At 37.8% G+C, this 72,089-nt stretch overlaps 2 protein-coding genes across 2 annotated transcripts; both read left to right on the top strand.

The window, feature by feature from the left end:
* The first annotated feature begins 54,422 nt into the window (after positions 1–54,422).
* On the top strand, positions 54,423–55,618 carry LOC127852422 (skin secretory protein xP2-like). Its single transcript, XM_052386377.1, has 2 exons — positions 54,423–54,495; positions 54,927–55,618. Exons 1-2 carry the CDS (start codon positions 54,423–54,425, stop codon positions 55,616–55,618), a joined length of 765 nt encoding a protein of 254 aa, XP_052242337.1.
* An 11,267-nt stretch (positions 55,619–66,885) lies between these two features.
* LOC127853935 (uncharacterized) lies at positions 66,886–70,038 on the top strand. The gene is made up of 7 exons (XM_052388808.1): positions 66,886–67,015; positions 67,232–67,458; positions 67,697–67,808; positions 68,839–68,977; positions 69,174–69,450; positions 69,601–69,711; positions 69,916–70,038. The coding sequence occupies exons 1-7, from the start codon at positions 66,922–66,924 to the stop codon at positions 70,018–70,020; spliced, it is 1,065 nt and encodes a 354-aa protein (XP_052244768.1). The 5' UTR covers positions 66,886–66,921; the 3' UTR covers positions 70,021–70,038.
* The last annotated feature ends 2,051 nt before the right edge of the window (positions 70,039–72,089 follow it).

The following is a 72,089-nucleotide window of genomic DNA, read 5'->3' as shown; positions in this document are numbered from 1 at the left end:
CGTTTTTACTACGAAAGCGCCAAAATGATTATGATTGATAAATTACCTGTTAAGACCGAAAATAAGCGAAAGTACAATTAAAACTGAAATTCAACCATTTTGATTGATGGATCCGTAGTTTTTCAGTACAAATCCGTAGTGCGTAGTTTAGCATAATAATCCGTAGTAACTACGGCGAATCCGTAGAAGTAAACAGGTCTGTAAATGACGCCTCCATTAAGGTCACCCTTACATGCTTTACTATGGACCTTCAGGCAAAAGCTTAAGTTTTGCAGATGGTACAGCACAACGGCGAGCATGGATGTATCACCTGTGAAGAGCCAGGAAAGGTTTACAAGCAGGGAAAAGGACACTGTCAGGGCTATCCATTGAACGACACTCCAACAACCATGAGAACTGTTGACACTGTCTTGTCCAATGCTCTGAGGAGGCTTTGAACAGCAATTCACCTGTAAACATAAAGATCCCGTCAGTGCTTTTTGGCATACTTTACCTAAATCCTGTAATTGCCTGTGTGCCAGACTACAGGCACAGAGTTCTGCTTGGAACCACCAAGACACTTCTTTCTTTGTGGATGGGAAAAAAGCCAGTTCTAAAGAAGACTTTTACCTGGGCAATCATGTCAAAGAAATAGACAGGAGACTTCATGCAATGAAGCCAGTTGACACATTCACAGGCCTGCCCGGTCGTCTGAAATTTGTCCCACTGGAAAGCTTCACAGCAACACTGGCTGCTATTTTATAGAATCCCATGTTTTCATGGGCTTCTAAAACCCAGATAACTGGACAACCTGTGCTTTTTGGTCGAAGGCATATACCTCCTGTTGGGCGATTCTATTACAGAAGAAGACCTGGAACGAGCAGAGCTTACGTTGGCAAAGATTCAGATATCATTCGAGACACTGTATATAGGCCCCCAAAACTGTGGACTCAACCTACACAACATTGGCTGCCATCTTGTCCAGTATGTTCGGAAACATGGGCCACTCTGGGCACGGTCATGCTTCGGTTTTGAAGACCTGATTGGATTTTCGATAAAATCCTCCCACGGCACAGGAGATGTCAGCAAGCAGCTGCTGTAAACTCTTTTAGCATGGAAGCAGCTATCTGCAGAGGTTGACAGCATAGAGTCAGAGGATTTGAAACAGTTTACATCAGACATGCTGGCGACAGGAAGGAGAATAAGGGCCCCGACACCATGAAACAATTGCCATATTGCAGGCAAGACCCACCCAGTAGCAGATGACACTACCACCAGACATGTTAGGGAATTACTCAACCTGTCGACAAAACCCAACATTTCATCTGCAGCAAGAGTACGACTGCCAAATGGACAGATCGTCACATCAAGATTGTACTCAAGACAGCAGAAGATAGTGTGCTATGCTGTGCTTACAACAGCTGGAGATTTGGCCTTCATAAATAATTATATACATGAAAGTCAGACAGGCAAGTGCCTAGCAGACATTAGTAAACTTGAAGTGATTGGTTTTGTCTGTGAACATGTGAGTCACATTCTTTTGGTGAAGGAAACAAAAAACAATAAACTTATCCCTGTTGAGGAAATTATGGAACAGGTCATTCTGCTTAATGGAAACAAAACCATCAGGTGTGTCAGCGGCCTACCAAACTTCCATGAACTATGTGGTAGAACAGTCTAAGTCAAAATAGATGCTGGACAGAAAATAAACTGATAGAATTAAATGAAACAAACTTTAGTTTCGAATCGGTTGTACAGAAGACTATGCTTACCAGTTTTTATGACACAGTTTTTGTTAACTACTTAAAATTAATGAATGGTAAGTTATGACATATTATGTATATTTGTATAAAACAACTGTCATTTTCCACAGTGATTGAATTCTGTAGATAATGAGCAGTGTTTTTTCTCTCTCCTCTTTGGGAATGGGGCTGGGCCCATTGAATTGGGAAAATAAGCGACATTTTCACTAAATTGCAAATTGTTACTTTGCTTTTATGATGCTTTCTTGTTAGAGTAAATTTACAGAATAACATTATAACTTCTCATAATCTATTTACAAGTCAAATTTGGTTATTTTCATCAAATTGCATCATTCAGAATAATAAACAATGCCCAAAAGTGATGGGAATTTTTTTACTAGTATTTAGGAAAAATATTTACTTTTTGGCATTGGGAATGTGGCTCTTTTTCTGCCCCAAAATAAATAAATCTATTTTTAGTCGTGGTGACCATGACCTTGGAGATATTGACGTAATTCTTTTGTGCGACACACTGTCCAATAATGGTGAACAAATGTGCGAAATGATTTTAAAATCTCATAATGAATGACATAGTTATGGCCCGGACAAGCTCATTAATGCACATTTTTTACCTTTGAACTTAAAAGTGTGACATTGACCTTAAGATATCGACCTAATTCTTTTGCGCAACACACCGTCTAATGATGGTGATCAAATGTGCCAAATGATTTTAAAATCTCACAATGAACGACAAAATTATGGCCCGGACAAGCTTGTTCCACCTGCTCGCCATCCCGCTTGCCCGCCCGCCGACATTCACCAATCTAATAACCAGTTTTTTCCTTTGGAAAACCTGGTTAAAAATATTTATTCAAAACTTTTAGCTTTGCACAATTCTTATTCATAATGTATGCTTATCTCTTTTAATTTGAAGTACCTTACAAAAGTGCTTGCATTAATATTTAACTTTTTTGTTATAATGTTATGTTACTTATGTCTGAGCCAATAAATAAAAGTTATAAGAAACACCTTTGTTGATACATGAATTCTTTTTTTAAGCATGAGAATTTTTTTTTTAATCAAATGCTGTTGACAACAAAGGCATGAATAGTGTATGTGCTGCCAGTCATGCTTATTTTATTAACTCAGGTTGACATTTTAATTGTTTAACCTGAGGCATATTAAATACTTTGACAGCCTTCAAATTCTATGAAATAACAAGCATTTTCGTGTTAAAAGTTTTTTCATCCAATACAACTGTTGTGTATACAACATAAATCAAGTAGGATGTGTCAATATTTCTACTCAATATGAGAAATTATGTATTAAAAGCAAAATACCCACTTTATTCACAACAAAGTTTTAAGCTAGTTTTTAAGGCAATGTCTCCAAAATATAAAAATTGCAAAATACCAACTTATTTCCTTAAAGACTACTTCAGACCGCTTCTAAAAAATCTAAGTTTAACTCACCCACTATTAAAAACCAGCTTGAGTTAATAAAAACACCTGCTTAAACCAGCTTCAAAAATAAAAGATTCGGTTAAACCCACTTGAAAACTCTCTTAAACTAACTTCTGATCACAAAAACACACTTTTAACCTGCTTATAAATAAACAAGAGATGTGTTTGTCAGAAACACAATGCCCCCTATTGCGCTGCTTTGAACCCATAAATTTGACCTTTAACCTTGAAGGATGACCTTCACCTTTAACCACTCAAAACTTGCAGCTCCATGTGATACACATGCATACCAAATATCAAGTTGCTATCTTCAATATTAAAAAATTTATGACAAAACTTTAACGAATTTTAAAGTTTTAGGAAAGAAAAATACAATGATATTTGACCTTTGACCTTGAAGGATGACCTTGACTTTTCACCACTCAAAATGTGCAGCTTCTTGAGATACACATGCATGCCAAATATGAAGTTGCTATTTTCAATAATGCAAAAGTTATCAAACTTTAACAAAGGTTAAAGTTTTGGGACAGAATGACAGACAGACAGGCCAAAAACAATGTGCCCCCGATCATTCGATCCGGGGGCATAAAAACTCACTAAAAAGGATGTTTATTGTGTGTTTTTGGGTAAAAGTTGTTTTTTTCTTTGACAAGGGCAGCCCACATAACAAAAATAAGTAAATATAGATGAATGACATGGAGAATTTACTTTATTTCAGACAAGATGTCACAGGATAGAATAGTGGCCTTGCTACAAGAGGCTTGCTCCCTATTGGGAAACAACAAAAGTGAAACAATATTAGTGCAAGCACTAATGTCAGGCCAACTATCACACAGTCTGTGAGGCAACATTATGCACCCTATCGTACCAGTGGGCAGGGAAGGGTGTAACATCCAGCACCAGCCGAGGTGACATGGACCCACAGTTTTTTTTGCTTGTCCAGGAATGATCAGGTTAAAGTCATAATGATGTATTTAATTTTTTGCTTAGCAAATTCAAATATGTATTATTATGAGTGTTTATCATGATTGATTATAATTTATGATAGGGAAATGTTTTATTTCCTTTAATACATGAAAATAAATTAAGCAACAGCTTCTTTTTGAACTAAGGCAAAACAAGAATGACATTTTGTAAAAAAACAAATATTCCAAGTGTTTTTGATGATTTTTCTTAAGTTTTATTAACGTTTGAGAACTTACAGGCCCATTATTTTCCGTAAAGAGGGTAAAGAGATGACACCAACTGAAGCCCTTAGCGAAGTGGACTACCTGATTGCCAATTCCAAGGTAACTCAAGAATAGGTTATCGCTCTATACAACAAGACCAAGACCCAGAACATTTCTCCACTTTGGTACAATCACAGGAAGGGTCCTATAACAGCCTCTAAAGCCCATGAAGTATTAACTTTGAGGGAGTCAACCTGCAGAGACAATCTGGTCATGCGGGTCATTGGGTAAAAGACTTACAACTTGAGCAACAAGGAGAGCAACAAGTGGGGACTGGACAATGAGAGCGTTGCAAGGGACCTGTACACCAAGCACCTCCAAAGTCAACACACCAACTTTGATTGCATGCACTCGGGTTTCATGGTGTATGAGACATGTCCCTTTTTTAGTGCTTAAGCGGATGGAGTTATCAGCTGTAGCTGTTGCTTAACAGGAACCCTAGAGATCAAGTGTCCCTATAAAAACTGTGGAGCCACAATACAAGAAGCTGCACTATCAGACAAGGACTTTTGTATTGATGGAAACATGCAGCTGAAAACTGGACACAAGTACTACACACAAGTTCAATTCCAACTGTTTGTGTACGAGGTACAATTTTGTGACTTTGACATCATGACACAGCAAGCCTCTGGAAACTGGATGCTAATTTTACGCATTTCCAGGGACAATGTGTTTATTGACAAGCTTCAACAAGAAATGTGTTTGTCAGAAACACTATGTCCCCTTATGCGCCGCTTTGAATTTTCTTTTTAACCTTTGACCTTGAAGGATGACCTTGACCTTTCACCACTCAAAATGTGCGGCTCCATGAGATACACATGCATGCCAAATATCAAGTTGGTATCTTCAATATTGCCAAAGTATTAATAAAATGAGCGATTTTGGCCACATATACTTGACCTCTGACCTTGAAGGATGACCTTGACCTTTCACAAATTAAAATGTGCGGCTACATGAGATACACATGCATGCCAAATATCAAGTTGGTATCTTCAATATTGCAAAAGTATTCATAAAATGAGCGATTTTGGCCACATATATTTGACCTCTGACCTTGAAGGATAACCTTGACCTTTCACCACTTAAAAAGTGCGGCTCCATGAGATACACATGCATGCCAAATATCAAGTTGCTATCTTCAATATTGCAAAAGTATTCATAAAATGAGCGATTTTGGCCACATATATTTGACCTCTGACCTTGAAGGATGACCTTGACCTTTCACCACTAAAAATGTGCAGCTACATGAGATACACATGCATGCCAAATATCAAGTTGCTATCTTGAATATTGAAAAAGTTATTGCAAATGTTAAAGTTGAGGCAAACAGACCAACATACAGGGCAAAAACAATATGTCCCCCACTAAAGTGGATGGGGGACATAAATAAAAATGTTGTCAAGATTTCCTGAAGAATCACCATGTGCCTGAGATATTGACTCAGTGCCTTAAAAAAAGGAAACAACTGCTATTAAACACAAAGAGAGTGATGTGCTTATGTGCATTTGTGATGACCCCGAATATGGTAAGATTATTATGTGCTCCAATAAACACAACGCCTGACGGGTTGGTACCATTATGGTTGTGTAAACATTAAAAGAAAGCCCAGGGGCAAGTGGGTTTGTGCTCGGTGTAAATAGTCACTTAAATAATGAATAGTCATATAAGGCACATAAGTTTAGTTATGATATGAGTCGTGTTCTGAGAAAACTGGGCATAATGCTTATGCGTAAAGTGTCGTTCCAGATAAGGCTGTGCAATCCGCACTTTTCCGCATTTATGACATTTTTCATTTAAATGAAGTCTCTTCTTAGCAAAAATCCAATTAAAACATTAAGTGTCTTCCCTGATTAGCCTGTGCGGACTGCACAGTCTAATGTGCGACAACACTTTACGCACATGCATTATGCCCAGTTTTATTAGAACACGACTCTATAGTCATGTACCTAAATTGTTTTGTTACATAATTTACTCAAACTGTGATAAGCCGTGGTCTGTACAAAATTGTTTTGTTCTTTTTTTTATGTGAAAATTGTGTTAGGCAGAATAAATCTGTCTGGCATTTGTCAACCCTTTAAATACGAATACCATTTGACTTATATAATATTTTACTTACAGATTCTGTTCATTTATTAAATTATTAATTTAGAATAAACAAGACAAATGCCAAGCAATACATGTCCACTACTGACTCCACCATTGTCAGAATTATTTTTTATATTTGTTGCCATAGCAACCAGAATTTTGACGTAGGAACAAAATGCAATGACGTGCATAATGTCCATATTGCCATCTATCCATGTTTCAAGATTCATGAAAAAATATGAAGAACTTTTTAAGTTATTGCAAGGATCCAGAAAACCACCATTTTCAGCAGTATTTCTAGTCTTTTTGTTTCCACAGCAATCTGGCCAAATTTTATTAAGATTGGATGAACACTGTGACCTCTACTGTCTACAGAAGTCTTTTTTAAACTTTGACCTAGTGACCTAGTTTTTGACCCTAGATGACCCAAATTCAATCCCAACCCAGATTTTAACAGCACAAACATTCTGACCATATTTCATTAAGATCTGATGAAAATTGTGACTTCTAATGTCCACACAAGATTTTTCTATTATTTGACCTAGTGACCTAGTTTTTGACCCCAGATGACCCAAATACAATTCCAATCCAGATTTCATCAAGATAAACATTCTGACCAAATTTCATAAAGATTGGAAGAAAACTGTGACCTCTATTGTTTACACAAGGTGTTTCTAATATTTGACCTAGTGACCTAGTTTTTATCCCCAGATGACCCAAATACAATCCCAACAAAGATTTCATCAAGATTAACATTCTGACCAAATTTCATAAAGATTGAATGAAAACTGTGACCTCTATTGTCTACACAAGGTTTTTCTATTATTTCAACCTAGTGACCTAGTTTTTATCCCCAGATGACCCAAATACAATCCCAACAAAGATTTCATCAAGATTAACATTCTGAACAAATTTCATAAAGATTGGAGTTTCTTCAATGTTGTTTGGAGATGATATTGGGAAAGAAATTACAAATTGTGTTACCAACGTCTCATTCAGCAAGGATTTGAGGCAGAGAGGCAGAGGCTTTGGCCCAAGGCCCTTCAGAGGCTTCCGTGGCAGGGGATTTAACCCTGCTGGTTTTGCTGCCAGTTACCAATCTGGTATGTGGATAAAGCATACATATGGCATTGAGCATAACTTACAACAAGAGCTGTCAAGAGGACAGCGCGCTCGACTATTCGAGTGCTTGACAGTATAACGTAAGCCATCATGGAGAGGGGGGGGGGATATATAATGTGGGTGTGTTGTCATTTAATAGATGATCTTTAAAAATAATTAAAAAAAAGAATTTTTTTTTTTTTTTTTTTAGAGGGGGGGAGATTTATTTATGAAGTTATGGCAATTTTAGCAAATTTTATTTATTAATTTGACCTTGAGAGTCAAGGTCATTCAAAGGTCAAGGTCTTATTCAACTTGCAAGGTACAGTACCATCATAATAGTAAGAAAGTATTTGAAGTTTTAAAACAATAGCCTTGATACTTTCAGTGTGCGAATTTCACTTTTGAAGCCACTAGCCCGTTCGGGCTACCAGATGGAATTTTTCACTAGCCCGAACCAAAGTTTACTAGCCTGAACTGTTTATCACAAGTTTTTTAAATAATTTTATAGTTTTGACAGTTCTGGATAGTTTTTATTGCAGGTAGGTGTAATTGATAAGGATTGCAAAATTACAGTTCATCCCAATTAACTGGAAATGTTATTTTAATATTTCAATGACACAAAACGATTATAATATTTATGTATGAAGGTACTCGTCAATCAATACCTAACATGCAGTCATGATGCAAAGGTTTATATCCAGTCTGTAAATTATTTTAGGTGTCAAGTGTCCAAAATTTGAAATCCAAAAAATTAAGCCAAGAATCTGAAGCAGTATGAAAAAGGGAATAGAGGGCAGCCTCCCCTAGCTTATTGTTCTTTATTTTATAGTCTTTCTAGGTCCAATTCTGGTGTGTACAATGTGAAAAATTATCAACCAGACCATCCGTAACACCGCATGTGTATTCATCATTCTATATATTTTTTATCAAGAATGTCGAAAATAAATTAAAATCGACATGTAATACCGTATCCGGAAACGACTGTCCGAAAACATATCAAGATACGTCTTTAGCATGTAAAATAAAATATGCATATCATGGAACTGCTGAAAATGAAAACCAGTAAAAAGTAACCAAGCAAATACGCAATCAATATATAATTTGGTTGACATTTTAAAATATGATATTGCAATGCTTTAATTCGCCAATAGATCATTAAAAATTCAAGATGGCGGACATTCGTAGAATTGTACGTTTTTCTGAAAGTACAGCATATTGAACAACCTGGGTAGATCCGCATTTTAAACGCATGGTATAAAAAAAAATCGTCGATCAAACACTCCTCATGTCAACATAATTGGGAGGGTGAGGAAACGCGATACAACGCGAAATAAACGCTAGATATGATTCAAACAATGGATGAAAATAATATTTTAAGCATTTTTAATTTTCAAAAGTCGGAAAAATCACTAGCCCAATCGGGCTAGTACCTAGGGAAATTCAGTAGCCCGAAACGAGATCAACAAGCCCCGGGCTATCCGTCTAGTGTGAATTTCGAACACTGTACTTTAGAAGTAAAGTGGATCTAAACACAAAATTTAACAAAATACTCAAAGTTACTAAGACAAAAAAGGGCCAAAATTCCGTTAAAAAGTCAACCAGAGTTATGCAACTTGCCCTGTACAGTCCCCTTATGATAGTTAGCAAGTTTTTCAAGTCTGAAAGCAATAGCTATGATACTTTAGGAGTAAAACGGACCAAAACACAAAACTTATACAAATGTTCAATTATCTAAGTATAAAAGGGGCCATAATTCTGTCAAAATGCTTGATACAGTTGTCCGCACTTGTTTATAGATTGGGATCATGTTGGTAAAAAAGTTTGCAAAATATGAAAGCAATATGTCAAAGGACATAGAAAATATTTGAGGTGGTACGCAAACTTTAACATAGATTTATCAATAAAATGCATATTCTAAGTGAAAAAAGGGACATAATTCTTACAAAATGCTTGATACAGTTGTCTGCTCTTGTTTATAGATTGGGGTCATGTCGGTAAAGAAGTATGCAAAATATAAAAGCAATATGTCAATGGACATAGGAAATATTTGAGGTGATACGCAAACTTAAACATTTGCACGCTCACGATCACGCCGACGCCTGGGTGAGTAGGATAGCTCCACTATATATATTTCATATATAATAGTCGAGCTAAAAAATGAATATAAAGTTCCGTACACGACATGTCTAGAGAATGAATATCTACAATTAATTTATTATTGGTGCGGTGCTTCTTTGAAAAATCTAATAACATATTAGAAATATGCGTATAAAAAAAAAAATTCTTAAATATTCAGTATAAGTTAATATTTATTTGTGTCCCATTTCGAATCTACTTTTAAACCCTTACATGAAGGGTATTTTAATTAGTGTTTTTGTGCTTTTCAAACAAACTTTACTTTAAAATGCTAATTAAATGGCAGATCTTTTAATTTGTAGGTGTGAACAATTAGCACGGAAAGTTTGCAATGGTTTCAAATAAACAAGAAACAATTTTTGTGATAAATCAATTAATTCTATGATTTGGTTAATAACTTCAATGGTGATAACTTTAATTGAGTAATACATGCCACTTCAGAGTTTAGTATTTAAAGATGTATGCATGATTATAGTATACCGATAGATAATATGTATGCTGAGCATCTAAAAATCTACACCGACGGCTCCAAATGCCCTAACTCTGGTTTGGTAGCCAACTCTTTTGTAATCCCTTCAAAAAACATTAGTAAAACGCACAGGCTCAGCAACAATCTCTCTATTTTTACAGCAGAACTTTTGGCAATTAAATTCTCTGTGCTGGATATTGGTCAATAAACCTACTAAAACTGCTATTTTATCAGACTCAATGTCATCTCTTGAGTCCATAAAAAACAGAAATAGCAGATCTAGGCCTGATATTTTAGCTAGCATTTTGGAACTTCATCAACAGTGCCTAGATAAATCTTTAAAGGTCACATTAGTATGGTGTCCAGCACATGTCAACATCAGTGGGAATGAACAGGCCGACAAGGGGGCCAAAGAGGGCCTCTTGAGGGGGGCCGTAGATGTTGGGGAACCCCTGGCACCTTCTGAGATCTACTCCCTGACAAAGAAATTAGTTTTGGGCGAGTGGAATCTCCGGACCGACAATTTGTCTTCCCGTCGACATACTTTTACTAGACCTGCGAAAACCCTCAGGCCGCCTGACAGATACTCGGCAAGCATTGTGCTTGACAGAGCCATCACGCGCCTGAGGATGGGAACCACCCTATTACCCGGTGGCGCAGGAAAGTATGTCCTCGGTATAGACCCTGCATGTCCTAGGTGCCAGGAACCTCTCACTGCGCCCCACATGCTGCTACACTGTCCTAACCACAAGGCGCAGAGGGACCACCTTGAAGCTGCATTGCACTCCCATGGACTAGTTTTTAACCTTACCAACGTGCTAGACCCCAAGGGAGCAGCTAGGGGCCCGGTCTTCTCTGCCCTCGCCAAATACTTACTAGATTGTCAAATAACTGACAAAATCTAGGTCATTGGGGGAGGGAGAGCAGCCAACACCCACCTAATTATACAGTCTTGTGACTGTTTTCTTTTAAAAATGTGTAATCTCTGCACAAACCTGATGTAATCAAATAATTGTGTTGGATTTGTGTCGCTTTTACACAACCTTTATTTTAGTTTTTAATGGGTTTATTGTTCTACCCCGCCCTTTCTAAATCAGGCCAATGGCATTGACCTGGTCTTCTTTATTTTAATACATTTTTTATGAGAGCATGACGTTAGTCCACCATTTACATTTTTCAGTTTTTTAATATAATCATATTTTATGGCATTTCTTATTACAAGAAAGGACGAGGCTGTCCAGTAACCTGGGATTGTTGGCTGCATTGCACCCCCTCCCTTCCTCTTTGACACCCCACCCTTTCCCCTTCAAACTCGAAGAACCATGTCGGACTGGAGTGCACGGTGCAGGGCCTTATACCATTATAAACACCTATTTAGCCCTATCTAGGACAAAGTATTGTCGACCTTGCTGAAAGTACTAATCTTGTACCTTGGAGCACATTAAGGATTATTATAACTGCTATCTTGTGTAGCAATTTCCTTATTTTTGTGAAAACTGCTATTTTATATAGCAAATTGCCTTAATTTTATTATTATTGCATTAACTCATGCTAAAATTGCTACTGTTATAGCAAATATCCTAATTTTTTATATTAAATTGCTATTTTATATAGCAAATTGCCTCGGTTTTACTGTCTAATTGTCATTTGGATACCATATAAGGTACTTTAGTATTATTTCCTACAATGTTATCATCAGTATACTAATAATATTGGATAGATTAGAGCTTTTTGGGTTTATCTTAACGTATCTAGGTAATATTTGGTCTTTTTACCATTTTACATTTCACCATTATCAATTTTCCTTCAATAGTATACAAACTATTTTTCATTTACCGTGCACTCCCTCTGGTTCAGGGGAAACAACCATTGTAGACTTCATCATCACAATTATCTCCCTTAGTACAACTGAGTGACACCACCCCTGCTGGCTCTTCTTTTCCCCCACCCACATCGGCCTACACTTCCATAAAATCTCTCCTTCTTTCAACCCTCCAGGGTGGCAACATGTATTTTAAATATATATATGCATATAGTCCTGTACATATTGTAAATAATGTACATCTTATACAAACTTAGCTGTCTTTGTCTTATTTTTAACTGTAAAGTACATTGTCTTACCCTTAATTTTTATGTGGCCCTATGAAGGTGACCGTTTGGAGACACGTAAGTTATTGCCCTTAACATATAAGGGTTTATTACTAAACCCACTTTTAAATATTGTTTTAATGCCACTCTGGGGGGATCTCTCTTTTCCAATTAGCCCAATCCTCCTTAAGTTCCATACAGACAGGGTCTTATGTTGGAGCATTACGGCTATATTCCCTGTCTGCAAGTGTTCAACATTGAGCCACATACATAAACTTGTACTCATTAATTTTTTAACAACTCAATACTCAATTGCAATATTAATATATAATTGAGAGTTACACACTCTATGTGATATCATATATTGTCCTTTTTTTCTTTTTTTTCCTTTCCTTCTCATATAATTGCATTTGCACATGCAACTTCACTCTACAATTGAGAGCTGTTAAATCAGGCTCTGGCATCCCTATTAATAAATGTTCTTAGATATAAACATATCTTTCTTATGATTAGATCTTGTTGTTTGGCGTTTAGTTTAAACTTTAAACATACACATAAAAATGGTACTTGACTATGCATGTAAACATATTGTGGCAATGTTCAACCACTTTGTGATCTGGAAAACCCTCAAATATTATTATATTGTTACACAAACATAATACACATCTGTGTATTCCTTTTTCTATAATTAATATATTAAATAGTCCTATTTGGATTCAAATTTTTAAACCACAGATCACAAAGTCTAAAGACTCCAACAAACCCATTGCAGTATATACTGAACAGTGGGTCTGGTAATGATGCTGCCACATACAACAGTATGTGTGTTTTCACCATCTTTACTTATAAAAATTGGGCTATTCTTTCTCTCTCTCCTCCTTAAAAAACAATACAAAGAATAACATACAATAACAACATCATATGAATGATATAAATTAATAATAAGTACAGTAATGTAACAAAAACATAGTAATCTTTTTTGTATTAACTCATTCTTGTTCTTTCATTTATATTTTTGCATATCAACCATCATTGTTTACTTTTTCTTAAAAGTACAAAGTCAGCCGTGGGAAAATCTATTTTAAAACGGATTGACCTACTGGCAATCCTTAATAAGAAATTTCGGCCAATCAGCGCCATCGTTATATAAACGCATCAACCAATTAAAACGCCGCTTTTTAACCGCGATAGGCCTATTCACTGTATAGCACTGCGTCTTTTTAACGCTTCATATAAAGGTTATATATTTTTAAACCAATAGATTTTTATTAAGGCACCGCACCAACACTGCAAAGTTTTATATTTATACCAATGGTACAGCCCAGTAAAATCGGGCTGTCCATTTTATGGCCGTTTTAGGCTTTTTATGCAGAGTTCTATGTTAAGCAGTGTGCTCGGGCAATGGTTTTTAACCGAAGTCCCGAGGGTAAATAACCCCAATAGTCAGTCAGTATAGTATACCATAATTTTAAATTAATAAGTGGACTAACCCCATGCCTGCGCCTCCTTGTTTGTTTTGTCTAAGAAGGGTCTACCAAAAATCCAGAGCGGTGACATGTGACAATTGTTCAAGGTGTCATCACATTAAGTGTGGTAACACTGGTAAGTACTTCTAAAATGTAAAAGTGAAGAAAATTAGTTATTGCGTTGTAGTATTATTGTGTGTAAACTTTGTACACTACTTTGTTTGTATTTGAAGCATTGTTAAGTTATATATAAAACTGCTTTTTCTTGTTATAATCACTCTGTCAGATAACAATTATAAATGTATGTACATCTATTCAAGTCTATGTATATCACAGACTGAATAAACTTTGAAACAAATACGTAATACAGTGTATAAAATTTACATATATACTGCAAGTTATTAAATAAGAAATTAAACAAGAGCATATAATCAATAATATCAAAATATAATATCTAGTTATATATTTTTAGGGATCAATAAATGGATATACTGCAAGTTATTAAATAAGAAATTAATCAAGAACATATAATCAATAATATCAAAATATAATATCTAATTATATAATTTCAGGGATCACAGTTGAGCAGCGCGACGCTGCTGGTGCAGAGGGTTGGGATTTGCAATGTGTGTGCCTGCGCTGTCGTCACAACAACACAGATGAAAATGGTGACATGATGAACGAGACAGTCAACTACAGCAACTCGATACCGGATTTCTACAAACACCAACTTCAAAACAATGACAACATCAGCTATGTCTCTCCATTTCAAGAGGAAATTGCGGTTGACAACTCATTCGATATAACATGACCGGAACGGCAACTCCCATCAGAAGACATGGAGAACTCATTACATGACGCTACAGTAATGTACATCACACCCACTGCTCCAGTCACCTACGCAATTGTCGATAGCGGTACAGAGCGAGGAAAGCCAAAGCTTGTGTTATCCAACAGTTATTTCAATGTGGTCAAGAGACAACTAAAATCTGATGACGTCGTTTGGAGATGTAGTGTGCGCGGGAAGTCCATAGCATGCACAGCAGTGGTTAAGCAGTCTGGCGACGACTTTACTCCTATGTCAATTGAACACATCCATCCATCCAAACGAGTTCTGGCAAGTTCTATTCAACAGAAGAAAGAGGTAAATACAAATAATACTTGTATTTAAGTTGCAGTTGAACAGAGTAAGAATATTTCATTAAAGAAATACATGCAAATGAATATAAATAAGTAGTAATTGGTTATTTTATCCTGTTTTAAAGCTGGTATGCACGATCTGGACAAATATTTGGTGAACAAAAATAAAATTCTTAAAGCTTGATATGCATACAGTAAAAATATATACCAATAAGCTTTTCTCTGTCGGCTTGAAGCGCATAGTTTTTCTAGCTAGACTTCACGAATCATTACGCCACCATCGTGAAAATGGCAGAACTTTAAATATTGATGAGAAGCTTCGTGAGACATATGAATTGATGCAACAATTGTCACTATTCACCTGCCTTGATGGATCTATGAATTATGTAAAACAAGCCATTGCACCTTATGCATTTTTAATCTGTACTACTTTAGTTTTCAGGTGTTTTCCTCTATCCTACAACATCTGCCATCACCCGAGGTAAAGTTTTGTGTGGTGGACTACGAGGCTGGACTGTGGCAGGCAATAAGAGCTGTGTTTCCCCAACCTGACATCCACGGCTGCGCTTTCCACTTTGGACAGGCCCTCTATCAGAAGGTGCAAGTGTTCGGATTGCTACCAACCCAACTCGTAATTAAAGGCATGGCAAATCATAAAACGCTCACCCCAGAAGCCCTTATACCCGTTGACTACTTTGACGCTGACTACTTTGACGCTATGTATATGACCGGTACTTAACGTTCCGTGATGCAGGGGGGAAAGGATGTGATTCAGAGCCGTTCCAACACAATTCCCACCATCTGTGTGGAATGTTCACATGGCAACCATCAACGACGACGCTAGAACCAACAACGTTTGTGAATCTTGGAACTGCGGGTTTCGTCAGTTGGTTGGACACACTCACCTGTCATTGTGGAAATTAGTTGAGTGCGTCAACAAGGACAACCCCATGGTAGAGGCAGATGTCCACAGGCAAGGCTCTGGACAATCCGTAACAAGGAAGCACATTAGAAGGCCACCATCGCCCACCAACGCCGCCTCAACAGACTGTGCGAGATAAAGCTAGAAAGAAAGGAGCTTATTCTACCGAAATTCTTCAAATCCATTGGGAAGTGTGTTTGCTTTGCGCAAGAGTCTGCTGCTTACAAATTAAGGTGATTTTCTTTTTTAAACATGATAGTGACTTTATGCTTTATTTTTATGGAATGTATGACATGTTTTACGCAGAGCTACAGATAAGCTGCGTATTTGTGTAATTACGCAATAAAAAAAAGGTTACGCATTTTTCCAAAATCTGTGCGTACTGGTATGCAAAACGATTGGCCGATACCCAATTGGATCTGTGTTTTATGCGTAATAAAAAAACACGTTTTGTTTTGGCTGTTTTGACTCGAGTCTTAATCGACATGCGCTTGTTTTATTTGGTTACGTATTTACCAAGCGTTTAGATGATAGCACATGTGATTCAAACAAAATGGCGTCTTGAGGCAGACAAAGAAATCCGCAAAAAATAAAAAAACATTTAGATTCCTTTATCGTGGCAAATAAATCTAAATCTGATGGCAAAACAATTGCAAAGGGCATAGTTAATGACATAATGAACTCCATGCTTTGTTCCATGGACATCTGCAGTAGTATTTAAGATGAACTTGATGATTCGGTTTGTTATGTTTCCAAAACAAAAGTACAGTGGCCCATACTGGAACAAAAACAACTAGAACAAGGGACAAAATTGTCACAAAACCAGGTTTTCATTGTGAAAAAAAATCTAAAAAAGGGAGAAAACTCAAATTGAAATTTTGAAATGAACAAACAAAATTAACCCCCTTTGTAAGTTTGTTTTTAAAAAAAATCTATTTTTAGTCGTGGCGACCTTGACATTGGAGATATTGACGTGATTTTTTTGTGCGACACACCGTCCCATGATGGTGAACAAATGTGCCAAATGATTTTAAAATCTCACAATGAATGACATAGTTATGGCCAGGACAAGCTCATTTATGGCCATTTTTGACCTTTGAACTCAAAGTGTGACCTTGGAGATATCGACGTAATTATTTCGCGCGACACACCGTCCCATGATGGTGAACAAATGTGCCAAATGATTTTAAAATCTCACAATGAATGACATAGTTATGGCCAGGAGAAGCTCATTTATGGCCATTTTTGACCTTTGAACTCAAAGTGTGACCTTGACCTTGGAGATATCGACGTAATTATTTCGCGCCACACACTGTCCAATGATGGTGAACAAATGTGCCAAATGATTTTAAAATCTGACAATGAACGACATAGTTATGGCCCGGACAAGCTTGTTCCGCCCGCCCGCCAGCCAGTCCGCCAGCCTGCCCGCATTCGCCAATCTAATAACCAGTTTTTTCCTTCGGAAAACCTGGTTAAAAACATTCCATGAGTGGGTTGAGAAATTCCATTTGCTTCAGATTGTTGAATCTAGTAGCAGTTTAGATAAAGTGAACAATCCTAAGCTCTAATAAGGGATTGAACCTGCGACCTCCAAAGTGGTAGTCAGACACTCGAACCTCGTCGCTTAAGAGCTAGCCCAACAGCAAGGCTTGTTCTGCCCGCCCGCCAGCCAGCCCGCCAGCCCGCCCGCATTCGCCAATCTAATAACCAGTTTTTTCCTTCGGAAAACCTGGTTAAAAACATTCCATGAGTGGGTTGAGAAATTCCATTTGCTTCAGATTGTTGAATCTAGTAGCAGTTTAGATAAAGTGAACAATCCTAAGCTCTAATAAGGGATTGAACCTGCGACCTCCAAAGTGGTAGTCAGACACTCGAACCTCGTCGCTTAAGAGCTAGCCCAACAGCAAGGCTGTTGGAAGTGACTTTATTTCACTACACTCTTTCCCCTCTTAATGTATAAATGCCCAGACACTCCAACTACAGCATCCCCATGGCCAACCCATAAACCATCAAACAGCTAACACCCACTTTCTAAATCATTCATGTTCCGTTTGAGGAAACCTACGTCTCTGCTAAGTATGGGTTTCTCCCGTCAAAATCTCAAGTCTGCTGCGCTGTTGGACACGTGTTTGAAGAAAAACATCTGACTCAATCCTGTCCGTGTAGTGTGCAACTTTGAAGATGCAATCCACAACAGTGTTAAATCAGTGATATTCAGGTGCAGGGGTGTTTCTACCACTTAACTCAAAGTAATTGGGCAAGATTCAGACTGAAGGACTGCAGCAACTCTACATGTCATCTGAAGATATCAGACATTTCTGTGGTAAGATTGATGGTTTAGCATTCCTTCCATTCTGGGATGTTCAGGAAGGTATGACTGTATTTAAAGGTGATGCTCCAGAGTGTATGGCTCCAGTGACTGACTATATCGGCAGCTGTATCCGCCTCCATTAGATACAATGATTGACAATAGTTTGAACTGTGGCAGTAATAATATAATATTCGTCCTTCAGTGTGATGTCAACTTGATCATTGTATGTGCTTTTTATCATTAACATTATCAAATCAATATTAGATAAGTGCTTTAAAAACTGATGTAGACCAATCAGTATTAATGTCTGGTGACAAAACATTGTCTTATTTAGCGAGAAAATATGATTGTGTCATAAAAGTTGCATAACCAGGTCCAGCAGAGACTGTCATTCGTGTCAATGAAAATTGTGACAAGAGGGCCTGAAAGGCCCAAAGTCGCTCACCTGAGCTAACAAGATATTATTTGGACAAATCTTCTGACCAAGTTTCACGAAGATCGGAAAATAAATGTGGCCTCTAGAGTGTTAACAAGGTTTTACTATAGCCATATAAGGAAAAATGCCCCGCCCCTGGCAGCCATGTTTTTCAACCAACCGGCTTCATTTTTGAACTCATCCAAGATATTATCGGGATGAATCTTCTGACCAAGTTTCATGAAGATTGGACATTAAATGTGGCCTCTAGAGTGTTAACAAGATTTTACTATAGCCATATAAGGAAAAATGCCCCGCCCCTTGGAAGCCATTTTTTTCAAGCAAACATAATTATTTTCTAACTCATCCAAGATATCATTGAGACCAATCTTCTGACCAAATTTCATGAAGATTGGACAATAAATGTGGCCTCTAGAGTGTTAACAAGGTTTTACTAAAGCCATATATAGCCATATAAGGAAAAATGCCCCGCCCCTGGTGGCCATGTTTTTAAAGTACAAAAACCATTTTCGAACTCATCCAAGATATCATTGGGACAAATCTTCAGACCAAGTTTCATGATGATCAGAAAATAAATGTGACCTCTAGAGTGTTAACAAGGTCATACATTACAATTTATTTAATGCTTTCCGGTGGTTTATAGAGAAATATCAGTGAATTAAAACTGATAATTTCACTGTTTCAAACAGTGAAAATTATCAGTGAGAATTATCGATAATTTTGATTGTTTACTGTGAAATGACGTCATTTTTTTGACGAAATGACGTCATTATCCCAGAAAATTCGTTAGTTAAACTCTTGAACAATGTATATAAACTGTGAAAAATGCATTAAATAAAAAGAAAATTTGTTGGATTCGGTGGATTATCGACTTTAATTCACTCGTGATCATAGAAAACATATATTTTCACTCGTGGCTGCGCCACTCGTGAAAATATTATTTTCTATGATCACTCGTGAATTAAAATCGATAATCCTCCGGATCCAACAAATATCCTCTATATAATTTAAAATAAAAGTTGAAAAGAACATGTGTCGAAAAATGCGAAATAAGCCAGATATTTAATTCTGAAATCGAAAATGTCTGTAAAGTCGAATTTGCCAGAATGTATATCATGCATGTACGATGTCAATCTTAATTTAGTTTAATGGTTGTTTTTAAAATTCTGCAGCGATGTCTATTCATACGACACACAAACACTAACTCCGATCCTAATAAAAAGACGAATTCTTCGGTTATTGTTGGAAAATATGTACGAAATATCTTCGTCAACATCGGCTCGGGGCGCTAATTTCTCTTTGCTGCATTTTATGAAATCCGTCTTCAATGTCTTGCCTATTTTGTGTTATTGTAACATGTATTTATCAATATATTACAATTTAACACATATAAAAATCGTAAAGTCTTGCTTTAATCATTTGACAAAAGAATGCCATATTGTACAGAATCATCAAACAATAAAAACATATTCAAAAGTTTGCTATTTTCCAGAATGTAAAACTATCATTTATAATTAATTCCACTTTATCTTCTTGTGCTTAAAAAAAAAAAAAAAAAAAAAAGGGAGACAACTCTGTCAATTCAACATAATTTTTCAAAAGCCATTTTGCAGTTACTTCCCTTGACATGCTAAACTAGCGTGTTCACAAGCTGCGTTACTATATAAATATAAGGAAAATGACCCCCCCCCCAGCGGCCATGCTTTTTTACCGATCCAAACCATTTTCGAACTCAACAGTCATATCCAGAAAACACATGTTCTGACCAAATTTCATGAACATTGGACCAAAAATGTGACTTCTAGAGGGTTCACATGTTTTCACTATATATATAGAGAGAGAAAACTGCCCCGCCACCTGGCGGCCATGTTTTTTCACCGATCTGGACCATTTTCGAACTCGTCCGAGATATCAATGAAACCAGTGTTTTGACCAAGTTTCATGATGATTGGGCAAAAATTGTGACTTCTAGAGTGTTCTTAAGGTTTCTCTATAGCCATATAAGGAATACTGCCCAGCCCCCTGGCGGCCATGTTTTTCAACGGACCAGAACCATTTTTTAACTCAACCAAATATCATTAAGACAAACATTTTGACAAAGTTACATGAAGATTGGGCATCAAATGTGACTTCTACAGTGTTCACAAGGTTTTTCTTTTTTTGACCTAGTGACCTAGTTTTTGACCCAGCATGACCCAGTTTCGAAATCAGTCGAGATATCAATGGGACAAATGTTCTGACAAAGTTTCATGAAAATCAGACAATAAATGTGGCCTCTAGAGTGTTCAAAAGGCAAAATGTTGACGACGGAAGACGCACGACAGACAAAAGGCGATCACAAAAGCTAACCATGAGCACGTTGTGCTTAGGTGAGCTAAAAAAAAATAGCGTAAATGAGACAGAGAAAACTACTGACTTTGAAGTCGCATATGTAGGCAAATGAGAAAATTCTTTCCTTGAAACTAATAAAGTTATTGATTTATAAACAAACACTCTCAAGGGTATCAACAAAACTCCACATGGCTTGAAATCTAATGTTTATTTTGTTATGAATTATGTAAATAACACCCACAAACGTACTAAAACAATCTTCATGATGACTGTGGAGTCTGGGACAGCAATACAGGCGCAAGACCAAAATCTTTTTATGTAAGAGACAGTGATGGCAATTTTACTATAATGGTATATAAAAGAAACAGTCAGTCTTGTTATAGGAAAAAGGTGTGTGGTCAATTTGTGTATCAGCCATTAGAAAAACAGCTTGTAGGAAACAAACTTGTCTGTCTGCAAAGATACTATGTCACACTCAAGCTTGACTGTCGTTACCAAAAACAAGTGTCTTGGTTATCAAACAATGGTATTGACCGCAGTTTGGCTGTTGTCGAAAACTTACGAACCTTTTCCAGACTCGCCCCTCATGGAAAGGCAAAATGTACATCGGAGTACATGTGAACTCCGCAATTAGTCATTGATGTTATCGAAACAATGATACCTTAAGACAAACAAAAGGTTATTAACAACAAATTAAAAGACAAGTACGACGATCTCAAATGCTCCTCTGGAACACATCAAATCCGTGACAAAAAGAAATATGTATTGTCAAACGACAGGCCTCATGCAGCGCGAAATCACATCGCCATCAAATCATTACTCTAGAAAATATGGTTACCAAGAGTTTGTGAGGTCCATTATCAGGACAAGCAATAGAACACCGACAATTATTTGTTACACTGATGAACAAATAAAGGACCTCAAAAATATATGCCCTTCCAGTCAAGCAATTCTAGGAGTGGACAAAACATACAATCTATGCCAAATGCACATTCTAGGTTCGCCCTGACGAAAACGAAATGGGTTTCTATGACAAACGACCAGAGGACTAGACATTACTCTCGTTTCCGTAATTACAAGGTCATACACCCATCAATAGTGATGTCAACAAATTGACTGGCAACTGTCGTTGAACCTAAAACACGTGGCAAAAAGCCAGGTAAAAGAAAACGGAAAGTTAAAGAACGCACGACCACTGTGACTAAATGTAAGAAATGCAAATAGTGAACTTTTTGCTTTGTACAAGCAATGTTCACGAAGAGAATTTGTGTATTGCAAAAGTATGAAAAATTAACAACTTTTTTCAAGTAATGTAATATACCAGTCGCGATATTTTCATTAATATAAACTAATAATTGTAAAAAAATATGGTATTTTAGAATTTTTCTTTTTTCGTCAATCTGATTGATGATCCCTTTAAGTAAATTGTTTGAAAAACATGCAAACTGAATTGAAATCACTCATTGATTAACAAATTGTAAACATACGAATTCTGTTGGGAACTAGAAGTTTTCAAATAATGCACTGTCTGGTTGAATAAAGAATGAATCAAATGAACAAACCTCGGGTTTAGAAAAAAGTCAAGTCTTGGTTGTAAAGTGGTTTTATAGTATATCAAACAGAGTCATTTTTGCTCCAGCCATAATGATGGACATTATTCTTCATGTTGATGAAAATTGTTAATGGATAATTGTTAGTCTTGGATGAAAATGTCTAAAAACAATTCGTCAATATAAAAATGGCACTCATCAGAGGAACAAATGTGTATGCAATAAATAAGTTATTCAACTGATCTGTACGATTATAAGTTGTGTGTAAATGATTTACTAACTGTAAAGGGAAGTGCACTATGTTACAACTTAAATTAGTAAAAGGTATTGTGTAATAATATATGATAATATCTCAAATACACTCTTGTACCTTCTTCAATTTATTTAAACAATAATTATTCTTATTTACTTTTTAAATACATTTTTGTTAACTGTTTAAAATATTGATGTTAATACACTCACTCAAAAATAAAAAATAAATGTAAACACCTTTGTTTGATTTCTATGTTTGTTTGTTCTTTTTTGTATTCTTACATTAAGTTGATAGTGTACTGTTTTCTGCATCAGAATACCACTTGTCAACTTTTCCAGCAAGTGAAACAGCATTTGAAACGGCTCGGATGATTACTGAAGAGTGTGAATCGGTTCATGTGACTATAATCAAGAATATGAAATAATTAAGAAAATTTAATACAAATCTACGAGGTTTCTACTGCATCATCAAACACAGGGACCTCTTGGAGAGACGTCGGGGACAGCAGCATATGCCTTGCTGCCATCCAAGGAGCAAGCTACTACGTACGAGGAGTGTTTGACAGCCATACTGGATGCTTGCCTGGCTAGAGACATCCGTCCAAAACCGTCCAAGGACGTGTATGACTTCGAGGTGGCCTTCCACAATGCAGTTCATCAGCTTATGGCCAACGACATCCAGTTACATGTAAGCTGCATTAAAAAATATTTAAGTAAATGAGTAAATGTAAAAAAAAGAAAAAAAGACAAACGAAATTAAAGAAATGCTCATTTTTCAAGGATCAAACAGATTTTGCATAATGATTGACCATATTTTGTAAATGTGTTTTCGTTTATTTTCAGGGCTGCTTCTACCACCTAACACAGAGTACCTGGCGTTATGTACAGGTTGGCGGCCTGCAGGTGCTATACAGGGAGGACGACGAGATCAGGCAGTTCTGCGGGCGACTGGACGGTCTGGCGTTTCTTCCAACGGAGAAGGTCCTTGAAGGCATGGCCATCTTGAAGGAGACGGCACCTGCAGCGCTAACTGGTGTCGTCCACTACTTTGACACGACCTACGTGTGCGGTTGATTTCCATAAGATAATATTTTTTAATAGCTATAGCGGTAAATTTAAAGTATTACACAAAATAAAAAAAAAAACTCAGTTTTCCATAAAATCTAGTTCCTGATTTTTTCCTTTAAGCAAAGTATGCAAGGTCACTATGTGAGAAGATACTGATTTACAAACGCAATGGCAATAACTAACTATGAACTTTATTTTAACTTATATGTTTTTGTTTTATTTGCATGTCCGTGAGAACAGCTGACGGCATTATGTGATTCGGAAGGACACCGCCCCGTTATCAGCTTGACACCTGGAACGTGCACACAGCAACAGTCCGTGGTGATGCAAGGACAAACAACCTGTGTGAATCCAGGAATAATGCTTTCAAGTGTTTGGTTGGACACCAGCATCCTTCGGTGTGGACAGTTGTTGGCTGTCGTGAAAGACGCCGCCATGGTGGGGGCCAAGGTTCTTCGTGTACCCATAGGTTAGCCATCCACTAAGCAGAAGAAAAAATCCAAAGAGAGATACCAGCGGCGTCTCAAGACTTTGTGTGATCAGGTAGCGAATGGATAGAAGACTGAGTGAGTTTTTGAACGTTGTCGGTGGACTTGTGAGATTGAAGTAGGTGGTGACTGTTTGGGTCTCTTTTGCCTTGTTCTGTGTATGCGTGTAAATATGTATATTTTATTGTTAGTGCTATGTGCGTTTAAGTGTTGCTATGATGTGCGCTATATACTATGTATGCAATGATGTGCTATATGCTATGCATGCAACGATGAGACATGTTTATTTGAGGCAACATCATGAGGCATAAACAGGGTTCACAATAAGAGCTGATGGCCGGCCTAATCTGCCCTTTAAAATCAGATTTAGGGCGGTTGAAAATCGCTCAGATTCAGAAAATCAGCAATCGACTTTTCGAAATTTGCATGTCTTTTCGGTAATTATGCTCCTGTTTGCTATTAAGCAAAGACGTGGCTTGATTATCTCCTTTAACGCATTACAACAACAACAATGAAAAGGCACAAATTGGAATCGGTAAAAAAGCAGTCAAATATTTTGACGTTCTTTTCATCAAATGGTGAGTTTTTGTTCCTGAGTGCTTGCATTTTTTGTGTTAATGCAAAGTTTTTGTTGTTGTGAAAGTTTGTTTTAATTCAGTTATGTTTCAAACTAGAAGTGTCACGCAAAATCTGCATGATAGACTGACAATCAGGCCTATTCCGCCCATTCCTGTAGGGCCAAATTATGGCCCCATTCCCTATCTAAAATCGAAGTTTTTTCAAAAGTGTTCAAACAGAGACTCAGGAAATGTCTATCTGCAACCCAAGAGATGAGATAAGGTCTGTCATCAAAGATATATTATTATATGCTGAACTAAGTGGCTGTGACAGTAATGGTGACTGGGATGATTAGTAAATGTCCAGAAATACGAGCTTAAATTTTACAAAAGTAACTAGAGCTTTGTCACAGACGTGACGAATACCCCCAAATGCTGCATTGACACATAATATTTTGCATGTCGTCCTCACAAAAAACAGCGGACACCATGCTCAATTCTTAAAACACACTAAGTGACCCCTTGACCTAGTTTTTGACCCAGAAAGGCCCATGTTCTAACTTGGCCTTAAGATCATCTACATTAAACTTCTGACCAAGTTTGGTGAAGATCGGATGTAAACTACTTGAATTAGAGAGCGGACACCATGCTGAATGTTAAAAAACGCACTAAGATACCCCGTGACCTAGTTTTGACCCAGCATGACCCATATTCGCGGTTGACCTAGACATCATCTAGATACAACTTCTGACCAAGTTTGGTGAAGATTGGATGAAAACTACTTGATCTGGAGAACGGACAACATTGTGATATTTAAAACGCACTTAGTGAACCCGTGACCTTGTTTTTGACCCGGCATGACCCATATTCAAACTTGCCCTAGACATTATCAAGATACAACTTCTGACCAGTTTTGGTGAAGATTGGATAAAAAATAATTGAATTAGAGAGCGGACAACATGGTGAGGTATAAAGCACACTAAGTGACCCCTTGACCTAGTTTTTGACCTGGCATGGCCCATGTTCGAACTTGACCTACACATAATCTAGTTACAACTTCTGACCAAGTGTGGTGAAGATCGGATTAAACTACTTGAAATAGAGAGCGGACACCATGCTCAGTGTGTGAAACGTACTAAGTGACCCTTTGACCTAGTTTTTGATCTGGCATGGCCCATGTTCAAACTTGGCCTTCAGATCATCTAGATAAAACTTCTCACCAAGTTTGGTGAAGATCAGATGAAAACTACTTGAATAAGAGAGGACACCATGCTGAATGTTAAAAAACGCACTAAGTGACCCCGTGACCTAGTTTTTGACCCGGCAAGGCCCATGTTCGAACTTGGCCTTAAGAATATCTAGATACAACTTCTGACCAAGTTTGGTGAAGATCGGATGAAAACTACTTGAATTAGAGAATGGACAACATGCTGAATGTTTGAAACGCACTAAGAGACACCGTGACCTAGATTTTGACCCGGCAAGGCCCATGTTCGAACTTGGCCTAGACATCATGTAGATACAACTTCTGACTAAGTTTGGTGAAGATCGGATGAAAACTACTTGAATTAGAGAGCAGAAACTTAATATGGACCAACAGACAGACCGACCGACCGACAGACAAGTTCACTCCTATATACCCCCTAAACTTCATTTGTGGGGGTATAATAAAGAGCTTTGTTCAATTATCTTTTGTTAGTTAAACAAGCTAAATTCATAAAATGCACAAAAAATGCTCAAATATAAGTGCCTGGTTGACCATTGCAATAGCCATAAAATGGGCCAAAATGCAGTATATCAAGTGCTCAATTTTTTAATTTTACGGGGGAGCATGCCCCGGACCCCCCTAGAAGGCCTGTTGGTTTCACATTTTGGCCTGTTGGCTCAGAAATTATTGACAACCCTGCATAAAGCGTGAGATAAACACATTATGGTACAATAACAATATAAAATATGCAATGATGTGCTATGTAATGTAATGTCATGTCTGTATGTATGTATCTTTGTATGTAACATCGATTAAATAAACTTCAAATAAATAAATTCATTAAAAATTTGAATGCACTTTTTCCTTAAAGTCCTTAATATTGCAAAACGTAGCAAAATGGATGCCTATATATAAGTTAGCGGATAATTGTCTACCTTACCCACTGATAAAGGCATTCCACGAATCATGGTTCTTGAAGCTGACACAAACTGAACAGACGATAGTCCCAAGGGGGGCACTTATCCGCCCCTTGAATTATTGTGAGGGGGCAGATATCCGCCTTCTTAATTCGAACAGGGAGGCAATTATCCAACCCTCCAGATTTGATGTGAGGGCATCTCTCGGCCCCCTTAAAATTAGGGGGCACCTCTCCCAGAGGGGGGGGGGGGGGGGGGGGGGGGGGGGGGCGCCTTTCCGCATGCCTGTAATATGTAATTCTTAAAAGAAATAATACAAAATAGGGAGTGGGGCATTCCTCGTATGAAAACTACATGGCGGTATTTGTTATAAACACGTGTAAAACAGTTGGATTTTTTCTTTTTTTCTGGCCGAAAGCAACTATTCCTACGAACAACTTCTTAATTTTTGCATAGCGCATCAAATTGATTTCCATTCAGATTTACTTCAGAAAAAAATCTACTCCTTTCATAACTCGGATGCCAGAGCTATGTATATGTTTATAAGGAGAGTAAATCTGAGATCCGTTTTCTTTAATAATATTTGAAATGGCATGTTTAGAAGAAGATTGATCTGAAAGGTGAGTTCCCAATTTTCGTTTTTATAACAATTAAATCATTCTTTATAATGTTATTGACTTGGTCTTCAAATTATTAAGACAAGGGACCCTTCCACGAGCCTTAAAAAAACGTTTCTCAGTCAGACATGTCAGACAAAAAAGCTTGTTTTGCAGGAAATCTTCAGTCATACAAAAATCTTTTTATATTAAATTAATATAACTGAAGAAAACTATACAAATATTTACTCCATACACAAAACATTGACCATGTATAAAATGTATTGACTGTGTATTGAGTATTCGATACATAACTATTTACCTATAATACACTTTGAAAAGATCATAAAATAACTGGACAAACTTTGTGATATCAACAAACACCATCTCTTAATCTATAAATGATACCCAAAAATTGACGAAACCTATGAGCTTACAGTATACTGTTAACATCACAAACTCTTATTTTAATGTTATGACATTGGTAACTATAGCATTTTGGTAATCAACAATAAATTCTGCATTACATCGACTTATCCTGGTGTTAATTGATTAGAATCTGACGCCTTGGTCAAGTCAGATGCAATTTTTTTTCTTGTAGATGTAGATGTTTTTGCACCCTAAATCAGACATGGCAAAACTACGTAGGCCTGTCAGACATTGCAAATGAAAATTTTAAAAGGCAAACAGTGAAATCCAATATCATCGGACTTGCTGTCCAGTAGTTTATTTGGTTCCATGTTCACAGTTTGAATTGATATCCCCCGCCAATATGCTTCTGGACACAAAAGTGTTATATTTGACACTCAAAAAAGCATTTTTTCAAGATTCAAAGGGCCATAACTCCATTATTAACAGATGGTGTACAATGCCATTTGGCGTGCATCATCCTCTACACCATATTTATACTCATACCAAGTTTCAATGAAATCCGCCAAAGCACTTCCAAGATATGGCTCTGGACACAAAGTGCCGGACGGATAGACGGACGGAAAGATGGACGGATAACGCCAAAACAATATCCATCCGCCTATGGCGGGGGATAAAAACTCCTTAAGTGGTGAATTTTACAGCGTGACTTATTGTAACCCTAAACCCGACTATTTGATTGGCTGATTAGGGTTACTATATATATATAGAGAGAGAGCATAACATCGTTCTATTCTTCATTTCTCCTTTGGAAAGCAAGCAGAATGGATGCTCCTAAAGCTATTGTGCTTATTGCGCCATCAGACTTTGCGCAGGTTGATGCGATGGTGAGTGGCTGGTTGCCAGATGGGATGGATGTGGTGACGCTAGATGTGTATGGGTTGCCAGGGTTTGCTTTTTGGGACGACAACGAAGTTAATGAAGTGGTACAGTTTATGCTGGATCACTTCATTGACTTTCGGATATTGATGGTGCGTCAGTGAGCCAGTAGTGGGGAGATATTTGTTTTGTTTGTTTTCTTTTTTTTTTGTTAATTTTGTTAATTTGATTAGCTCTGTGATTTGTTGAGCTGTTGATTCCTTGTAATTTGGACCGGTAATTGACCGGTCCTAGCCCCTTGCTTGTCTACCGACCTCATCGTGGTGCAAGGGTGAACATCTACTGACAATAATATCTTAAGATGGCCAACAGGTAGACTCCACTTAAATGAAACCAATGTTTATGCTTAGCTCAATGTGATGTAGGTTGTTCTTTCTCCTGGGACACACACATACAATGAATAACAGACAGACAGACAGACAAACAGACAGACACACATACAATGAATAACAGACAGACAGACAGACAGGCCAAAAACAATATGCCCCAGATCTTTCGATCCGGGGGTATAACTAGAATGGCAGGATGATCAGCATACAAAAGAAGCTTATTTTTTACCACTGCCTGCATTACATATATTAAGAAAAGTTAAGTGGCCCCAAGATGGATCCCTGGGGAACACCGCAAGTAACCTTACGCTTTGTTAGTTTTGCAATAACTTTTGCATTATTGAAGATAGCAACTTGATATTTCGATAATACATGCCTGCAAAACCAATCAAGCGTGGTATCAAGTGCTGAATGATGTGTGATTCAAGATCAGGATACCTTGGCAATTTTGAAGTATACCCGGGAAGTGACCGTGATAATGAAGAGCATGGACTGGCCTACAATGTTGTCATGAGACTCACTAGATTTATTCGAAATACGTTTAGATGGGTCTTCTTCGATAATTCTTCACTGGACTTCCTCTGGTGAAATCCCTTCTCCAAGATGGACTTCATTCATGTGGCACAGTGAGGTGCATTCAGAAGGGATTTTCCCCACAGCTGAAGAAGCCAGCAGATCTACGGCAAAGAGGCGACTCGCAAGTCCTGCAGCTTGGGTCAGCAACATCACGACCTCTGTCTGGACGGACAGCAAGCCTGTACACCATGTGTCCAGCCTAAGTGACCCCTTCAAGATTTGTAATGCAATCCGTTGATCTGTCCAGAACATCCTCCATCTACAACAGCCCCACTCAGTTCCTGCCTACAACAGGTCTATGGGAGGTGTTGATCTGCATGATCAGCTGCGTGCCAAGTATCCATCACGCCAGAAGTCAAAGAAATGGTGGCGGTACCTCTTCTGGTTTTTACTGGAATCGGCCATAGTGAATACCTACCTCCTCTACAATGAGTGGTCCACTAGGGAAACGAAGAAGAGGTTCACACATCTCAACTTCCGAAAGGAGCTGTTGAAGGAGCTAATCGGTGGCTACTGGAAGCGCAAGCGCAGCGATAGAGATGATGCTGTGGACAGGCCAGCAATGATGCCCGTGGAAAACATCGTAGGTCACAGGAATATTTGGCTCAATACGAAACGGACAACATGCAAGTACCACCAAACCAGGGTTAGGCACCGCAGTGACACTGTCTATGGGTATGAAGTCTGTATGTTACACCTGTGTAAGGAGTGCCACGTGGCCTATCATCAGACAGTGTAAAACAGAGTAGACTGAGAAAAACAATCAAAGAAAACAAACACTAACTAGTATGTGTAGCAGTGTAAATATATGTGTAATTTATGTAAATAGTGTATTTTGTATGTTTTCATTATTGAGTATCCTGCATTTTTCGTTTCGTTGTAAGATTTCATACATATGAGATGCACATTTTTTGCAGTTTTTGTGGCTTCTGAATGTAATTTGTAAGTTATGTAAATAGTGTATTGTATATGTTTTCATAACTGAGTACCTTGGATTTTGTTCATACTTGCACACATTGATCCTTCTTAAAAGACCTTTAAACAGACATTTTAGGTGTTGACCTTGACCTTCGGATGGCCTTAAATACAGAGTACTTTTTTGTGTTGTTAAAAAACTTTAATATTGGCCATAACCTTTTTTATTTCTTAATGGACACTGTTGTTTCTGAATTGATCTTTTTGACACATTGCCTAATAAGGTAACTTAGTCTTTAGTCTTGCAACACATTTAAAAGATTTAAATCTTTAGATCTCTAAAGATTAAATCCTGCTCTATTTCAAATCACTTTAGCAAGACATTTTGGTGCATTATAAAGCTACATGTGAGCAATCAATGGACATTATGGTTCTCTTTTATATGAAAAGTTTCAGCGAAATGAACTGGACTATCATGATCTTGTTGATAAATAATTGGGTTCTTTATTAGACTCTGGTGTATTTGCGAAGGCAAACATACAAAAAGGTGCATTTGTATGTACATACACTGGTTAAATTCTCAGTTGAATGGAAGGGGAGGCATGTTTGAAAGCCAGTAATGGCCCGTGATAATTGTACTTCTTCAAAGCCAATGGAAAAAATACTCAGAAAAAATTTCTTTAACATTTTAATTTCCTTTTTTCCTTAGAAACTATAATATAGGTCTAGGATAATGCTGATTTGGGATCTAAGTCACAATCCACATTTTAAACTAACCTTGATATAGGTTTTGTTTTCATACACGTATAACTAGATCAAGATGTCATCTAACAATTGCATTTTGAAGACCTTGCTTTAGATTAATTATGTTCTTATTTCTAATTATTTCAAGTTTAAAAGTTTTAACTTCATGTGTTTAATAATTGAAACTTGCATAATAAAAATAGTGCCCTAAAAATGCACTATTATTTGTATGTATTATTCTGACGAACTTGTTTGGAAGCCTGCGCACTGCATTTAAATTTGTGGGCATTATATATTTTAAAGTGACAGCAAGTCTGAACGATGAGCAAATTTCAGTCAACGTGGTAACCATGTAATGGCTCCTACGCATATGTCACATTTATAATAAGAACCAAATTATGACATTTTCATTAAGTCATGGCAAGTAGGATGGAGGGATGGATTGATGTCTATTACTTTTTATTGGTAAGGACTACTCCTCATAAATTGCTTTTCCGAATTTGACAAAACTTGCCAGGATTGATCACTACCAAGTCTAGTTTTGCATATTGTCAGGAGGTCGAAGGTCAGGTCACTGTTACTAAAAAAAGAAAAAACTTCAAACTTAATTAACATAACTGGGAAACTACATGTTTGAATTTGATACAACTTTGTAGGACCTGTAACTTCTAAGTAAAGTTCTGCATAGTGTCAAGAAGTTGGCTTTATGTGAAAGGTCAAGTCACTGTTAGAAAAACAATAGCACCGCATAACGGGTGCCAACACTAGGCTGCGAGTGCAGTTTTGAATAAATGAAAGCTTGTCAGATTTTTTTAAAGAGGTCACAGTGACCTTGACCTGTGACCTAGTGACACAAACATGGGTGTGGCGTATAGAACTCGTCAAGGTGCATCTACATCTGAAGTTTAAAAGTTGTAGGTGAAAGCACTTTGATTTTAGAGCCAATGTTAAGGTTTTAGCACAGCCCAGGACGAGCTGACTATGACAATACTTCGGGTTTTCTCCGAAAACAGCAGAGCTAATAAAATAACCTTTAAACTCCCAAACTACCAAATATAATTTGATGAAACTGTTTATAATTATTTTTTTGTGCAATGTTAAGAATATACACAACAACAATGATAAACCTAAGGTCAAAGGTCACTAACCAGGTATCTGAAATAAAAAAGAGAGGGACTTTCTTGTCCTGACAAGATCTCCCATTAGCACTGGTCTTAATTTCATGAAAATTGTCTTAAACAATAACCACCTAATCTAGTTATGCATATTCTAACATCATTGACCTGGGAGTCAAAGTTAAGGTCACTGTTAGTTAATAGAATAAAGTGAAAATTTCAATAACTCAAAAACAAAAGAAGTTTGATGGAAGTGGGGGGATTTTTTAGGACAAACAAGCTGCGCTCCACTTTAATTATCCAGAGAAAGAAGTTTACCTTTGTGATTAATTGTGGGAAAGGAAAATTATTCTAACTATTGAAGAGTCATGACCTATATTGCATCTTATATATTTAGGCAAAATTTGCAATTGATATTGTTTTGCTATGGGAAAACTGTGCTTGGGCGACTTAAAACCCAGTGGAACTAAATAAATTAATTTATTAAATATTTCCTTTGAACAGTGTCGATGGTACAATGCCATCATGTATAGGGAAGTACATAAATGATGACCACAAGAAGCCAAAATGCAAGGTGGTACTGAAGGGACAGGACTTAGCTATATTGACAATAAGAGACAGAGGGGTAATCACGTGACAACAAAATGGCGACGTCCATGCCAAGGCAGGTATTTTTCGTTGTTTTATACCCTGTATTACTTGTATAATTATTTTTATTCTGCTCACTTTCCTGCCATATTAGGAAAAAAGTTACTGGCTTTAATTTCATAGTAATATTCGCTCTACATCTCGACTTTACTGGGTGCAAAATTTCTTAGCGGGATGACCTAATTAGGGATCCACTAATAAAATTTGCGTGGAGTAAAGTCGAGATATAAAGCGAATTTAAAAACGAAATATAGCTAATCACCTTTTTACTGATATGGCTGGAAAGTGAGCGTCATTAAAAAAATAAACAGTAGTAAAAAAGGGTATAAAACGGCGAAAAATAACCATCTCAGTATGGACGACGCCATCTTGAATATCACATGATTACCCCCTCTGGAAGAATTGCGCTGCGACTATGTGAATAAGGATTCTTTTTGGATAAAGGAACATGTTTACTTTGTTTGACTAACTGAGAAATAGCAGATTCAACATTTTATTTCAAAACATGACACTTGTCTTTAATTTGTTTTGAAAATCATACATCTATTTGCATGTCTAGTTTTTTTTACATTTTCCTTAGTTTTTTTTACATTTTCCTTAGTTTTTTTTTACATTGTCCTTAGTTTTTTTTACATTTTCCTTAGTTTTTTTTACATTTTCCTTAGTTTTTTTTACATTTTCCTTAGTTTTTTTTTTACATTGTCCTTAGTTTTTTTTACATTTTCCTTAGTTTTTTTTTACATTTTCCTTATGGAACGTAACAAACAGAGCTCCAGATAACTGTTCATTATTAAGAGTCTTCACACCCTTGAATTAAACTTCAACATATATTTATAAGAGTGATATCCATTTGTAAAGAAATTTTTAACAGTGAAATACCTTTACAAAAGATGAAACTTTAAGATATGATTATTTAGAAAAGACATATATCCTACTTTGGTTTATTCTTTCATTTTCGTTCTTGTGCAGCCTTTTTCTCACTACTTATGTTTTACATTTGTTCAACCCTTTTCAATGTTAGTGTCGGATATAAACTGTACTTATTAAAAGGTTACAATCAATTGTCAGTGGTCATTTTAAGGTTTTTAATGGACATCATTATAAAGTTGACTTGATATTCCTGATTACAAATATAAATAGGAACCTGCTACAGTACAGCCAAAGCGGAACAAACGTATTTCGCGATCCGCGGCGGCAAGGCGAAATGAGTCGACGCCGCGTCAGTCGTTGAAGCCGCGTCAGTATGCGGCGGCAAGTCGCATTTCGCCGCGAAACTTCGCATCTGTCCGCTGAGGCATGCCGCGATCCGCGACATGATGCCGAGTCCATGCGCATCATGAAATAAAAAATCTTTTTAAAATTATTAGTTACATGTAGTTATAGAACAATTATAATAATAATTAAAATCATAATAAATTTGTTGTGCGCGGATTGTATTAGCATATACATGTAAGCATAGTTAATGTGTCTGGCCAATTATTAAGTTTGTTTCCCGCCCGTAGAGTATGTTTTTCACACATAAACAAGGTAACGTAATTATTTTTTCGCACATACAAGTGGTCAAGGCTCCAGCATATGGTGGATTTATAAATTAATTGCATGTTGATTCCGCTATTATATTTTAGCTGAGAAAATTAGCAGTTTGAAGCCACATCAATAATCAAGACGGTGACGACGTATTTGTAGTTTTGTTAATTATCAGCTTATTATAACTATTGTTTGAATATGCGTATATAAACACGTTTTATTTTGTTCATATTATACAGTTAATATCGCTACTAATTACCCGATAATCCCGTATATTCCAGTTTTAAAGCAAATGCTGGTAAATATTTACGATACACAAACATTCTCGATATTTCCTTAAGTATCAAATACATTTTGGAATTTGTTACTATTTATAGAGATGATGAAATAACGTCTAATCGGGGCGTTTTTTTTCTCCACTGAACACGCGATTTACGCCTGACGTGATGTTCATGTATTTATATAACACAAAATACACCCAAACTTTCCAAACGACGTTCTACGTGTCTGCATAATTTTCGCGCGCTTTTTATGAAACAAAGGATATTTTAGCACTGTTTATTTGACGCTAGAATTTGCCAAAGGACGCGTTAGCATTACAATTCGGAAGTGTGTTTCGGATTACAAATTTAATAATGATAATCGAACGATACATAAACAGTTGCGCGTAATTAATTTTACGCTACACATACATGTATGTACATGTAGGTGGATATCTTTTCACTCGATCCGCCGAGTGCCACGGCGATACGCCGCGTGAACACACGATTCGGCCGCCGCGGACTAATAATCTGGCCGTGGCGTAGCCGCGGATTATGTTTGTGCCGCTTTGGGTGTACTGTATGTTGGTGCTATTTTGTTTAGAACAAGAGGCCCATGACGGACTGAATTGCTTTACTGGCTGGATTCAATAGGGCTCAAGCCCTTAATAGTATGAACAATCGGAGTAAGTTTTAAACAAACAGACCCAAAATGGGAAATTCATAGCATAAACAAGAAAAAACGTAAAATTTTAACTTCAAATGGCTCCTTTTCAACAATAAGTTGGACAAATTTTCTTCACTCTCAATGGGGTTCTGGCCCTTGATATAAAACATCCGTTGAAGTTTCAAAAGGATAGAACTTTATATGTAAACAAACAAGAAATGTGTTTGTCGGAAACACTATGTCCCCTTCTGCGCCGCTTTTTTTTTTTTTACCTTTGACCTTGAAGGATGACCTTGACCTTTCACCACTCAAAATGTGCAGCTCCATGAGATACACATGCATGCCAAATATGAAGTTGCTATCTTCAATATTGCAAAAGTTATGGCATAATGTTAAAGATTTTCAATTTTTTTTCTCAAATTCAAGGTGAGATAATAGAGTTTAACTCATCATTCAGATAATGACACTGTGCAAGTTGGGAAATGATTGGATGAAAACTGTGGACTTTATTGCGTAAACAAGCCTTATTTCACAATTTTCTCAAATTCAAGGGGAGATAATTCTGGACATTTTACTCTGATGTAACCCATTTTCAATAGGGTTCGAGTCCTCATTAATATCAACACACTGAACAAGTTTGAAAAGAATGGGATGAAAAATGTGGACTTTATCGGATAAACAAGAGAAAGTCTAATGCACACACACACAGACAGACAGACAGACAGACAGACAGACAGACAGACAGACAGACAGACACCATGCCATCCCATAAGCTCTTCTGGCCTATGGCCAGTAGAGCTAGAAACCAACAGAGAAGTTCTCTATGATCTTCCAAGTATGATGTTCAATTTTGTTCAAAAGTTTTCAAATGTTCAAAAGTTTATTTGTTATGTATATGAGGGCATAAATTTACATTATTAGCATATTGTGGTGTTTATAATATAGATTATATTACAGAGATTGTTTGAAATCTTACAATTCTTCAAAAACAAACATAACTTTTCTTGTAGGCTCATGTATTATTTGTACTAATGCAAAGATGTCCTTTCATGTTTAATCAAGAACATATATATGACAACAAAGGCAACGGCAAGTGCGTCTGCTGCAGAGGATATCCACACAACCCCTGCACGGGGGGACGACTTCATGTTTCGAAATGTGAGAGGATATCCATCCTGGCAGATCAATGCTCAGATCAACATGCTTCGGTGAACTGCAAACTGGTTCATAAAGGAGCAGGAACTCACGAGGAAAGTGTTACAAAATGTGTGCCGTAACCAGGCCAAGATGCTGTCACTCCTAAGGACCCACACAGTACACCTGGAAACGCTAGTTTTGGGCCAGACAACCTCCCCCAACATCGAAACTACACTGAATGCAACTGTGGTGCCGTGTATACCAGAGACATTCACAGTTCCTGGCGAGATATTGCGGGATATTCACAAGGAGGGGAGCGGTCCTGGAAACTTTGCAGCACGTCTGACGCAGCGGCTGTTTCAGAAGCTGTATGGAAGCAGCAACGTGTGACATATGGTCAGTTGGAATGGTGGGGGGCACCAGAACAAGCTTGCATTGAGCCAGAGACGGAAGTCAGCCATAAAGCAGTATGTAACTGCCTTTCACCCAGAAGTGGCAAGTGGCAGATCTTGGCAGGACTCTGTGGTGTCCAAAGTAAACGAGGCTCTGCAACACACCTGGCTGGATCAGACCTAAGACCAAAGACCAAGAGGAGGCGCTCTGGCATTTTCAAACAGAAATCAGTGAGTGCCTCATCATGTTTATGATACAGATTTGCAATGTTAGTAGTTGGGCAAGAGAACCTCCAAATACTTAGGTGATTGTTAGGCAGCAAAGATATTCAACAACCCCTTGAGGAAGCCAGATTGAAATTGACCTATTCATTACACTGCTGTCTCCATTGACGTCTGTCCCCTCACCAACCCACCCCTGTCTCCTAGCCGGTAGAAACTGTTTGTAGGTGTTGAACACTTTTCAGTGTACAATATTCTATCCTCATATTAATACATTCAAGTCCTTCCCCAAGCTACCTGCCCAAAAACAACTCCAGTGAACCCCACATTCTCTTCGGAAATGAGGCACTGACGACTCCTTCAATTAACTACAACATGTAAATAACATTGTTGGATTGCATTGTGTGATTTTGATGTAAAATAGATCGGTTTACTCAGGATATATGTACTTTGGACTTTGTACATAAATGTACATATGTATTGGTCACTATAAATACTGTATTATGACACATTTATTAACACTGTGATGTGACACCTATGGTAAACACCATTATAATTTCATTATTTGTTAGAAGGAAATAAAATATTAAATGTTTCAAGTGTTCGATCCTTATTCCTGTATTTTTGGAAGTTACGGAGCTTAACGGAGACAAAAGCATATAAAAAACTTGTGCAAGACCATTATCCGCGTTCTCAAAATGAGGAATTTAAGTGTGGACAGTATCGCATGCATAACGACAGATGGTGCTGGGTTATGACTGGTGTTTGTGGTGGAGTTTCCACACTAATGAAGGAACACAATGGACTTATGCTCAGCGTTAACTGCATAGCACACAGATTGGCACTGGCTAGCGGACAGGCCACCAATAGCAATAAAAACCTGCAGAAGTATCAGGCAATGATCAACACGGTGTACAAATATTACCATTACACGCAAAAACATCAATCACAATTGAACACTATCCAACAGCTAGGTGTATGAAATGGCAGAGAGAAAATTTAAGCAGACTTTCCCAACACAATGATTTTTGCTTGAAGGTTCAATCAAGGCCATCATTGAAAACTATGCGGCGTTAGTAACATCCATGAAAATGGACATTGCCCATACAGGGATCCTGTTGCTACTGGAATTCTTCGATTGATATTTGGATTAAGGGTTCCTCTACATAACACATGCTATAAAGAACGTCATTACATTCTCTGTATCCCGAGTAGAAATTTTCAACGTAGGGATTTGATGGTGTCCAAGCAAAGCAGTCAACTAAAAGCAATGCGGACATCGCCAGGAACATCACTGAACGCTTTCATAGACAGACTTCCAGATAACTACGAAAGTTGAAGATCGAACATGCCCAATCAAGTGCTAGGATGCATTGATAGAGACATCAAAATCATGCATGTCTGGGTACATTGATTAATGATTCCCTCCTGGAAAATTCTTCTGAGAGGGTCCAGGACAAGGATATGATTGCGTGCTTTTCCATATTTGACCCCGAGAAGTTGCCATCTGACCTTGATGCTTTGGGCACGTCATAACGGCAACCGGGAGGTATGCGCGCTCGCCTTTTTTTTATGAAAGAGGGGCATCGCCACTAACAATTGATACTAAAAGTTTGCTGGCAGAGTGGAGCTTATTTCTGTTCTACAAATTATAATCATTGAAATTAAGTGCCATGGCCGAGCGTGTTTTAAATAGAACAGTCATGCTAGTAGCGTATCCAAAGTGTGTAAATTAATTAGAGTGTGTTTGATTCTACCGGTGTCAAGTGCGGACTTTAAACGAGGTTTCTCGCGATAAAACTTAATAACAAGAGATGTGTTCGTCAGAAACACAATGCCCCCTTTTGCGCCGCTTTGAATTTTTTTTAAATTATTTTGACCTTTGACCTTGAAGGATGACCTTGACCTTAACTTCCGCCACTCAAAACGTGCAGCTTCATGAGAATGCCGCTTAAAATATTATTATTTTTTAAATGCAAAAAAATTAATTTTTTTTTGCGGGGGGGGGGGGGATTCTTGGGTGGGATGGTTGGACGGTATTTTAAAAATAAAATAATAAAAATAAATATTTGTGTTTTTTAACCATGTTTGAAAAAAAACAAGAGATGTGTTTGCCAGAAACACAATGCCCCCTATTGCGCCGGGATTCTTGGGTGGGATGGTTGGACGGTATTTCAAAAATAAAATAATAAAAATAAATATTTGTGTTTTTTAACCATGTTTGACAAACAAGAGGGCCATGATGGCCCTGAATCGCTCACCTGACTCATTAAGATCAGATGAAAACTATGACCTCTATTGTCTACACAATGTTTTTCTATGATTTGACCTAGTGACCTAGTTCCTGACTCTAGATGACCCAAATACAATCCCAATCCAGATTTCATCAAGATAAACATTCTGACCACAGTTCATAAATATTGGATGAAAACTGTGACCTCTATTGTCAACACAAGGTTTTTCTATTTATTTGACCTAGATTTTTACCCCAGATGACCCAAATACAATCCCACCCAGATTTCATCAAGAATTCTGACCAAATTTCATAAAGGTTGGATGAAAACTGTGATCTCTAATGTCTACACAAGGTTTTTCTATTATTTGACCTAGTGACCTAGTTTTTGACCCCAGATGACCCAAATAAAATCCCAACCCAGATTTCATCAAGATAAACATTCTGACCAAATTCATAAAGATTGGATGAAAACTGTGACCTCTATTGTCTACTCAAACAAATTGTTGACGGACGGACGCACGGACAAACGCAGGCACGCACAACGGACGCCGGACATCACACGATCACATAAGCTCACCGTGTCACTTCATGACAGGTGACCTAAAAATATGTGTCGGAGATAAACATGAACAGTTGTGGTTAAAATACCATAGAAACAAGGGCTGTTTGTAAAACATGCATGCCCCCCTATATGGGCTATGAGTTGTAGTAGCAGCCATTGTGTGAATACGTTTTTTGTCACTGTGAATGGTGGTGGTGGTGGTGGTGGTGGTGTAGTAGTAGTAGTGGTAGTAGTAGTAGTAGTAGTAGTAGTAGTAGTAGTAATAGTAGTTGTAGTAGTAGTTGTAGTAGTAGTAGTAGTAGAAGAAGTAGTAGTAGTAGTAGAAGTAGTAGTAGTAGTAGTGGTAGTAGTAGAAGTAGTAGTAGTAGTAGTAGTAGTAGTAGTAGTAGTAGTGGTAGTAGTAGTAGTAGTAGTAGTAGTAGTAGTGGTAAAAGTAGTAGTAGTAGTGGCAGTAGTAGTAGAAGTAGTAATAGTAGACGTGGTGGTGGTGGTGGTGGTAGTGGTGGTGGTGGTAGTAGTAGTACTAGTAGTAGTAGTAGAAGTAGTAGTAGTAGTAGTAGTAGTAGTAGTAGTAGTAGTAGTAGTAGTAGTAGTAGTAGTGGTAGTAGTAGTAGTAGTAGTAGTAGTAGTAGTAAAGTAGTAGTAGTAGTAGTAGTAGTAGTAGTAGTAGTAGTAGTAGTAGCAGTAGCAGAAGCAGTAGCAGCATTACAAGACAAATACTTAAGAATGATCAAATGGGAAAAGGTAACCTAGCACTGGCAGTAAATATGGGGCTCATTTACAGGTCAGATTTGGAATCTCTGCTGTAAAATGAGATTTTGAATGAATTAAAGGGAGGCAAATCTGTAATAAAAAGAACATGCATAAACCGTAGTCGTTTCCCTTGTTTGAACCATGCTAAATCCTTACAAGTTTGGAAAGAATTGGATGAAAAATTTGGACTTCATTGCATAAACACCATTTTCTCAATTCAAGGGGAGGTATTTCTGTACTTCATGGACCAATAATGCTCATTTTTTGTAGGGTTCGTGTCCTCATTGATATAAAGACACTGTGCAAATTTGGAAAGGATCGGACAAAAAATGTGGAAGATTTTTGAAAGTTTTCACAAAATAGGCAAAAACGAATAAACATGCAAAGTTCAACGAGCTCCTGCGGCCATGTTTTTTGACGAATCAAATTTCTTTGAACAACTTTTTCAGGGGAGCCTTCAAAGGTCATCCCTGTGAAATTTTTTGAAAATCTGATGAGCGGTTTCTGACAAGAAGATTTTTTAAGTTTTTTGCCATATATGGTCATGGCGGCCATCTTGGTTATGTGATCAAATTTTTTTTAACAATTCTTTTGTCCCATGACCTAGGGATGCTCCACATGAAATTTACTTGAAATTGGCTCAATGGTTTAGTAGAAGAAGATGTTTACAAATTGTTTACAGACGGACGGACGGACGCCGGATGCTGAGTGATCACAATAGCTCACCTCGAGCTATCGCTCAGGTGAGCTAAAAACAAGAGATGTGTTTGTCAGAAACACAATGCCCCCTATTGCGCCGCTTTGAAATTATTATTTTATTTTTTTTAAACTTTGACCTTGAAGGATGACCTTGACCTTCCACCACTCAAAATGTGCAGCTTCATGAGAACGCTGCTTTGAATTATTTTTTTTTTGACCTTTGACCTTGAAGGATGGCCTTGACCTTGAATTTCCACCACTCAAAATGTGCAGCGCCATGAGATACACATGCATGCCAAATATCAAGTTGCTATCTTCAATATTGAAAAAGTTATGGCCAATGTTTAAGTTTTCAGACGGACAGACGCAATTTATTTGACATTTGACCTTGAAGGATGATCGTGACCTTCACCTTTCACCACTCAAAATGTGCAGCTCCGTGAGATGCACATGCATACCAAATATCAAGTTGCTATCTTAAATATTGAAAAAGCTATGGCCAATGTTAAAGTTTTCGGACGGACAGACGCCATATATTAGACATTTGACCTTGAAAGATGACCTTGACCTTCACCTTTCACCACTCAAAATGTTCAGCTCCATGAATACACATGCATGCCAAATATCAAGTTTCTATCTTCAATAGTGAAAAAGTTAAGGCCAATGTTAAAGTATTTGGACGGACGGACAGACGCCAGACATTTGACCATGAAGGAAGACCCTGACCTTCACCTTTCACCACTCAAAATGTGCAGCTCTGTGAGATGCACATGCATGCCAAATATCAAGTTGCTATCTTCAATATTGAAAAAGTTATGGCCATTAAAGTTTTCGGACGGACGGACAGACCGACATACACACATACTGACTGACGGACAGTTCAACTGCTATATGCCACCCTACCGGGGGCATAAAAACAATACAACGGAACGGCCTTCACGTTTCAACAGTAAACACACTCATGATGATGACTGTTGGAACTCCTGAGATTTCGGACATAAAACAGTTCCACTTTGTACGTGCCTTTGACATTTGTGCAGTTTCAAAGGTCAAAAGGTTTGGAAATAAAACAAAATAGTGTAAATGTGATTTTGTTTATGTGTTGAAACTCAAAAAACAACTTGAATTCATTAGGAAAAAGTTTAAATATTAGATCATCAATCAGGTAATTTTAAATCATGTACATGACTGTGGAAACTGCCTCACTGATATATATGTGAACTACTTATACCTTATCAGGGGACAAAAATATTTATAAATGACAGGACATTAAAATTTTCACTCGTCCTGCAAACACATGCACTTGTCCTTCAAATATGTGTGAAAGAAAGATTGCAAAGGACTGATATGACTAACAATGTTGTTGCGAGTCGGCCTTGACCTTCGCCTTCAGGGGTGACTGGTCTTTGTCAGGCTTGGCCTTCGCCTTCAGGGGTGACTGGCCTTCGTCATCCGTTAGTACTTTTTGGTGATTGTGAATTGTTTCATTGTGTTATTATGAGCTAGTGAGTGATTGCTGTTGTTAATGACTCCAACTTAAAGGATTAAAGACGACAAAGAGTTTGAAAACAGTCAAGATTTTTATTGTAGAAAACTCGTTAAGATATGGCGATAATAGTATAATAAAACGTTTACACAGTTTAGTGAAGTGTAGCCCATCAAAACGTACTATTATCGAAAAGAGACGAACTGGCTCAAAGTGCGTAACAGAAATTATGATCAAATATATTCAATTCATTAAAGTATATTATAATATATTTATTTACTTAATATTGTTTATATTACTATCTATAAGTTACTAATTAAATGATAAGTTTGAAATACGCGCACCTTTTTGCTAAGTTTTAATTTAGAAGTTCTAGTTTTAAAGAAAACCGAGATGGAGTTCAGGCTCTTTTAGAAATGTTGGAGTCCCGAATGAACGCGTTCGGGCTATTTATACTCGTCACGGTGCCACATTGTGGCATGCCACATGCCACACACCCCAATGTGGCACCACATTGTGTCGTGCCACAATTTTTGTGGAACGCCACAGCTCCTGTGGCATGACGAAGCAACTAATGTGGCAGCTAGGTGCGCGTCGTTTACAATAGCATTCATTTAGCATTTCAAAGGCCAATGTATTATTTTCTCGTAAAAACAACATGTTTACAGAATAAATGGGTTCAAATTACACATGATAAGTTAATTTAGCGTTTTGAAAACGAACCTCAACTCGTTTGCGGGAGAAAAACATACTTTCGCTACTTAGCCGATATTGACAGTAAAAACAAGATGGCTGCCACGAAAATGTTGGAAAGAACTCTAAGACGATATTAACAAATTACATCATCACAAAGTATTTAAAATGAACCCTACTGCGCTGTTATGTAGATAAGTATACATTGTGTTGAAAAACACTAACATTTTACAACAACATCGTCCATGAGTTTGGAATCGAGCGTAACATAGTTCAAGAAAAAATGCATGGATACGAAGATCCATTACATAGCTGAAAGTTATGATAGTGGAAATACAACAAGCAAACCTAAATATAACTGGCAAACATATGCATTAAGTATGTTGTTTCGTGATTATTAGAAACGACTACATAATTCTTGTGGTTCAGCCAGTGCAAACCAACGGAAGTAAGTACAAAAGACTCAACAACAGAGTGTCAACTCAAGTCAATACAAGGTAAGTGATTTTGATCATGTTAAAACCAATAATGCTTGTTTGAGTTTTCACTGTCGTCATATTCGAGTTTCCACTCTCAACATTACCCCCTCGTTGTTTATGGCTAAACTCTGATAGCCATAACTCTAACAACTTTGTGAATGATAAATATTTGAAAAACAAACAATTTAATAACAATAAAGTCGTTAAATAATCTTATTAACAAATAACAATTTTACAGTTCCCTCATCTATACACTGCAATTTTACAGTAAGCACTACACTTAACACCAACGCATTCAGAATGCAATCCTGGAACTGACATTTAAATAAATAAGGCTTAAACATTTTAAACATTGCAACAATCACAACTCAATTTTGAAATTTTGACAATCTGACATACAATATTTCAAAACAATAAGAATTGTTAACATCATCATCCAATAGATATCAAACAATTTTAGTTTACTAATACACATGACTAGATATCAACAAACATTTAAACTTAAATAAATACCAGATTTGATACATATTTGACAATTTCCAACCAATCGGAGTTCTTCAATTGATAAATGTTAAGAATACTTTAGATCTTTAAGCATAGCTGACTATAAGGTAATAATGAATAATAAGCCCATACATGTGGCAAGTTGTGAAAAATGAATAAGTTTAATAAAGTTAATGGAAATGACTATTCTTAATGGTTACTTATTATTTATAATACTGATGATGATAGTATAAGGCAAAATTTATCTCCTACAATTATAATTTATCTTCTAAAATTATTGTTTTCTTTGTCTTCGAGAAGGCGCTGCCTCTTCGGTACGTTCTCCTCAGGCCTGCCCCGTGGTCTTGAGTCGGCGGCGATGCGCCCCACTGCCCTTTCGATCCTGTCCATGGTCGAGGTCATCCTGGTCAAGCCACGATCGACATCCCTCATGCCCCTGGTGTTCCGGTCGATTGCCTCAGCCACTTTCGCGAACCCGGCCTCAAGGATGGATGCGATGGCGTTGAACAACAGGGTCTGGTTTGCCTCTGATGGCCTCACATCGTCAGTCTGCACGCCAACTTCTGTGATGTTTCTGGTTTGCGGCGGTGATAAAGGAAAAGCCGTATCATCATCAAGGAAGAGGGTGTCAGCAAAGTGGAATCCTGGCGAAACCTGTCTAAGTGTCGGCCCAGCAACAGGTGTGCGCAACACCTTTACAGGTGTGTGCAACACCTCAGCCATGGATGTGGCTCGATACGCGTCTGTGTAGCTGTTCGACTTTGGTGCACGGGCGTTGAGAGTCATAGAGCTGGTGGTGCTGGCTGGAGTGTTTATTATGACGGGCGGTCTGGACAGTTGTGGTAGTTGTTCTACAGCTGGAGAGTTGAAGGCAATCGTAGATGGTCCCAACGGTTGTTGTGGTGGTGCAACAGCTGCGCTCGACGTCTGGCGGTGTGTCCCGCTGGAAAGCAGATCGCCCATCCCAGGGTTACATGGGTCATATTCCTGCACTTTTTTATGAAAAGATAACTGGGCCAGGATTTCTGGAGTGACTTTTATTGTGACTAGACCATCGTTGTTTTCTTCTTCTTCGTGGTCACTCATCAAGGAGTCGGAGATCATGATCACTCGATGGTCCGTCTCATATTGGGTGGCCTCCCTGAAGTCCGTTCCTTCTGAAACAGGCTTTGGATTGGCGTTATTACGGAGGAACCGCGTCGGGTCCTTGTTGTTGCCAGCTAGCGCCGAGTGTTTTGTGTAGTTTGTCACGTGTTTCTGTAGGGCTTCCTTTGTGGTGCACCTAAACATGCACAACGTGCAATAGAATAGGCAATCGTCGAGGGCCACGTGGTGCTTGTAAATGTGATCAACCATTCTGTACTTCTCTGTGACGCGTATGTTCCCCTTCTTTGCGCAGTGCAGGCAGGTGAACTGGCGTCTTTTTGTCCTACGAGCCTCCATTGTTCCCTGGAAATACACAAGAAGTAACCGGTTTTAAGGATTGGCTCCACAAGCAACACGCCACTACCATCAACGTGACCATATCGTCATTTATGCCAAAAGAGAGGGGTTGAGAACCAAAGGTGAGCGAGTAGTTGAGGAAATGTTAGCTTTTGTTGGAGCCTTGTGCGATAGGAATTGGTGATGTGATGAGGTCTGGTACATGCTCGGGGTAAATAATCTCGTCATGACTATGTACTTGATTATGTGTGCGTAAACAAATAGCTACATGTTTAATTATGCTTGCAAATGAGTGTTGCTTTGCGAAACCAAATTGTTCGCCGCTTTAATCAACCAGGTTGGCCTCTTATCTTCTTCGTATTTCTTTAACTTGTCATGGTGAGCCATCTGTGACCCACCTTTCCCATTCAGCAGTATTTTGTAGGTGACAGGGGACTTCTTTTCCACCACTAAATATGGCCCATTGAATGCCTTTTCGAGCTTCTGCATCACGCCCACCTTTCGTGATTCATGCAGAAGCCATACGGCATCACCCACATTGTATGCATGAAAAACTGTTTTGACATCATACGCATCTTTGCTACGTTTTGCATTTGCCGTACGGGCAATTTCATGTGCCTTTTGCAGGTGTGCTCGGATAGAACTGACATATTTCGCGTCTGATGTTTGTTCTTTGCCCTTTGCATATCCATAAACCAGATCAGCAGGTACCCTCACCTCTCTCCCAAGACACATCAGATTCGGCGAAAGACCGGTGGCTTCGTGTGGCGTTGACCTGTAGGCCCTTGCCAGACATCCCAGGTATAAATCCCATTCGTCTTGGTTAACCAGGTGAGCCTTAATCATTTTGACCAGTGTTCTATTGAAACGCTCAGTTTGACCATTCCCTTTTGGATTTCTTGGACTAGTGCGCGTTTTCCTTATTTCGAAGAGCTTGCACAAGGTTTGAAAAATGGCACTCTCGAAGGTTGACCCCATGTCTGTGTGAATTGACAACGGTGCACCCCATCTGGCTATAAACTCGTTTGCAATTTTTAAAGCGCAGTCATTGGCGCTCAGTGTCGGTACAGCAATTACTTCTACATATTTGGTGAAATGGTCTGTAGCCACCAATAATGTATTTGTTACCCCGTTCTGTTACTGGCAATGGTCCCAAAAAATCAATTGCTAATGTGTCCCATGGTGCGCCGCTTGGTAAATGGCCCATCGGAGCTTTTGCTTTCTTCTGTGGTTTCTTGTCGCATGCACAGGTATCACAAGCTTTGATGTATAATTTCAGGTCTTCCTTCAGATTAAACCAGAAGAACTGGTGCAATATTTTTTGGAGGGTTTTCTTGATTCCGAGGTGCCCAGATATTACATTGTCATGTGCCAACCGCATCAGCTCTTGCTTCAACTCAACTGGGACTATAATTTGAGTATATTGTCCTGTCCCTTTCTCTTTCTTGAAACGCTTACATAGCACCCCATCTTCAAGATACAGTTGTTCCCAGAGGGTCCAGTAAAATCTGGCAGCAGCACTTTCCCTTGCCATGTCACCAGCTGTTGGTCTCTCCCCTTTGATTTGTGCTTGTTTAATGATTTGGATGTCAGGATCCCTGTCTTGTATTTTGGACATTTCTTCTGGGGTAAATTGTTGGAACCAGGGTTTAACTGTACTTCTAGTGTCAATGGTCCTTAATTTTCCGGTTTCCTTTTCAGCAACCTGGGCCACTAAATCTTCAGACTTCATCATTTCTGCTCTTCGTCGACACTTCGAGCATGGACCACAGGGTAGAGGTTCACTGGTATCATTCTTGTCACATTCACAGTCTCTTGGTACTTCACACCTTGACAAGGCGTCGCAGTGTGGCTGATGTTTACCAGGTCTGTATTCAATCGAAAAATGAAATGCTGCTAATATTTCAATCCATCTGGCTATCTTTCCATTCGGCTCTTTCATACTAAACAACCACACTAGAGCCTGGTGATCTGATATTACTATGAATTGTCTGCCCATCAAATACTGCCGGAAATACTGAACAAAGTACACAACGGCAAGAAGCTCTCTCTCGGTTACACAGTAGTTTCTTTCAGCCTTGTTCAAACCACGGCTGGCATATGCTATCACCCGTTCCTTATTGTCTTGCATCTGAGACAGGACCGCACCAATTCCAACGCCTGACGCGTCAACGTCAAGATAGAAGGTACCTCCATCGTTAAGAGGGTAGCTCATTACATTGGGACTTGTAAGTTGCCCTTTCAGTGCCTCAAATGCTTCTTGACAAGCCTCTGTCCATGCAAATAGGGCATCTTTACGTGTCAGGTCTGTCAATGGTTTGGCAATTTTTGCGAAGTTTTTCACAAAACGACGGTAATATGATGCTGTTGCGACAAATTGCTTCACCTGCTTTTGGTTAACAGGTTGTGGCCAGGATAGTATTTTGGATACATTCACTGGGTTTGGCCGAACACCGTCCTTGGAGACCACGTGCCCTAAGAAAACGACTTCAGTCTTTAGAAGGTGACATTTGTCAGGACTTAGTTTCAAGCCGGCCTCTACTATCCTTTCCAAGACCTCATAAACCCTCTCAATGTTTTGCTGAAATGTCATTGCATAGACAATAATGTCATCCACATGTATAAGACATGTTTGCCATTGCAGACCCTGAAGTACGAGTTCCATCGTACGCTGAAAAGTGCTGCCACTGTTGTTCAGTCCGAAGGGCATACGCGTCATCTCATAGAGTCCGTACTTGCAGGTAAATGCTGTCTTCGGGATATCCTCACTTTTCACAGGTATTTGAAAATACCCGCTTGTTAGGTCGAAACTGCTAAAGTAAGCAGAGCCTGCAATTGCATCAAGACAATCTTGAGTCCTTGGCAAAGGGAACCCATCAGGTTTGACCACCGCATTGAGCTTTCTGTAGTCTACACAGGGTCTGACAGCTCCAGACTTTTTCCTCACAAAGACAATTGGGCTGGCCCATGGAGACGTGCTTTTCTGTATAACCCCCTTTTTCAGAAGATCATCTATTGCAGATTTCTCCTCTTCTGCGAATGCGAGTGACACGCGTCGTGGCCTCTGCTTGATCGGCTTAGCATCTCCAGTGTCAATTGAGTGTTCCGCAACATTGGTAAGGCCTACATCCCATTCGTTCTTCGAAAATGCCTCACTAAATTTGCATAGAAGAGCTGCAACAGTACGCTGTTGTTCTTGGCTCTTGCCATCAACAGATTTTTCATAAAGGTCTTTTAGGTGATCCGGTATTGGTTGATCCATATACTGATGCAGTTTTGTTTGCACGCTGCTTACTTCAGAAACTTTTCTCAATTTGCCATGTTTTTGCTTTACTTTTTCAGGTTCTTCTTCAGCGATGACGCTTACAATTCTTTCAATCAGCTCCGCTCTACCGACATCAGCATTCTGTCTCAAGGTAACTTCAACATCCATCGGGTTCAAGACCCTGACCTTGCATGTCGACAGTTTATTGATATCAACAAGGGTGGAAGCCATGACCAACTGATATTTGTCCTTAAAGTTATTGCTAGGTTCCACTATGTATTCCGCAGCCATTAAGCAATCATCTGATTCTTCTCTCTCTATGTAAACGTCCACCAGTGCTTCCGTTAATCCAGGGATTTTCACATCATCCGCCACTGTCACTCTTCTGGAGCATTTCCCTCTACCTACTTGAAAAACCGGGATCTCCTTACCATCTAACACGATCTTATTTTGGCTTAAAATGATGTCAGCCGGTCCCTGACCGCTACCCATCAGTATATCATATCCAAGTAGGGCTTCATCCTCAATGTCTGCCACAATCACTTCCTTGATAAGTTTGTGTGGCCCCAGTGATATTTCAAAACTCCCCTTTCCCACCTCAGGCACAGGAACACCCCCTGCGCCTACTAAACATGCAGACCGCACCAACTTTGGCTGCATGGTACAAGGTAGTTTGTCAAATGCCTTACTGGATATTACAGTTCGAGATGCCCCAGTATCCGCTGTAAAGATCAACTCCATCCCGTTAACCATCCCATGAACGTATACTCCATCTGCTAGTGACCGCCTTAAATCTCTCAATGCTTCCCTTGGAGCTCCTTGCTTCTTTGTTATCTCCTTTGTTCGGCCTTCTTCTACATGTATTTGGACCTCCCCTTGGCCGACAGGGCTGGTTCTTTGAAGTTTAAAGGTTCCTGCCTGTGTATTTCTTGAGTATTTGCCTTTTGTTCTATTTTGTTGTCACCCTTCTTCTCCGGACATTCACGCGCAAAATGTCCAAGCTTGTGACAACTAAAACATTCAACATCAGCCTTCTTCAGCTGATGCCCCTGATGCTCAGTTTGGTCAACATGTTTATTTTTATTTTGCGCAACTCTGTTGAAGTGCCTTTTGTCCTTCATGACTGTTTCGGTATGTGTTTCAGATGAGCCCCGTTGAGAGAACTGATCTTCTCGCACTACCCGAGCAAACTTCCTGCGGCGTTCTGAGTCTTGAGACTTTCTCACTTCGCTAAATGTAACGGCATAGTACACGGCCTCGTCAAGAGTCGATGGATCCTTGTGAAACTCAATTTCAAACCGTGCCTCTTCGTCACGTAACCCATCTAAAAATCTTCGCACAAGATCTTCATCCCTTGTCTTTTTATCCTGACGTGCATGTGCCCTGTCATACAATTCTCGCAGATTGGCAGCATATTCTTCAACTGACTCCCCTTGCCGTTGATACCTGTGTGCAAACTTTGAAGCAAATGACTTCGCTGTTTCGATGACTCTGAAGCGGCTATTAAGCTCACCAATCAGCAGATTATAATTGTGCATCACATCTTGAGGGAGTTGAGTGAAGACAAATTGTGCTGCTTGACCTTCCAACCGAGGTAATAGCTGGTCTATTCTTGTGTCATCATCCCATCCGTAACGCATACCTATTGCCTCAAACCTTGAAATCCAAACCTGCCAATCTTCCTTCCCTGTGAATGGGGATATCTTCACATGATCTGGGTTCACTGTTCTGTATCCGTGCCGTTGATACTGACCTATACCACATGGCATTTGGCGATTCCAGCGACCTTGTACTTGACCTTGGTTGCACCATTGGTCATATGGAACCCATCTATTCTGATTTCTGTCACCATATGACCCATCAGCCCTCCCATAGAAAGGTGGAGCCATTGCTGATAGGTTGGAGTCGCGCTCCATACCAGCATCGACAGGTACAGTGTTAGAGCGACCTTCCATAAGAGAGTGTTGACCAGGGGGCTGTAAGTTATTCTCACCATATTCTTGTGATTGGATTTTTGTCTGCTTATTTTCTTTCATGCACTGAAGCTCTTTGACCAAGTCCTTGATAATAAGCGTCAAGCTGTCTATTTTCTCTTTGCTACATTGACTTGGACAGTTGGTTTCTCCTGAAGAAGGATGATCACTATCGCCAGACGCTTGCGACACAATGTCCAATTCGGAACAATCATTTCCAAACGATACATTTTCACTACAAAGTTGTGTCTCCGCTTCACAATACCTTCTGTCCCCAGCAGTCCTGAAAACAATTTCACCATCACAATCGTCGTCCATGGTTGTTGCACCAGACTAGGTCCGGATCACTGGATCTGTTGTAGTTTTTAAAAAACAGATCCCACTTCTGACACCAAAAGATGTTGCGAGTCGGCCTTGACCTTCGCCTTCAGGGGTGACTGGTCTTTGTCAGGCTTGGCCTTCGCCTTCAGGGGTGACTGGCCTTCGTCATCCGTTAGTACTTTTTGGTGATTGTGAATTGTTTCATTGTGTTATTATGAGCTAGTGAGTGATTGCTGTTGTTAATGACTCCAACTTAAAGGATTAAAGACGACAAAGAGTTTGAAAACAGTCAAGATTTTTATTGTAGAAAACTCGTTAAGATATGGCGATAATAGTATAATAAAACGTTTACACAGTTTAGTGAAGTGTAGCCCATCAAAACGTACTATTATCGAAAAGAGACGAACTGGCTCAAAGTGCGTAACAGAAATTATGATCAAATATATTCAATTCATTAAAGTATATTATAATATATTTATTTAATTAATATTGTTTATATTACTATCTATAAGTTACTAATTAAATGATAAGTTTGAAATACGCGCACCTTTTTGCTAAGTTTTAATTTAGAAGTTCTAGTTTTAAAGAAAACCGAGATGGAGTTCAGGCTCTTTTAGAAATGTTGGAGTCCCGAATGAACACGTTCGGGCTATTTATACTCGTCACGGTGCCACATTGTGGCATGCCACATGCCACACACCCCAATGTGGCACCACATTGTGTCGTGCCACAATTTTTGTGGAACGCCACAGCTCCTGTGGCATGACGAAGCAACTAATGTGGCAGCTAGGTGCGCGTCGTTTACAATAGCATTCATTTAGCATTTCAAAGGCCAATGTATTATTTTCTCGTAAAAACAACATGTTTACAGAATAAATGGGTTCAAATTACACATGATAAGTTAATTTAGCGTTTTGAAAACGAACCTCAACTCGTTTGCGGGAGAAAAAACATACTTTCGCTACTTAGCCGATATTGACAGTTAAAACAAGATGGCTGCCACGAAAATGTTGGAAAGAACTCTAAGACGATATTAACAAATTACATCATCACAAAGTATTTAAAATGAACCCTACTGCGCTGTTATGTAGATAAGAATACATTGTGTTGAAAAACACTAACATTTTACAACAACATCGTCCATGAGTTTGGAATCGAGCGTAACATAGTTCAAGAAAAAATGCATGGATACGAAGATCCATTACATAGCTGAAAGTTATGATAGTAGAAATACAACAAGCAAACCTAAATATAACTGGCAAACATATGCATTAAGTATGTTGTTTCGTGATTATTAGAAACGACTACATAATTCTTGTGGTTCAGCCAGTGCAAACCAACGGAAGTAAGTACAAAAGACTCAACAACAGAGTGTCAACTCAAGTCAATACAAGGTAAGTGATTTTGATCATGTTAAAACCAATAATGCTTGTTTGAGTTTTCACTGTCGTCATATTCGAGTTTCCACTCTCAACAATGTTTCCTAAATCACTGCTAAAATGCTGCTTACTTAGTTATTCATGCCAGCTGATCACAGAAGAAATGTTAACTTACTTTATTTATGAGGAACACAAAATAAATAAATGAAGACAAATTTGTTTTTTCCTTTTTTTAATGCTTGCGTGCTTTCCATTTCGGATGGTTGAACATCGCTTCTGCCCCCTATGTCAGACATTTTTCAGATGAAATTCAGACTGGTTTAAAACCGTACTTCGCAGTAAAATAATTCTTTAAAAAAATCAATACTTACAGTGAATGAAGTCAGATGGTTCCCTGTCAACATGGACGCGCAAAGTTTACACCAAAAAGCCAATATTTACTCGGGACACAGTCTCGCATAACAACGCGCACCTGCTGTATGAAATTTACAATTACGATTTCCGGTTCATTCGCGTTCTACTTTCGGAATAGATATGCTTTAAGAAATGATTTTATTTAATGAAAAAGAGTCTTACTGGTCAGAAAATACATATTTTAACATCAGTTTTTTTTCACTCGTCCTGTAGGGCGAGAGCTTTAGGGAAATTCACTCGTCCTTTCAAGATTTCACTCGTCAATACGAGCGGACGAGTGGAATTTTTGTCCCCTGCTCATTATGATTGTCAGTGGAAGCGATTGTCAAGAGACCTTTTTTACTATATATGCGTTTTGTGTGTTGATTTGTATTACATATTGAATAATACTTGTACAAGTCTCAAAGAAAGTTATAAGTTTGTTTTTAATTGTTAGGTCCTGGTGATCGTTGCGAGAGCACACAATATTGGCCAGTCGTCTCCTGTTGAGATCTTTCGCAATTTTCAGCAGTCATGCGAAAATGTTCGCTCTACAAACCCATGGAAAAGCCAATAGTTGTCATACTTAATGATAAATAATTAAAAATAATTTCCATCACTTTTGTTATGGTCAAGCATTTGTCTTCATATTAATTAATTATCATTGTTGAAATTATGCAATTTTGTGCTCTCAAATATTCCTAAACAATGTGATTTTACACTTAAGTATAAAAATATGTAAATAAACAGGAACACGCACTGAATTAGTATAAATCGTACTTTTTTAAGTGCGAGCATTGTACTTATGGGCATTCTGCCGAGAGGCATATAACAAGGATGCGACCTCCGTTAACCGGATGCTGGCCAGAGTAGCGGCCAAACTGCCATGGCTGTTCTTTGTGGAAGTGCCAGGCTTCCATAATGCACATGGTATAAAACATTAACTTTTTCTGTATTTTGTATATTCTATACCCGTAATTGTATAATGTATTGTGTACCACATTCCATAAACATTAAGTTACACTTGATTGAATTTATACTTTATAGTACTTTTCCACGAACAGCAAGTCAGTTTGATGGTTGTGTTCGTTTCTGTCTTGTATGTATTTCTTAATAGTTAAAACATTTACCTGTCCAAGGTATAGTACATGTAAGTTTTCCTATGTCCTACATAAACTATGATTATATATGTATGATTATATTTTATATGAAATCAATATTCTTAAAAACAGGTATCGTCCGGGACATGCTTAGTAGGGAGGGGCTCCATCTAAGCATAAGGGGAACTGGAGCAGTTGTTTCGTGCGTTGAGTGGACGGTGAGGCAGTATTCAGCTGTCAAACGTTCAGCTCCTGCTCTAGCTCCAGCTTCTGCCAGAGTTCTTGCTCCAGCTTCTGCGCCTGCTCCAGCTTCTGCCAGAGCTCCTACTCCAGCTTCTACACCTGCTCCAGCTTCTGCCAGAGCTCCTGCTCCAGCTTCTGCCAGAGCTCCTACTCATGCTCCTGCTCCTGTTCCAGCTTCCTCCAGAGCTCCTGCGCCTGCTGCTCCAGCTACTGCCAGAGCTCTTGCGCCTGCTCCAGCTTCTGCCAGAGCTCCTGCTCTAGTGCCTGCTCCAGCTTCTGCCAGAGCTCCTGCTCTAGCTCTAGCGCCTGCTCCAGCTTCTGCCAGAGCTCCTGCTTTAGCTCTAGTGCCTGCTCCAGCTTCTGCCAGAGCTCCTGCTCCTGCACCAGCTCCTATTCCGGAAGCACAACAGCCTGGCTATACAGCGATGTGGTCAGAGGAAAACCATCTACAAGAACAACAACACCAACGTCAAACCCCAAGGAACAGCAGGAATCAAAACAACGAGAACTACAAGAGGGGAAAAAAGAACCACAAAAGCGACATCGGCACCCAGAAGAGCACCAGCTACCACAACACCGACGAGGACAACAAGGAACCACAACAACGACATGGACATTTGGAACCACAGCACCGACAACGGCCCCAAAAGGAGCACCTGGAACCACAACGACGAGGACTACAAGAGGGGGAAAAGGAACCACAGCACTAGGGCTATAATGATACATTTGAATATTCGAATTACTCGAATACGGCTGTGGACGAATCACGAAACAAATATTTGATGAATATAAACAACGTGGTTTCGAGTTTGAAAGTTTAATCATCTTATCTTACCTTACAAATGAGGGTTTATACAATAAACGCCTATATTTAAATATCCTTCTCCTTATTCCGGCGTTTTTCATCATGTTTATCCCACCCACTATGTTACACAATGAGATTATCAACAAAAATGGCGGGCACCGGTTGAATATTTATGAAATTGAATTGAAAAATCTTTCGATGGTTGTTTAATGTTTATTTAGATAAATACGAGTGATTTGATGCTCAAACATACACACAGAGGATTAGTAGATGGAGTTTCTTTTTTGTTTATCTTTACGACAATGATTGTGCAACTTATCAACAAACATGGAGCCTAGCAAAGGGAATGCTATTGATATCGTTGACCCGCCTGCCAAATACCCGTCGTTTGTCTGGCTCTATTTTGGTTTCCCCTAAAACGACGATGAGACGAAGACAATTTGCAAGATCTGTCAACATAGTATGGGGTAAGATGTTATAATAATTAATAAAAGGTTGTTTATTGTTTTTTATCCTTATCGGTTGTATACCATTTTATTGGTACTAGTCATGTTTTCAAAACTGTGTTCAAAGTTTAAGCAGTTCTAGTCAGTGTTTTGTTATTTCAAAGTGTTATATTTCATATTTTCAGTATGCAATGATACTCAATCAAATTGACAAATACTGATAGTTTCATACTATATGTCATGTCAAGTTGTCAGTAAAACTTTTGTTCACTGAAATTCATATTCGCGAATAAATATTCATATTCCCCACCCTGTATTCGTGATACGTATCGTATTCGTCACCTAGTGTATTGGTTACAGCCCTACACAGCACCGATGCCGGCAACCAGAATAACACCAGCTACCACAACACCGATGATGACCCTGATTAGCCTGTGCAGACTGCACAGTACAAAGAAATTGCATTGTTTATATTGTGATTATATTGGCTAGTGTTTTTGGTGATTGTTATTTTGTTGTTTCACTATAATTGTTGCTGCAGTGCAGTCCCCACACGCCAATTTGGGAAGACACTTTCCGCTTGTACTGTATATTCTGCTTAAAGGAAGCCTCTTCTTGTTATTTCACTATTATTGTTGTTGCTGATGAATAATGGAAAAGAAAAAGGTTTGAAGAAATTTGCATTGTTAATATTTTGATTATATTTGTTGAGTAACACAGACACAGACGTATTCATAACGTGCAAATGAATTAATAATTTATTAAATTTGTGAGGCCTTCATGTTTATTAACACACGAACATTTCTACGAACATAAATTACATAAGCCTTCAGACAAATTCAATGAAGTTGAAACTCCTGTAACTGGCACCCTTTGAACGTCTACAAATGTCAAATATCGAGAAGTTAGTCAACAGGTGCCACATTTATTACATTTGTATATTATGGGTATTTTTCACTGTTGAATTGAGCTGAAAAGAATTAACAAGTCAAAAGAATTAGTTAAAATTTCGTAACTGATCAATTATCTACAACTCATCTTGCTACCAGTTGTTTATAAAAAAATATATATTATTTTTAATATTTTACATGAACCACCCAGTCCTCTAAGCCAAAATAATCTGTACAACAAAATTGTGCTTTTGTGTCGTATGAAAGAATTTGCATGAAAACAACATTTAGACACACACATATCATACATCAAATCATTTCTGAAGTCAGTTGTCAAAACGAAAGTACGGTTGACATTCAAATAGATTTCTCTTTCCATTATATTGCTTTAGTATGTTGATGCTTCATTAACAAATATAAGTGTATATGAAGTGAAAACACAAAAAATAAACAACAGTTGCAAAAGACACCTATATACTGTTAGATGCCCATAATATCACTTTAAGTTGACAGATTTCGCACCTTTTTAGAAGGCGCTAAGGCCGGCCGTGATCTAATCTGTTTTCCTTCTATATCTATATTGGCTGGGCTAAAAGCTGCGTTTTTCCTTAGTTGCAATAATCCAACTCCCAGCTATTGACCTCCGGGTCTAGGAGTTGCAACTGGTTTCGCCATTTACCATAGCAAAATCGCCGCCTGAAATCCCGGCGGGGATTTATTGGTAAAATTAGCAACATAAACTATTTTCTGGCATGAATTAACACAAATATATCGTCAATATATCTATAATGAGCAAATTAAGATAACTTACATGATGTGGTGTGCTCGCAGAAGAAAGATTTTAATCAAAGTTTCAAACACGTCAAGCGTAAATGTAAATGTCAACTTGTTTGCATACAGAACAGTTTTTATTAACCAAAAGAAAAATTAAAGGAACGCACGCGGTGTGTTTACAACAACATGTACCAATAAACGGTTTACCTATGCTTTTCTCCGAACATACAATTTATGTATTTAAGAAAGGTTATTTTCAAATATTAAATATTTGTTTTAAATGGACAGAAATTTTATATATAATTTGTTCAAATTTTAATTAATTCTTATGTTAATTGTATATGAATAGCGCTCAGACAACAGAAATTATAGGAAGAAACAAAAGGAACGATGACCCTTAGATCTGCCGTAAGGGAATTATAACACAACAGAATCTACAGCAGCAACATTTATTAGCTCTAAAGCATACAATTGCTTTTAGCCATAAACAAAATAGAAAATAACAAAAGTGTAGTGCATGGATTATAAGAATTATGAAAACTAGGAATTGATAGAAGTTACAAAAAGTAATCACTGATAAGTACCTATACGTGCGCTTATAAGACGCCCTCGCTTATAAGACGCACCCCGACTTGGACTTTATAATGGGTGGATTTGAGACTGACCCGCGTGTAAGACGCAGTCAAATTTTGCCGTATTCATCGGCCGGAAAATGGCCGAAAAATGGCAGAATGTTAAAGAAAATCATCAATTAGTAAAACATTGAGAATTTTTCAAACTCGCGCTGCATACAATTAGTAATTCACGCAAGTCTGAAAAGTAAAACAATAAAACAACAAAGTAAATAATATTTGTTTATTTTATTATGTATTAGTGGGTTTTAATTTATTTTCAAATATTATTCATGCAATAAAAATAATTATCAAATTGACAAAATTTCTAACAATTGCGTATTAATCATTTGCCCTAACAATTGCAAACATATTACGTTCGTAATATCAATGCACAAGCAAAATTGATCGTGTCAGTCATCTTAATTGTATTGTTTGACAGGTATTGAAATCTAATAGGCAGATATTTTGAAAGCGTTTAGTTTTATTACCTAGATTATGCAAATTTTACGCCCATTGTCTATCAACAATAGGTAACGCCTACTTTCATAAAATTAGCCAATCGCGTGATAGTGATAGACTCCGAAGCACAGATCGAAATCACGTGTCAAGAAGAAAGCCATATGGGGATAATTGCATGCGGTCGCTCTTTGCTCCAATCCTTGTTGGCCCCTAATAAATAATGTGTCATCGGCATTAGTGGGTCGTCTGAATAAACGTGTTTATTTAACAATTGACAGTTGCAAACTGGTAACTTATTTCAGAGGATACTCTAATTTCCAATTATGTCTTAATTGAAAATTAACGACGTGGAACCACGGACTCTAGATTACACTCCGTGGTGGAACAAAGACGATCAGGTGATACAAACTTGTCAAATAGCATTTGTAATCGGCAGCGTGTTTATTAAACAATTGACAGTTTCAAACTGAGAATTGATTTTGCTGTTGTTTTAAGCATGTTGGCATCGTGTTGCCGCTTACACAAGTATACTATAATGGCCAATTTATATGGCATTTAAAGACGTCGCGCGCAAACAATCAGGTGATAAAAACTTTTCAAGAATAATCACGGACAATATAACGTATTACGCCCCAAAAATAACAAAATTCAAATTAAAAATAGTAGACAACAAAATCAGTAACAAAACATTTTATTACAAATAAATCGGTAACTGAACATAGCGTTCCGATACACGGTACGGGCCAATACAGACTTTAGAGAAAATGCAAATGGCTGCCGCGATGATTCAAAACAACTGACAAGTGTCCAAATTGGCTAGCATAAGCCCAGTGAACTCGATATTTTGAAATTTTTTGTTTATTTTTACCAGTATCTCGCTTATAAGACGCGACCCCAACTGTAGCTTATTAATTTAAGTCTTAAAAATGCGTCTTACAAGCGCACGTATACGGTAACATAAGTTGTATGACTTTCAATTGATAATGACTTATTCATCAGATACTTTAATAAGGCAAGACATAAATTAAGAATTCATTTCTTAGTAACATAAGACTTATCACTTTAATATTGATATTGAGTGTAATTCATTGACTTCTGAGATAGACATTATTATACATTATAACATAAAGAAAAACGTGAAGAAAAACGTTTCGGAGTCATTTTCGTACGTGGTGGAGTTTTTAAAATTTGTGGGAGAAGGGTACGTCTGCGCTTTTGCCATGAAACAATTGGGCACTCAATCGTTAGATAACGATGTCACAATGTCACAGGAAGAGTTTGACCAACTGTCAAAAAAAATCGTCCAAGAAAAAATGGTCTCCGTTGACATTTGACAACAACAACGCTGTCCAAAATGTATGCCTTTGCAAAACGAGTAAGTATTGTTGAGTGTTAATGACTTTATATAAACAAAATGATTTTTTAAATTGTAGTTTCTTGTTGCAAATAACGTATCATGGCCGAAAACAATGTTTGAAAAAAAAAAATTTAATGGCCTTATGACCTATTTTCAAATGTTAACCTTTACATTGAACATGAGTTTTAGAAAAATGTATATCTTACTGGTCACATATCATAAATATCTACTAGAAAATAATATGTGGTAGTGGTACATATCATTAAGAAATGTCAAAGAAAGAAAAATGTACTTCTTAATACGGTTCAATTGGGACTTATCCCTTTAACTGCCAATATGTGTGTAGTATAAGACATCTAAACACCTAAAATCAGAATATGTACTTAATTAACTATCATACTTTCTCAGGCATCAATAAAGTGAGGGAGGACGAGCCGATGGCACAGTGTGAAAACAAGGCCTCCCCCAACCGGTTCTTCCACCTAAGGTGTGTAGGCCTCACAGATGACTCCCTGCCTGAAACATGGTTCTGCTCAGCGGCATGCAGGTAGCAAGGTGATGAGAGCACGCATTGCGTCTGCAAAAAGAAACGCACCGACATCCCGATGGTGGAGTGCTGCAATATCCTCTGCCAGAGGGTATCTGGTTTTATATGGACTGTGTGAAGCTACAAAGCCTACACACTGAAGCAGAGCTTTGGTTCTGCTGCAGTAGCTGCAAGACGACAGGAGTTGTCAGAAGCCAGACCCGAGACATGAGTTACCGCCATAGCAAGGCCTTACTATTCCAAATAGTCGGTGACATGATCCGCCATGACGCTGTTAAAGAGAACGATGGTCCCGGCATGCTGATGTATTAGAAGTGTGACTTGCCGTGGTTGTATGCAAATCACCACCCCAAGTATGTCATCCTGGGACATCGTTTGATTGCAGGTCAGTATATGCTGAGGTACGATGGGATAAATTGTAATGTTTAAAAATGCTTATGTTAAAATAAATCTGTGCGTGGTTGTTATTTTTTTATAATTAACGATCTTAATTTGCAAATGACTAACAGTCACAGAAGTTTGAACATGTTCTGTTTCAGCTGTCAACGGCTGGCTACCACACAGATTAGCCAACGATTTGACTTGGAATCGGACAGTTAATTTACATGGTGGACGCAGGAAGAATCTCGAAGCCGACTTAGTAAACGAATTCTTGAACAGAGAATTCAAAGGTAGGTTCTGCGTTTTTTCTGTTGTTGTTGTTGTTTATTCAACTTTATACTAAGACTCAGTAAATAGTGCTACGGTTTAAAAATTTTATTTTCCAAGTTCCAATGTTCAAGTGGATTCAATATACATGTACATACCAGACGCTCGTGTCTACTACTTTCAGTTCAATATTTGTGTTATATATGTGTTTTCAATACGTTTTCAGAAAGTCTGAAGTCAGTCGGTTCGAGGGCGACATCGGCCACCCTTGCTTGTCACGGAGCACTCGCTGGCAGCCTAGGTAGATTGGTCGATGACCACTTTTCTACCATGGTGGACACAGCGACCGAGAAACCGCCAGCCAGGAAAGAGGTCAGGCGAGACGAGGACATGAAGATGCTCGTTAACATCTTAATGAAAGAGCGTCTCTGTGAGGACCTTGGGCCAAGGTGCCACCAAGGCATGAGCAAACTTAAGGACGTTGTGGTGAAAAAAATCCCGTACTTAGAAAAAATTAAACTTTTATCAGAAAGTTTAGATAGGAGGACATCGGTCGTAATACCATAGTGTAGCGTTCGACGTATACCATATGGTGTAATTGCAAGTCTCAATCAATTCTCCTACAAGATTGATCATGCACAATTCAGGTATTTCAATACATGCATATACCAAAACACTCATATGGTAAACAAATGAACACATGCATTACCGCCTTTCAACTTTATGTACGTCTTCAATGCGGACTCGAAATATAAAATGATTTAATTAAACAATAGTAAATTATGCTCGATTGCTTATTGTCGGCTCAGATACTACTTCAAGTACCCGGTGTAATTAAAAAATATACTGCAAAGTATGTGGGGTACAGAAAATATATACCGGTTTTAAAAAGTATTCCGGAGTATGACCGGGTGCGTATTTTCCGTATCCGGGGTACATTGTAAAATACGTCTGAGTACTCGGGGTACTTTTAAGTAGTACCTGAGCCGACAATGACCAATTGAGCGTAAATTATGTGTGGTGTCCCTCGATCGTGGTTAGGCTTTCGCTTTCAATAAGCACGATCACACACAGGGAAATATATGTAAATTTATCAGCTGTATGTGTGTATACGGTACCCCAGGTACTTTAAAGTTTACTACACTGTTCCCGGTGTACGGAAAATATACTAAAAGAACCCCGTCGTATTGCCGGGTGCCTTTAAACGTATTATTCGTACCCGGGGAACATTTAGTTTACCTAAGGGTACACAAGGTACTTTAAAGTAGTTCCTGAGCCGACAGTGACCAATTGATAATGTGTGGTGTCCCTCGATTGTGCTTAGGTTTTCGCTTTCTGTAAATCTTTTAGCTGTATGTGTTTATATTTCATTATAACTATGCATATTCATTTCTTTGTTCTTTCTTGTTTTGTTTGTTTATTTTATTTTATGGTGTTTCTTTTTTCCATTTCTTTATACTTTGTGTGTGTGTGTGTATGTCTGCAATATTTTCTATGTATACATGTATATTAAATAATCTAGCCTAATAGCCGAAAACAAATATGGAATATGTACAATATATATTTTAATTGGTGCAGAAAGTGTTTCATAGCATTTCAACCCTCATTCACTTAGTAAAATAGTAAAAGTTACACCAACACCACATTGTATCTTTATTTTAATAACAACTTGTTTACAATGCAAACATACGCCCGATATTATTCAACTTACTAACGGAACATGCCACTTATCCGATCGCAGCGAAATTACATTAATAAGAATGTGTCCTAATTCAAACTACAATGTTATACACAATACAATTTCAACTGCTACCATAAGACCAGATCGCCAGTTACCACTGTGAAAACAATTTGTGCAGTGTAACCTTTTCTTTCCCTTTGCTCTAATCGACAATAACAACTTCTGCCATAAACGATTTGATATCAATTTTATGTTTTGAGCATTTCTCAACATAGTAGACGCAAATTGATGTCGATTGTAACAGGTATTGTGTTTGTAACAATGTATTAGGTTGATTTAAAACGATTTTATGGACATATGTGCGACATTATTTTTTTAAATTGATTTTAATTTTACCAAGAAGAACTATGAGCTGTACGTATGTACTCATAAAAGCTCAGAGCATTCAAGAAGAACTACGTTTTCCCTGTACATATATTATATATATTGGCTGCGCTGTCAGCTGCCTTCCTACTTACGCATTTTATTTAAAGTAGAATTTTAAATTATTTAAATCAGTTGAAAGCAATAAAATGTGTATATTCATTAATAACATATATTTAAATACAACTTTATATTCTTTAATTAAAGATTGTGTATATTTGTGTGCAATAAACCTCCCGGTATCAAGATTAAATTCAAATTGTTTGATATTCCATTTTCATATGTTCTAGGTTCATAAAATGGACATACAATGTTTTCATGAGTTCAACACGTAAAATGCTTTATATTTCATAATTTAAAATAAATAATGACCAGCGTTTTCCTTATATGTCTGTATTGGCTGCTCTAGCAGTTGCCTTCATACTTCCGCATAAATTCACAGTAGAATTTTAAACTATTTTAATATGCTGAAAGCAAGAGCATGTGTTTAAAAATTAAAAAAAAACTTTATATTCTTGTATAGTTATATATATTAAACATTTATGCAAAATACACACCCCGGTAAAAAGATTCAATTCAAACTGTTTTAGATTATGTTTAAATAAGTTCTAAATTCCTAAATTACAATAAATACAACAACTTGAACAAGAAACCATCGGAGAGGGGTGATGCTCCTCAAAGGTTTTTTTTGTCACAATATTGCACTATATATTCAGATAAAAGGAAACATCTTGAGGGGCATAACTTTGGACAAACAAATACGATGGATGGAAATTAGCAACTAAAAATTTCAAAGGGCCATAACTCTAAATTAATCATCTAACCAGAACCCACAAATAACATGCGCATCTCCTCAAGGTAGTTAAGCTTACCATAAAGCTTCATTGAATTCCAGTCAGTAGTTGGGGAGAAATAGCCTGGACAAGAATTGCTGTACAGTTTATAGAAAATTTCAAAGGGCCATAATTCTGTGAAAAATCATCCGACCATAACCGGCTGATAATATGCACATATCCTCTTGGTAGTGAAGCTTCCCATAAAGTTTAATTGAATTCCCTTAATAAGTTGCTGAGAAATAGCTCGGACAAGAATTGCACTATACGTACAATGGAAAATTTCAAAGGGCCATAACTCTGTGAATAATCATGCGACGAGAACCTGCTGATAATATGCACATCTCCTCTTGGTAGTGAAGCTTCCCATAAAGTTCCATTGAATTCCAGTCATTAGTTGCCGAGAAATAGCCCCGACAAGAATTGCATTATATGTACAGTTAATGGAAAATTTCAAAGGGCCGTCAGTCTGTGATAAATCATCCGACCAGAACCGGCTGATAATATGCACATCTCCTTTTGGTAGTGAAGCTTCCCATAAAGTTTCATTGAATTCTCGTAATAAGTTGCTGAGAAATAGCCCGGACAAGAATTGCACTATATGTACAGTTAATGGAAAATTTCAAAGAGCCATAACTCTGTGAACAAGTAACCGTCGGAGACTGGTGATGCTCCCCAAAGGTTTTTTTTGTCACAATATTGCACTATATTTTCAGATTTAAGGAAACGTCTCGAGGGGCATAACTTGGGACAAAATAATATGATGGATGGTTTAGCAACTTAAAAATTTCAAAGGGCCATAACTCATCTAACCAGAACCCACTAATAACAAGCTTCCCATAAAGTTTCATTAAATTCTCGTAATAAGTTGCTGACAAATAGCCCGGACAAGAATTGCACTATATGTACAATGGAAAATTTCAAAGGGCCATAACCAGTCTTCGAATTAGCCTATAAGCCCGAAGCCCGAGTCGATTTTTTGGCCGGTCGGTCGATCATAAATGCATATAAAATAGCCCGACCGGTCGATTAAATTTTTGAGCGTAAAATTGTAAACATAGTGAAATAATTACATGAACACCGGTCAGTCACTTCGGGTTAAAGGCGTATCGGTCAATGGAAGTAGTCGTACAAATCGTTAGCCAATAAACACGTCCGTGTTCCACTCTTACGGGACTCCGGAGATGGACGTAGTGTTACGATTGGTCCGTTTGTTCAAAGCGGACATCGACGTATGATGACTCATTAAAAAAAAATCCTTTCGTTAAAATCGCGCTCAAGATGGCGTTCAGCTAACTTCGATACCAGAGCGGGGCGTTACCAGGTAAAAAACGTAAGCAGCCGACCGACCCTGTATCTTCTAAAAGAGCTTACGAAGTCAAGAGAGTTCGAACATTTCAACAATCATGGCAATCAGGTAGAGAATGGCTGCAATACGATCCTGAAACGCAATTGATGCGGTGTCAATTATGCATCGAATTCTATGGACCCAGTAGCAATGACAATATATTTATAAAAGGCTCGTCGTATCTCCGCATTGATGGCATACAGCTACACGAAAATTCTCCGAATCATTTTAAAGCAGTTCAAGCCAAACAGGCAAAATCAACACCCAAGTCGTCTAGCACTGCAGCCAAAGCATTGAAGACCTTAAGACAGGCGGATTATGACAAACTTGTAAACAAGTTCAGAAATGCTCATGCTGTTTGCAAGAACAATTTAAGTTTTAAAACTTATGAGATGATATGCCAGCTCGATAAAATGAAGGGGTTGCCCACCAGTAGCCAGTATGAAAGTGACAAAGCTTGTGCTGAGTTTTGTACCTCCATATCCAGAACCACTCGCAATGACTCTTTATCAAGCATTAAAAGTGCAAATTGGTGTAGTCTCATGATTGATGGATCAACCGATTTCACTGGAGACGACATGGAATCCCTGTATGTGAGATCATCATCAAATGGTTATGTCCGAGACATTTTCCTCGACATTGGTTGCAGCGCATCAGCTTGTAGTGCAGACATTCATAGTCATGTACTACAAGTATTACAGGATCTGGAACTTACAGATGTCATGAAAGAAAAACTGGTTGGATTTTGCTCTGACGGGGCTGCAAATATGATGGGTAGGTCTTGTTTAAATGTATACGTAAAGGTTGAGGAGCTGTTATATAAGTTGATATTTTATCAGTATAAAGAAGTGAAAATCCAGCTGTGTCAGAGTATAGCACTTTTATCATTTACCATCTTTTGTCCTTTTAAATGGCAAATTGCTTAACAGCACGGCACAATGGGAAACAACACAAAATAAAACATCATTGAATAAAGCTGGGGCCACCGCCTAAACTGTGTCATTTTACAATCTTTTATTCCAACATGTATCACGATTACCCATCAATGTTAAAAAATCGTCCACATATTGTCATTCATTGTATTCAGGTATCCACAGCGGTGTATCCTCTCTACTGAAGAAGGATTGGCCCCACCTTGTGGTGACACATTGCGTTGCTCACAGGTTAGAGCTGGCATTTAAGGATGCCATGAAAAAGTGTGCCCCCAAGAACTATGAGAAGCTCACTAGTCTTCTCATGGGCCTGTTCTATCTGTTTCGTCGAAGTCCAAAGCAGAAGAAAGGTACAATGCAATCAGATATAATATTGATTAATAATAAAATTGAGAATTTGTAATGTTATCTGCAAAAGAAAACCACCCTTTATTATGAACTGTTTTCATATTTTTTGCAAATTATTAAATGATTTATTTATAATCCAATTTTATTAAATTAATTTAACTTTCAAGGAATTATCATGAATGTCAAAATGAAAAAAAATATATGTGTTCAATTGTTAGGTCTTGAAAGAGCTGCGGAGGCTCTTCACATGAAAATGCTTCTACCTACTAGAATTGGGGGAACACGGTGGTTGCCACACTTCGAGAAAGCTCTCAATATATTCTCGAGAGGGTATAAACTCTTCCTGTATCAACTGGAAAACGCATCACATCAGAATGCCAAGGCAGAAGGGTTAGCTAAGATGATGAGGGATGGAAACCTTATCCTGTACATGCTGTCACTAAAGGTAACTTGAAGGTTTTGCTTATTTTTTCTATAGTGAACTTCTAGCACTCAAACGTTTCTAACATATTTTTTTTTAACATTAATGATTAATGATTACATATATTTGCAAAACAATAAAAAAAAAAAATTAAAATTATTAACAAAACATTAAAATCAATCTTATCTTGTTTTGTTAATGATTTTAATGTCAGTGTTCTTTGTTAAAATTTTTATAATAAAAGTTTTAAATACATTTTCAGCGCGTCATCAGCAACTTGCAGAGCCTCTCCCTGTACCTACAGACAGACCTCATCAGCCTCGCAGATGCTGCTCGACGAGTGCAGTCCTCAAAGACTGCCATCTCACAGCTGTGTGAGAAGTTAGTATTTTTGTAGTATTGATATTTGTATTGTTGTATTATATAAACTCACAGGGAAATATTATCCAATTGTTAGCCAAATTTACTGAACACAATAATGTATTCAACAATAAGTGGGTTTTCATGAAGAACAAGTTGTAGCAAATTTGATTTTTCTTCGGCAGCATTTTCTAATTTGAAGCTTGTGGTTAATTTTGTGAATAGCAGAGTAAGTCCTTGCAATTTTTTGCTAAAAGCTGATTTAGGTAATGATATTATCAGAGAATCGCTAAACTTTCAGAGATGGTAGCACTGTCTCTGATGTAAGCGCATCAGAAACCTACAAGCAAGAGAAGCTTGTATTCAGAGGTGTTAAGGCTAAGGCAGATCAGAGTTCTCTTATAAAAGAGATTGTTGAAAATCTAGAGGCTAGATTTCCAACATCAGATCTTGTATCTGCAACGATGGTTTCTTCATTTAAAAACTGGCCGGACCTTACATCGGATGAAATTAAAGGTTTAACAACGTTGAAAGTGTTTGCTGGTGTTTGAAGTTAATTTCATCAAGTTGACAATGAAAGGGACCTGTTCACCGATTTTGATTAAAAAATAAAATTGTGTTACTTATTAAACCGAAACATTTGAGGTTGAACAGGCCCCTTCCCATGTTTTTGTTTAAAGTGTTGTGTTCATGTAAAATGACATTATATTTCAGTTACTACAGTTACTTTGATTATCAGTTTTTTCAGTACCTTATAGGGCTGCCAGTGGATTCCTTTTTAAAATTATATTGTTTTACATTTTTAATCTTAGAAGAATTTACCCTCAAACATAATGTTTAAAACGATTTTGTAAACTAGTATGATGAAGTTAGAATGCAACTATTACCGGTATTTTCAAAGATTTCAATGGTTCCATAATGCTTTTGACATTCAGAAATAATATAAATTGATATTTGTCAGTCATTCACTTAGATTAAATATGCGTTGAAATTTGATAAGTGATTAAACATGATTTTGTATTTCTTAATGTGTATCCAATTTAGATAGCACTTTCGGAGACAAAGAAGTTGAGACTCTCTACAGGCAGTTTGAAGATGTTGCATTTGGGAAATCTAGTGAGGGCATCGCCTTAGAAGATGTGTTGGACCAATGGGCAACACTGAGGACACTGATCTACCACAGGTTTGTAATCTAAACTTACATAATATTCATTTCTTGTGATTAAAGTATGCTTTGAAATCAATTTCGCACTGTCCGTCTGTCTGTCCTTCTGAAATTCCGTCACACTTTGCGTTTAGGTTTTGTGTTTAGGTTTCGAAAAATGTTGAAAAAGGGGGCATATGTAATCCTACGGTGACAAGCCTTGTTTTATTTATAGATATCCATTCCAAGACAGGCAGAAGCTGACTTGGGTCACTGTAATGGGCAGCATGGCGGATCAGCAACTATATGCAGTGTTCACACTGATTGACATTACTCTGGCCCTGCCCCCCACCTCTGTCAAGTGCGAGACATCATTCTCCGCCATGAAGCTCCTCAAGAACAAGCGAAGGGGCCGTCTCCGTGCTGGACGCCTCAACGATGTGATGATGGTGAAGCTCACGTCTCCATCCATCAATGAATTTGACCCAGACCTTGCGATCAAGCACTGGATGGTAATTTTAAAGCCTATGTTATTATAGTTTTTTATTAGAAAAAATTAAATTTCAATTGTTATCATAACCGTTTCCTCATCAATGATGCAGGAATTAGTTATACTGTTATATAATTATTCATGATTGATTTAAGAGTAATTTCTTATTTAGACTTCAACACCCAGTGGACAACCCCGCAGAATCAAGAGAGAAGCCCCAGGATCCCAAGGGGACTGTATCGTGGTGTCAGAAGAGGACGAAAAAGATGTTGCCAGCAACAAGGTTACAACCCCTTAAATATATATTTAACTATAACTCATGTATACATTCATTAATTAATTGAATGATTAATGATAGGCAACCACAATTTTTGACAATAAAATAACGCATTGTTTGGGAAAATGACTTTTTATTTAGACAGACATCATTCTACTAAAAACAATCTAGCAAACATAACATTGTATGTGACATTGTGTGTCTTTCCAGGTGCCAGAGAACTCAGAATATGAAGATGATGATGATGATGATGACGATGAAGATATGGAGATGTCGGCGGAGCATGCCTTTTCTGTTGTTTTGAAAAATGAATAATAAATGTTGTAAATGGGACAGGCATATGTTTTTACTCATTAGAAGTAGTTATTTCTGATTAGAAATGAATATTTTTGTTGTTCCTAGCGAAACATTTATGTTTACCTTTTCGGGCTATTGAAAATGTCTTCGGGCTATTAAAAATTCTATCTAATTAGCCCGAAGGGCTATTGGTCTAAAAAAGTTAGCGTGAAGACTGCATAACTCTGGGAAAAATCATCCGACCAGAACCGGCTGATAATATGCACATCTCCGCTTGGTAGTGAAGCTTCCCATAAAGTTTCATTGAATTCCTGTAATAAGTTGCTGAGAAATAGCCCGGACAAGAATTGCACTATATGTACTGTTAATGGAAAATTTCAAAGGGCCATAACTCTGTGAAACATCATCCGACCAGAACCCCCTGATAATATGCACATCTCCTCTTGGAAGTGAAGCTTCCCATAAAGTTGAATTGAATTCCGGTCATTAGTTGCTGAAAAATAGCCCGGACAAAAATTGTGCACGGATGGACGGACGGATGGACACACGGACAGACAAAGCTGCGACTATATGCTCCCCCAATTTTTTTTTGGGGGGGAGCATAAAAATCATCCGACCAGAACCGGGTGATAATATGCACATCTCTTGGTAGTGAAGCTTCCCATAAAGTTTCATTGAATTCCAGTCATTAGTTGCTGAGAAATAGCTCGGACAAGAATTGCACTATATGTACAGTTAATGGAAAATTTCAAAGGGCCATAACTCTGAGAAAAATCATCCGACCAGGACCGGTTGATAATATGCACATCTCCTCTTGGTAGTGAAGCTTCCATAAAGTTTCATTGAATTCCGGTCATATTAGTTGCTGAGAAATAGACCGGACAAGAATTGCACTATATGTACAGTTAATGGAAAATTTCAAAGGGCCATAACTCTAAGAAAAATCATCCGTCCAGAACCGGCTGATAATATGCACATCTCTTCTTGATAGTGAAGCTTCCCATAAAGTTTCATTGAATTCCGGTCATTAGTTGCTGAGAAATAGCCCGGACAAGAATTGTGCAGTGACGGACGGACACACACACGGACAGACGACTATATGCTCCCCCAAAAAATTATTTTGGGGGAGCATAATAAACGTTAGAATTCTTTAAAGTGTTCAACATGTATTATGCTTTTATATTTCATTATTTCAAACAAAATATAGATCACCATCGCGAAACTGTGACCTAAATTTTGTTTTCCTTCTATATCTATATTGGCTGTGCTGTCAGCTGCCTTCCTACTTACGCACTTAATTTAAAGTAGAATTTAAGAATTTCAAATTATTTTAATAAGTTAAAAGCAATTAAATGTGCATATACATTCATAAAATATATTTAAATACAATGTTATATTCTTTTTTATTTATAGATCGTTTACATTTTTGTGCAATAAACCTCCCGGTATCAAGATTCAATTCAATTTGTTTGATATTCCGTTTAAATATATTCTAGCTTCCTAAATTCATAAATTAAACTTCATGCAATAAACATTACAAGTATTTAATTAGTTCAATAAAGCCAATCAGCTATATTGGTTGCGTATTCCTTCTATTTCTATATTGGCTGCGTTTTCCAACAATATCTATATTGACTGCAACCATGTCTATATTGGCTGCGTATTATGGCCCGATAACGCAGCCTGCAATTTGCAGCCTGCCCTAAAAGCCGCATTTTATACTTGTTTTATTAGTTAAACTCAAATTCCATAGAAAACGTTGTCTAAGGTGACACGTGCAATAACATAAAACTTTTCATCTTTAATGAAGTGCAAGTGCGTTATTTTTTTGTCGCACTACACATGCATGATGTTACGTATAATGAAGGCGCAAAAAAATATTGACCAAACAGGATTGATTTATGAATGTGGGATTATACAGATAATTGAAGTGCGTGAAAAAATGGGGTCCAAAACAAACTCGTGATACATTGGACATTATGATATAATGTACCGCCATATAACGGTGGCCCAGAGTATAAAACTAAGTTAAAATGTGTATTTCAGGAAAAGTGGAAATTGCCATCGAAGCTGCTTGCTACCTTCAC

This window comes from Dreissena polymorpha, chromosome 12 (genome assembly GCF_020536995.1).
Source record: "Dreissena polymorpha isolate Duluth1 chromosome 12, UMN_Dpol_1.0, whole genome shotgun sequence".
NCBI lineage: Eukaryota > Metazoa > Mollusca > Bivalvia > Myida > Dreissenidae > Dreissena > Dreissena polymorpha.
Note: the sequence above shows the minus strand (reverse complement) of the source record. Positions and strands in the feature narration are given on the sequence as shown.

What these genes read in the sequence shown, in the direction of transcription:
- LOC127852422 (XM_052386377.1), top strand. Translation starts at nt 54,423, where the DNA reads ATGCTGGCCAGAGTAGCGGCCAAACTGCCATGGCTGTTCTTTGTGGAA. An exon ending in AGGCTTCCATAATGCACATG is followed by an intron (nt 54,496 to 54,926) that starts GTATAAAACATT and finishes CTCCTGCTCTAG; the next exon opens with CTCCAGCTTCTGCCAGAGTT.
- LOC127853935 (XM_052388808.1), top strand. Translation starts at nt 66,922, where the DNA reads ATGAAAAAGTGTGCCCCCAAGAACTATGAGAAGCTCACTAGTCTTCTC. An exon ending in TGTACATGCTGTCACTAAAG is followed by an intron (nt 67,459 to 67,696) that starts GTAACTTGAAGG and finishes ATACATTTTCAG; the next exon opens with CGCGTCATCAGCAACTTGCA. An exon ending in AGGACACTGATCTACCACAG is followed by an intron (nt 68,978 to 69,173) that starts GTTTGTAATCTA and finishes TTTTATTTATAG; the next exon opens with ATATCCATTCCAAGACAGGC.